General features: G+C 41.6%; 1 protein-coding gene across 2 annotated transcripts; it reads left to right on the top strand.

Annotated features, from left to right (window-relative positions):
- The first annotated feature begins 24,389 nt into the window (after window positions 1-24,389).
- Window positions 24,390-65,225, top strand: AHCYL1 (adenosylhomocysteinase like 1). Of its 2 annotated transcripts, XM_029229164.1 has the most exons (17): window positions 24,390-24,875; window positions 50,625-50,736; window positions 53,229-53,372; window positions 54,545-54,645; window positions 55,083-55,185; window positions 56,345-56,439; window positions 57,019-57,125; window positions 57,960-58,076; window positions 58,332-58,395; window positions 59,201-59,289; window positions 59,653-59,723; window positions 60,100-60,194; window positions 60,281-60,379; window positions 60,788-60,856; window positions 61,314-61,392; window positions 62,530-62,650; window positions 63,172-65,225. In XM_029229164.1, the coding sequence occupies exons 1-17, from the start codon at window positions 24,756-24,758 to the stop codon at window positions 63,176-63,178; spliced, it is 1,593 nt and encodes a 530-aa protein (XP_029084997.1). In that variant the 5' UTR covers window positions 24,390-24,755; the 3' UTR covers window positions 63,179-65,225. The 2 variants fall into 2 exon arrangements, with proteins under 2 accessions (XP_029084997.1, XP_029084998.1); XM_029229165.1 differs by lacking the exon at window positions 63,172-65,225 and having other exon boundaries at window positions 24,501-24,875; window positions 62,530-62,654.
- The last annotated feature ends 6,864 nt before the right edge of the window (window positions 65,226-72,089 follow it).

The following is a 72,089-nucleotide window of genomic DNA, read 5'->3' as shown; positions in this document are numbered from 1 at the left end:
GATTTAATTTTTCTCTTTGGGGACCTATAGTTTTGATAAATATTTTTTATAACGCATTTTAAATCTTGTGAGAGAGTCCTTATTTTTTTCCCATTATTCTCTAAGGTTCATATCAATTACTCAGCTACTATAAGTATTTTATAAGGCCTTTAACTACTATTGCATTAAATCTATTAACACTGTCACATTTACTAGATTTTGTTTTTTCATTAACTATCTGGTGTATCTCTCCATTTGTTCACATCCTCCTTTTCTTTTCCTGTTATGGTTCAAGTATTTTCTTGGAATAAATCTGGTGGCTCGAAGAAAATCCTCAAATTCATTTTTGGTTTGTGGTTATAAATGGAATCTTTCTCCCTTTTCTATTCTATGTTTTAATTAATATGCAGCTGTATTTCACTGACAGATGGAAATGCAATTGTTCTATGTGGGTTACTTTTGGCTATATCTTTGCTGCATTCATTTATTATTTCTAGTAATTTAGGGTTTGCTTTTCTTGGAACTTTCAGGTATATAATCATGTCAAATATAAAAAGCAGTATTCTTTTATCCCTAAATTTTTATATCCTTCCCAAATAGCTATTATCAGCATTTCCAATACCGTGCTGAAAAGAATGGCACTGGGTGAACCTTCTGTTCCTGCTTTCAAGGAGAGGAACTCTTATATCTCCAGTGAAGTGTGACACTGGCTTTTCAAATTAAGTACATGATTTTTCTCATCAAAGAATAAAAATCTCCACACCTTATTTCAAAGCTTTAAAAAGGAATAAATGTTAAACTTTATTGACAGTCTTTCCAACAACTATTAAAAATATGATTATATGCTTAAAAATTGCTTTTCTTTTTCATACATGATTTAATTTTCTCCATTTTCTCTCTTTTAAAGTGAAAATTAACTAGTTAATGAAGTGCCACGGAATCCAAATGCAATTGTTTTTTATTTTTCTCTTTAATTTTTACCAGCTTTTTACATGTCTTTATTATTACATTATTTAAGACCAAACACGTGAGAATTGTTAGGCACTCCTTGCTCAGTTTGGGTTATCACCCTTAATATTTGTGATTAAAATCTAATTTATTTGACATCATGTTTTTTACACATTCTTAAGAGAACTTAGAATACTCCCATCATTTTAGTCCTTTTAAAATAAGTCTTGGACTTCCTGATGGTGCAGTGGTTAAGAATCCACCTGCCAATGCAGGGGACATGGGTTCGATCCCTGGTCCAGGAAGATCCCACATGCCATGGAGCAACTAAGCCCATGCTCCACAACTACCGAAGCCTGTGCACCCTAGGGCCTGCGAGCTGCAACCACTGAGCCCACGTGCTGCAACTACTGAAGCCTGCACACCTAGAGCTTGTGCTCTGCAACAAGAGAAGCCACCACAATGAGAAGCCCGTGCACTGCAACGAAGAGCAGCCCCCACTCACCGCAACTAGAGAAAGCCCATGCACAGCAACAAAGACCTAACGCAGCCCAAAATAAAAATAAATAAATAAAGTCTTTTGGCTTTAATTATTTTTCTTATAGGTAATGAATAGTTATATTTATTTTATAACCCAGTCTTCAAACTTATTTTCTCCTCATAGGGAAGTCTATCTCATTGACATGTAATATAAATGATATACTTGTATGATCTTTTATTGTCACTTATATTTATTTTTATTGCACCATTTTTTACTTTCCTGTTTTCTTTTTTTATATAAATTTATTTATTTATTTATGGGCTGTGTTGGGTCTTCGTTGCTGTGGGCAAACTTTCTCCAGTTGCAGCAAGCAGGGGCTACTCTTCGTTGTGATGCACGGGCTTCTCATTGGGGTGTCTTCTCTTGCTGCGGAGCACGGGCTCTAGATACGCGGGCTTCAATAGTTGTGGCACACGGGCTCAGTAGTTGTGGCTCGCGGGCTTAAGAAGTTGTGGCTCGCGGGCTCTAGAGCACAGGCTCAGTAGTTGTGGTGCATGGGCTTAGTTGCTCCGCGGCATGTGGGCTCTTCCCAGACCAGGGATCAAACCCGTGTCCCCTGCATTGGCAGGCGGATTCTTAACCACTGTGCCACCAGAGAAGTCCCTTTCCTGTTTTCTTTCACTTGTCTCTGTGGAGAAACAGAAGCACCAACCTCTGTGGTAATATTTTGACAGTCCTGGATCCTTTTTGAAATTCTAGTGTTTTAGGTAGGACTTGGCAGATGTTTGAATGTGGGCATTTTTTTTGTTTTGTTTTGGCCGACAGTGTCTCATTGACATGTGGTAACAAATCTGGGAAGTAGATGTTATCCTCATTTTGCAGGCTTTGAGGCTCAGGGAGGTTAAGTGACAATGTTTTACATCTAGAAGTTGTAGAACCATAATTTAAATTGTATTAAACATTACATTACCAGTTGGTTTTACTTTGATTCATTAGCCTTGCCTTTCAGCAATGTCCTAGTGGATTACTTTGTCCTAAGAGTTTTTCTGCTTTGTAGAATTTTTTGTCCCTGGCTGTGGTCTTTGCCTCTGTGGGGCTCTGCTGATAAGTATCCAGACTCTCCTTTGGTCTTCAAGAAGAGAAGTTGGAATCAATCAGTCTCACTTGCTTATTGGCAAAGGGGAGGCTCAGATCCAAGTGTGTCCCTCTCCAAAGTCATAAAGTAACCTCCATGACAGTGTTTCTGTAGATATGGCCTGGGGACCCTGCCTTAGACACATCTGAAAAATTAACTGCCAACCAACAAAACAAATTCCTAGGCCCCGTCCCAGTCTTACTGAGTCAGAAACTCTGAGGATGGGTCCCAGGAATCCTAACTTAATCTCAATAGCCCCCCCTCCAGGTGATTCTTGTGCACACGCAAACCTGAGAGCTGTGCCAAGTTTGGCACAGTATGTTTCCTGTGATGAACACATGTACCGTGTCCCCCAGTGACTCATGTCCTTGTTTAACCTTCTCCCTTAAGTACAGGCAGAGTATGTGACCTGCACCTAACCAGTAGAAAATGGCATAGGTGATGGGATAGATACTCCTGTGATTCTATTACGTTATATAAAACCATCTCAGAGGAAAGAGATTCTCCTACTTGAAGAGGTAAGCTGCAATGCTGAGAGAGGAAATGTGGGTGACCTCTAGATGCTAAAGAACGGGCCTCAGATGACAGCCGGCAAGAAAACAGGGACCTCAGTGCTCCAATCACAGGAGCTGAATTCTGCCAACAGCTATGTGAGCTGAAAGAGAACTCCAAGCTCCACCAAAGAAGGAAGCCTGGGCTCAAACCTTGATTGCAGCCATGTGAGACCCTGAGCAAAAGACCCAACAAAGCCACACCCAGACTCCTGACCCACAGAAACTACGAGATAATAAATGCAGATTGTGTTTTGCTGCATAGCAATAGAAAACTAAAACCCCTCCTAAAAATTTCAACAACTAACTTTCTTATTATCATATTATTTACAGACTTGGGGGGGAAATGCTATAAGTAAATACCAACTTATTTATTTTTACTCTTAAGTGTATCTTTTAAATTAGGTAATACACCATTATATACTCATTATAAAATTTAAAAGACCAACACCAAGTATTAGCAGGATGTAGAGCAACTGGAATTCTCACACACTGCTGGTGGGAATGGAAAATGGTCCAATCATTTTGCAAAACTGGCATTTCTTCAGATGTTAACATACATATACCATACAATCCAGGCTTTCCACTTCTAGGTATTTACTCAAAAGAAATGAAAACATAGTTCCATTCAAAGACTTGTACACAAAGGCTCACAGCAGCATTATTCACATAGCCCAAATCTGTAAACAGCCCAAATGTTCACCAACAGTTGGCTGGATAAACAAAATGTGGTATAACCATATGATAGAATACTATTCAGTAATGAGCTATCAATACACATAACAATATCAATGAATCTTGAAATCATTATGCAGTGTGCAAAAGCCAGATACAAGACTGCATACTATACGATTCCATTTATATGGAATGCAAACTAACTACTAATGGCAGAGGGCAGTTCAGTGGTTGTGAGGGACCAGGGAAGAGAGAGAGATGAAGAGCAAAGGGGCATGGGGAGTCTTTGGGGATGATATAAATGTTCTGTATCTTGATGGTCGTGGTGGTTTCACAAGTGTATACAATTTTCAAAACTCATTGCATTGTGCTTTTTAAATGGATATAGTTTAACTGTACATAAATTATTCCTCAATAAACCTGATAAGGAAAAAATAGATACATGTGGTACAAAATTCAGAAGGTACAAAAGGTGCAAAGTAAGACTGCCCACCCCAGAGGCACTATTACCAGTTTCCTGTGTATCTTTCTAGAGATATTTTTACTTAGTATAAACTGAAGATCTTTACATATCAGTACTTTTTTTTTTAAACCTCTTCTTTTTTTTTAATAGCTGCATAGTTGTCCCTTTACGGTTGTACCATAATTTACTGAACCAGTTTCTAATTATTTCCAATCCTTTTACAAAGAAAACAACAATGAGCTTAAATTGCTGGGCTAAAGAGTATGCAAATTTTTTATTTTAAACATATTGCTAAATTACCCTCCTTAGAGGTTATATAGATACATACTTCCACCAGCAATGAGAGTGCCTATTTTCCCTATACCTTGCTCACACAGTATGTTATCAGACTGTTCAATTTGACAGCTGAAAAATACATATCATTATAACTTTACTTTGTCTTTCTCTTATGAGTGAGATTAATCATCTTTTCATATTTTTAAAGTTATTTATAGTTGCTTTTAGAGTAACTTTTTTGTGAACTATTTTTTCATACCTGCCTACCTTTCTGTAGGGCTGTTGGTCTTTTTCATACTGTCTTCTAGCAGTTCTTTATACATGGTCTTGACTCAGATTCCCTAGGAAACAGGCTGAGAGGAAGTTCACATGCTCATGCTTTACTGGGGGAGTGCAATCCCAGGATAGCAAGAGTGAAGGGGGAAATGGAAGTGAGGCCAAAAAGGAGGGGCAGCAAATACAAGGTGGTACAGTATGGAGCTGGCCACAGCTTCATGAGGAAACACAATTGCTCAGTTACATAAATGTCGAGGTGGAGGGATGGCGGAAATGGGGAGGAGAATTTTATTGTCAGTTCCCCACCCCCACCCCCATCTGTAGTCTCTCATAGGTCAACATTTGCCCCACAGGGCATCAACTGCCCTGCACTTCTGGGTTACATCACCCAGCGCAGCTGGTGGGGAAGCCAGGTCCCATGTCCTATGGCATGATGTTTAATCTGAGTTCAAATGAGGGGAGAATTATATCTTCCAGATCTGGGCATCAATGCAACTGTGGTTCTAGCCCAGGCTTCAGCCTGGTGGAGGACAAGCTAGGCAGTGTGTTGGGGACAAGGCAACAAGGGCAGTGGCCAAACACTTCACTGAGCAAACAACTGAGGTCCTGGGGGGGCAGGTAGATCTGAACAATTCTGGAGGGAACTTGAGGAAAAAAAAAAAAAAATATATATATATATATATATATATATGTATAATAATTTTGTGTATATATGTAATTCCCTCCAGAATTGCTTAGATCTATCTGCAGTATCCAAAAATAATAATTTGTATATAATCATACCTGCATTATATATTAATAACATAATTATATGTTACTATATTAAAAGGATAATATATATTGTCCTTTTTTGCGGTTATTAAGTTTCAGATATTCCCCCCAACCCCACTTTGTTATTTCACTTTGACTATTTATGGTGATTATTTTTCTTTTTTTTGCCATGCAGAAATGTTTGATTTTCATGTGACTGAATTTATCAACACTTTCTATTATAGATTTAGCCCTTTCGTACTCAAGGATTATGAAAAGGAAAACAAAAACTCACTCATGTTTTCTTCTGGTGCTTCTGAAATTTCATTTTTCAAAGATTAAATATCTTTGATTCATCTTGATTTTATTTTGGTGTAAAGGCATAGAGTATGGAAAAATTAGAGTATATCAAATTAAATTTTTCCAAATGGCCAACAGTTGTCCTTGATACAAAGGACACTTTTATCATATATTAAATTTCCTTATTTTTGAATACTTATTATTAAATCTTTTACCTACAGGGTCTGAGGTTCAGTAGGTCTAAAAAATGATTCATGAAAGGAGAATCATGCAATTGGACAGCTAGACTTTGTCCTGCACTGTAATGCACTCTAGAAATGACAACAGTAGACAAATAACAGGCAGTTAAAACATAATTAAAGCTGCATTTTGTAATACAGTGGTCAAAGTTTCGTCTCCTTCATTTTACCAAGATGTTGCTGGTTATGGAGACATTGTCCCATCTTGACATATTGTGGTTTGAATTGTAGCTTCTTCCCCTAGAGAGTATCGTAAAATATAAATGTAGTTTGGGATGGCTATTTTTACTTGGCATGGTCTGTGGAATATCCTCAAAGGTGTTTAAAGTGCCAGAAGACTGGGATAAATAGGAAAGAGAAAAAAACACGTTTAAAAGAAACTGGACCTCTGAAACAACCCTTGGCCTACAGCATCAACCATTCCTTGTGCATCCCAACACAATTTTAATGATGTTGAGTTATTTACAATCCATCTTTCCTGGCTAGACTGTAAGTTTCTTTGGGGCATATACTGGATGGAGACTGCCTGTATTTAATCCCAGGGCTTAGCCTAAAGCCTGAAACACAGTAGTTGCTTAAAATATGTTTCAGGAATGAATGAAATAAAGAGCAGGATAATGAATCAACTCAAATCACCTCCTTTGAAAGCTTTATCTGACACCATCACTGCTCCCTTCAACCTTACCTGGATTCTGGGGTCCCACTGTGCCCTTTTATTTAATCATTGATTTCCCATCCATTTGTCTGTCTTCTCCATGAGAGGGTGAAGTCTTTATTTTTTTTTAATTGAAGTATAGGTGATTTATTTACAATATTGTGTTAGTTTCAGGTGTACAGCAAAGTGATTCAGTTATATGTATATATATATATATGCTTCTTTAGATTCATTTATAGGTTATTACAAGGTATTGAATATAGTTCCCTATGCTATACAGTCAGTCCTTGTCATTTATCTAGTTTATATATAGTAGTGTGTATCTGTTAAACCCAAACTCCGAGTTTATCCCTCCTCCCTCTTCCCCTTTGGTAACCGTGTGTTTTCTGTCCTGAGTCTGCTGCTGTTTTGTAAGTAAGTTCATTTGTATCATTTTTTTACGTTCCACATATAAGTGATATCATATAATATTTGTCTTTGTCTGACTTACTTCACTTAGCATGATAATCTCTGGGTCCATCCATGTTTCTGGAGAGTGTGAACTCTTTAAAGACATGGACTGTCTTATTCAATTTTATATCCCTAGCACCTAGTGAACACTCCCTAAACATTTGTGAAATGAATGAATGAATGAACTGCAGTTACAGAGGCAAATTATTAGAAAAGATCTGAAAGTTATTAAGGCGTAGCTAGTGTCTCTGATCCTCATGTCCAGAAAAGGGATGTCGTCCCAGTAGAGAAAATATGGTTGATTAGAAAGAGCATATGCTTCAGAGAAAGAAGACTTGAGTTCTGATTCCAACTCTGCCACTTTGGACAAGGCACTTCTTTGCCCTGAGCTTCAGTTTCCTGCACTGTAAACTGGAAATAATTAGGATTGAAGATAAAATTTAGAAAGTCCCACCACAGGGCATGGCATGCAGTAGGCCCACTATTATAGCTGGGCTGTTGCTATTGTTATTAATATCTACTATTATTGTTACTAGGAGGTGTAAAGGAAATACAGAGGAAGCTGTTAAATTTAGAGTTCAGGTAGCTTTGGAGGAGAGAGTTTGGGCATAGAATGGAGTATGGTAGAGGGGCCTCCAGTAACCATCAAAGATTGAGCACCTACTCTTTCAGGCACTCCACACATGTCATTCCATTAAATCCTTACAACAAACCTTAACATCAGTTGTATCATCCCAATGGGCAAAATGAGGAAACTGAATCATAGAGCATTTCTCTGAGTTTCAAAGTCACAGAGCTAGTAAGTGATTGAACTTAACTCTTATCCTATTCTGAATAATCCAGGAGCTGAGAATGTTCTGGGAATAAAACCTAGATTAGAGACCTCGAGAACCTAGATATTGAGTTAAGCTGGGCTAAGGTCTTGAATAAAATTACAAGGCTACACATGCTCATTTTTTTCATTAACCTGAAGCTTATCACTCCTAGTGTGATTAAAGATACCTTAGCATTTTAAATAACTGAGCTTGTGCTGAACCAAATGGACTGCATTTGGTGTGGGAAGCTGGTCCTCGGAAAAAATCTCCACCTGTATCCATGCCTTTAGCAGCAGAAAGTTACCAGTGGTTTTAGGAAAGCTGCCTTTTAAGGAACTGCCCTGAGCCTGGCTTATCACATGAAGAGAGAAGTTCATCGGTTTGCATTTCCCCAGCACACTTCAGATGTTTGCTTTAGCATACCATACATTCTCAAAGCATGCAGGATGTGGAAACTCACCCCAGGCATGGCTGTCGCAAAGCATCATCTGGCTGCAGCCTCTTTGACCCCTTCTCTAGTGTAAAGGCTCATCCTGGTCAGGTACTTCTCTTTGGCATCACAGAATTTAGATCCTGATTCTCAGCTCCCATGCACTGTCTGCCATTGTTGCATAAGCCTTCTCTCCACCAACCAGATGGTCTTAAATGTGCTCTGACCCCCACAGTTCCCAATATGTTGCAGAGCACTTGGTAGGTATTCCAAAAATATGCTCTGAACTGAGAGGTTCACTGAACAAGAGGACATGAGCAATATCTCCTCTTGGCATCAGTTTTATGTGGCATTAATATTCAGGAGGGGTGGAGAGGGCTGTGGAGCAGGGGTGACTTCTTTAAAACCTCTCTATTTGTATATATGTCTTCCCTACAGAGAGTCCTGCTGAAAATAAACATAAGCTCCCTTGTGTGTCTCCAGCACAGGAGGGTCATAAGGCATGGATAAGAACTGGCTTCTCGGGAGGAGCTTTTCCAAAGGATAGCATCTATTTACTCAGTAAATATTTGCTGAGCAAAATGGGAGGAGGAAGGGCATTCCAGGGAGAGGGAACAGTTTGAACAAAACTAAAGAGGAGGGAAAACCAGGAGTATGTACGGGGTCCAGTGAGTAGAGAAATTCAGACCATAAAATCTGAAAGGCAGGAGGGAACCAATCAAGGAGGGCTTTGAATGCTTGGCAAAGGAGTTTGGGCTTATTTTAACAGGCAAGAAGGAGTCAAAGAAAGATTCTGAGCAAGAGATGGACAGAATCAAAGCTGCTCATTAGGAAAATCAATTTGACAGTAGTGGCTAAGATGGATATATAAAGCAGTCAGCAATGATAGAGTACTTACTATACACCCAGTACCATGCCAAGCCCTTTGTAAACATTGTCTCATTCAGTAAATGTAATAGACAGTGCATTTAAGATTCAGTGCCTGGCACATGGTGTTTTCCAATCCTCATAATCACCTTGGGAGTTGAATATTACTACCTCAATTTTACAAATGATGCTTGACCTCAAAGCAAGGATGTTAAGAATATTACATTCAAGATCAAAAACAGAGACAGTGGCAAAGCTAGAATTTAAACTCAGGTCAGTCTGAATTCAAAGCTGACTCTTTTTTGTTTTTTTGACTGAGCTGCACGGCATGAGGGGATCTCAGTTTCCTGACCGGGGATCAAACCCGTGCCCCCTGCAGTGGAAGCGTGGAGTCTTAACCACTGGACCGCCAGGGAAGTCCCCCAAAGCTGATTCTTAAGGGAGGGAGATGTTAGGAAACAATTCCAAAAGTCCTAACAAGCGGTGATGAACTGGAGGAGGGGCAGGAGGTAAGGAAAAGAGAAAATGGATGTACAACTGAATTCTGAATACATAATAGACATGACATGGCAACTGACAGACTATTGGAGAGAAAGAGTGGTCAAAGATGGCCCAAGGTTTGGAGCGTGGGTAACCAACAGAAAGGTGGCACTATAATGAAAATCAAAAACATAGGAGGCAAAGTAAGTTACAAGGATTTAAAATATGTTGAATTGATATATTGATGGCATTATCAAGTACAGATATCCTTCAAGGATTTGGAAAAATCACCTTATTCCTTACACTGTTCCTCATTTATAATTTCTTATTCTTTTCTTTTTAAAAAATTTTATCATTTAAAATATACATAACATAAAAGTTACATTTTAACCATTTTAAGAGTCCTTTCTTTTTAAAATTAACAAAGTTGACTTATGGTTTCTGGTCCAGCATGTAAGGAGCTTGGAAGTCATCACTCTATCCTGACACCAAGTAAAAAGATGGACAAACTGGAAAATCAACAACTCTTCTTAGATCCTTCAGAGAAGCAAGGTCACAGGGCGAATTGCTGCTTCCCAAATGGGAGAGACAGACAGGTAGATACAGAGCATCGCTACCTACCCGAGCAGGAACTTCCGTGAAAACCAGTATTGGGGTAGGACAACCTACACTATAACTAACGAATTGCTAGAGGCTCAGTATAGACAAGCCTGAGAGTTTAAGGCTCCAGGGGGACCAATCAGGGGTGATCCCCACCCTTTTGTGAGTTTTAGCTATAGAAGCTCTACCAGGTTCTCATAGAGAATGTCAGAGAAAAATCCCCTCATGATTCTGTCAGGGGAAGAGGAAAAGTGACCATTTTGAAATATGCCAGCAAATTCTTTCTGTTCTTCTTAACAAGGCCTGATCTCAAAAGAAACTATTTTACCAGAGCCTAACTTATTGGGGTTTTATCAGAGCTTAATCAACCTGGGGGAAGGGAAATACCCAACTCCAGCCCACTCTAGACATTCTATTCTACCTAAAGGGAGAGAAAACTGAGACTCACATATGAAATTCATAGCCCAGGAGCACAGACTCACGAAAAGACCAAGGCCTAATCATAGGACTACAGAATGCTTACCCTCCCCCCACACCTTACACCACAATACTAAAAGCCTATTTACCAGTTTCTTTTATCCAGTACGTCATGTCAGGCTTTCAACCAAAATTTTTTAAAGTTGCAAGGCATACTGAAAGGCAAAAAACACACAGCATGAAGAGACAGAGCAAGCATCAAAACCAGATTCAGATATGGCAGGAAAGCTGGAATTATCAGACTGGAAATTTAAAACAACTATGATTGATATGCTCAATGGGAAAAGTAGACAGCATGCAATAACAGATGGATAATGCAAGCAGAGAGATGGAAAGTCTAAGAAAGAATCAAAAAGAAATGTTAGAGATAAAACATACAGTAACAGAAATAAAGAATGGCTTTGATGGATTTGTTAGTAGACTGGATATGGCTGAGGAAAACAATCTCCGAGTTTGAGGATATGCCAATAGCAGCTCCCAAACTGAAAAACAAAGAGAAAAAATACTGAAAAAAAAAAATGGAACAGAATATCTAAGAACTGTGAGACAAGTACAAAAGGAGTAACATTTGTACAATGGGAATACTAGAAGAAGAAAAAGAGAAAAGAACAGATGAAATATTTGAAGTAATTATGGCTGAGAATGTCCCCCAAATTAATGACAGACACCAAACCACAGATCCAGGATGCTCAAAGAACACCGAACAGGATAAATACCAATAAAAACTACATCTAAATATATTCAAACTGCATAAAATCAAAAATTAAGGAAAAAATCTTGAAAGAAGCCAGAGGAAAAAACCACCGTACCTATAGGGGAACAAAGATAAAAATTAATTTGACTTTTCAGAAACCAGGCAAGCAAGAAGACAGCAGAGTGAAATATTTAAAGTGTTGAGTGGAAAAAACCATCAACCTAGAATTCTGTACCTTGTGCAATTATCCTTCAAAAATGAAGGAAAAATAAAGCCTTTCTCAGACAAACAAAAATGGAGGAAATTTGTTGCTGGTAGACCTGACTTGCAAGAAATGTTAAGTTCTTCAGAGAGAAGTAAAATTACATAGGTCAGAAACTCAGATATACATAAAGAAAGAAGAAATGAATGGAGGTAAAATTAAAACTTTTATTTTTACTATTCTTAATTGATCTAATAGATAACAGTTTGTTCAGAGGGAGAAATTAGGAATACTTTGTTATTAGAAGATACAGCACTATTCCTGTAGTGGTATAGTGTTATTTGAAAATGGACTTTGATTAGCTGTAAATGTATATTGCAAACCCTAGGGCACACTAAAAAAAAAGGCTAAAAAGAAGTATAATTGGTATGCTAAGAGAGAAAAATGGAATTATAAAAAATACTCAAAACTATGAAAGCCAGAAAAAGAGTAAAAGACAAAAATAGGAACAAAAAACAAAGATAATGAATAGAAAATAGTAACAAATATGATAGATATTAGTCCAACTATATCAATAATCACTTTAAATGTCAATGATCTACATGTTACATGTTGTCTACAAGAAACCCACTTTAAACATAATATAGATTCTATATAAATATGATTAAAACTAAAGGGATGGGGAAAGATATATCATGCTAACAATAATCAAAAGAGAGCAGGAGGGTCTTCTTTCACTCAGCATAATGCCTCAGAGATTCATCAAGATTGTTTCATATATCAATAGTTTCTTCCTTTTTAGTCCATTGTATGGACGAACCACAGTTTTTAAAATCCATTTACTTATTGAAGGACATTTGGATTGTTCCAATTTTTGGCAATTATGAATAGAGATGCTATAAATATTCCTGTACAGGTTTTCATAGGAAAATAAGTTTTCAGTTCTCTAGGGTAACCACATATTAGTGCAATTGCTGGGTCATATGGTCATTTGCCTTTCATTTTATAATTTGTCCAATTGTCTTCCAGTATGGCTACACCATTTTGCATTCCCACCAACAATGTATTGAAACAATGTTCCATTATATGAGAGCACCCTCATCAGCACTTGGTATTGTCAGTATTTTTATTTTAGCCATTCTAACATGTGACGTGTTAACTCACGGAGGTTTTAATATGTACTTTCCCAATGATTAATGATGCTGAACATCATCTCATGTGCTTATTTGCTTTGCCATCTTCTTTAATAAAATGTTTAAGTCTTTTACTCATTTTTATTGGATTATTTGCCTTCTTACTGTCAAGTAAGAAACTTTTGAGAGTTCTTTAGATATTCTATACATCTTTTGTTGGACATATGATTTGCAAATATTTTCTCCCAGTCTGTAACATGTCTCTTCATTTTTCTTAATTGTTTCTTTTACAGCAAAAGTTTTAAACTTTGATGAAGTCCAGTGTATCCATATTTTTCTTTTTGGATCATGCTTTTCTTGTTAAGTCTTAGAGCTCTTTGCCTAACCTCAGGTCATGAAGATTTTCTCCTACTTTTTTTTTCTAAAAGTTTTGTAGTTTTATGTTTACATTTAAATTCATGATCCATTCTGAGCTAATTTTTATATAAGGTATGAGGTTTGCTTTTCCTCATATGGATGTCCAACTGCTACAACACAATTTGTTGAAAAAAAACTATCCTTTCTGCAATGAATTGCCTCTGCACCTTTGTAAAATATCAATTGACCATATCTGTGTGTTTACTTCCTAGAGTCTCTATGCTGTTTCACTGATCTATGTGTCTCTCCTGTTGCCAATACCACACTCTTCTGATTACTGTAGCTGTAAAGTAAGTCTTAAAATCAGGCAGTGTGATTCCTCCAAATTTGTTGTTCTTTCAAAACTGTTTTAGCTATTCTGACTCCTTTACCTTTCTGTATAAATTTTAGAATCAGCTTGTGTGTCTATCTACCAAAAATCCACTGAAGTTTTGATTAGAATTGAGTTAAATCTACTTATCAGTTTGGAGAGAATTAAATCTATACTTTATATTGAGTCTTCTAATCCCTGAATATGGTATGTCTCTCCACTATTTAGGTCTTCTTTGATTTCTTTCATCAGCGTTTTATTGTTTTCAGCACATAGATCCTGTATATGTTTTAGGAGATTTATATTTAAATATCTCATTTTTAGCTATTGTAAATGGTGTTACTTTTAACATTTTTTATTTCCAATTTTTATTGCTAGTGTATAGAAATATGACTGATTTTTATGTATCAATCTTACAATCTTGCTAAACTCACTTATTAGTTCTAGGTGATTTTTTTGTATGTGTATGAGAATTCTTTGGTCTTCTCTGTGAATAGGGACAGTAATATTTCTTCCTTTGTAATCCACATTCCTTTTATATCTTTTCTAAAATCATAAACGGATGTTGAATTCTGTCAAATGCTTTGTATGCATCAATTGCTATAATCATATTGTTTTTTTCTTTAAATGGTAAATATGGAAATTACACTGATTGATTTTCAGATATTAAACAAGCCCTTCATTCTCTGGATAAACCTCACATGGGCTGGTATTATTCTTTTTTATTATATTGTTGGATTTTAGTTTCTAATATTCTGTGCAGGATTTTTGCATCTATGTTCATGAGAGATATTTGTAATTTTTTTCCTTGTGATGTCTTTTTCTGGCTTGAGTATAATGACATCCTATTAATGAGCCATTTCTTTATTTTAAAAAGGATAGAACCTAAGAAATGACAAAGATTTGGTAAACATCCCATAAAAGATACTTCCTGGGTTCTGAGACAGTCGTATTTGCTGGCCTGTGAATTGGATATAATTTCTCCTATGTTTTGCTCCTGAATCCAAAATACAGATGGTAGACATGCTGGCTGCAGTGATAACTGACTTTTGTAATCTCACTATCTTATTGCCAACTATTAAAACTGGTCTTCCCTGCTGATGTGTTTTCAGTGATTGATGAAAACAAATGTTTACAAATGTTTAATGTGCAACAAATGTTTACATTTTCCTACAGCTGCACTGTCAACCTGACCTCTGTTTTTCTTCCTCTGTTTTGCAGTCACACCTGGACAAAATCTACAACCAGGTGAGCCAAGGTCACTGTGCAGTTCACAACTATGTAGATTTCCAGGGGGCTTAGGGAATTTCAGCTTCCTTCTCCTCCAGAAGGGTGTAAATAGTTCCGATAAGCCTAGGCCTCTAGGTAAACATGGCATTTGGCTGAATAGATTGCCCATCTGAGGCCCATGGTCATTCAGGTAAATGCCAGCCCAGGTCATCAATGTGAAAGCAACAAAGGGGGAACTTTCCACCAGGCAGCCCATCTCCAAGTGATGGGAGGAACAGATGAGAAGTCAGCTATTTATTTGTTTCAGTTTTCAAAAACATAATTTTTAATTTTTCCTAAGTATTAAATTGATATAGTCCTAATATAAAGTGACGTCTATGAAGTGGAATGGGAAATTAAATAATAAATACACTAAAATTCTTAAAATTCATGTAGTGCTTTTTATATGCCAGGTTCTGCTCTAAGCGCTTTACATATATTAACTCAATTGTGATAAAACCCCCAGTAAGATAGGTAGCATTATTATCTCAGTTTTACTAGGAAACTGTTGTAGAGGAATATGGATAGTCTGATTTGTGCAATGTTCTTAATGCATGTATGAAAATACAAAAAATAGCACATGGAGTGAGGTTCCTCATTCTAAGCCTGGAGTGTGGAAGTGAACAGGGAAGAGGACTTGCACTTGTGTCGCACATACATCTGTTTCTTTAGGTTTTTTTATGAGTATGCATTACTTTTATCATTTAAAATTAATGTTTTCTTCAAATTACTCACCCAGAAAAGGCAATACACACTCATTGTAGAATTTTTAGAAAATAAAAACAAGCTAAAATGAGAAAATAAAAATGACCTGTAATCTCATAACACAGAGGAAATAAGCATTTTGGTGTTTACCTTTTCAGTTCTTTTTCCTTTGTATAAACACATAATTTTATGTTTATCAAAAAACTGGTTCAAACTGTAATGCTATCTTAAAAGCTGCTTTTTTCTGCTGTCAGTTCTATTGTGAATACCTTTCCATGTTATTAAACAGTCTCCATGTTGTACAGTATGACCTTTACCATATTTTTGGTCACCTGCTGCTGAACTCTTCTTTGCTATTAGTGGTGGGACAGGGTGATTAATTGAACATTTAATGTGGCAGCATAACCTGATTGAGAAATCAGTCGTATCTGATTTTCTTGGCTGCGGACTCTTCCAAAAAGAATGTGAAGTATTTTTCCCACATCCTCCGAGGAGGGCAGCTGGGACTTCCAGTCCTGGAGGTCACAGAAGATTGGGGCTGGTTTTCCAACTGAGGAATGGGAGTGGGCTTACCTGTGGGGCAGTGATTTCCAGTACCTGAGCAGAGGGTGGGGGATCATGAACGTCCACAAGTGGGAGAAGTTGAGAGCCACTTGGAACACACACAGTCTCCCACCTCTCAGGATGGCAAAAACTGGTATGAAGATGGCCGTAAAGAGAAGGCAGGAAGAAAGACCACTAAGTGGCCAGCTGTTGGGAGAGGCCGCTGTGAGTGGGTGGCTTAGCAGCCTGCCTGGAGAAGCAGTGCCCACAGACAGAAAGGACTGGCATTCAACACAGGGCACAAGGAGCAATGACACTGTGGCCATCTCCACTGAACAAGGACCAGCTGCCCCAACTCTACAAGACCAGGCTCTTTGTTTGCTTGTCTGGGGAATTTTGTTTTTTGTTTTTTGTAAAACCCGATGAGCCGAGGGATGAAGCCCTAATAGTGATCCTAAAATTCTCACCAACTGTGATGGGGCTTGGGACCAGATTAAATAAACTAGGAAAAATAAAGAATATTGGCCTTTCTTTCCCATCAAGTGTCGTGGGGCTATTCATTCCACGCTTATATGCAACACCATGAGGGACACACATGTGGCTAAATCTTTGTGTTCATCGTTGATGCGTGGCTGTTCATTTCAAACGTCTTCTTGACCTCCTAAGGGGTCAGTCAGCTCATGGATTAAGCTCCTTGGACTAGGGGACCTGAACTGAGCCAAGACAGAGAAGGGTAGGGGAACCTGGTCCTCACTCTATCACTAATGTGCTGTATAGCTCCAAGCAAGTTTCATCAACCTCTCTGTGCCTCCATTTTCTGGCCTGCACAGTTCTAGGAGCCAATAGGTCTTTGCCCCTTTGGAGCCTTCGGCCTGCAAGGCGGCTAGACAAACTCACTGGTAAATTAAATGACACATGCATGGAAACTGTAAACCGTTCAATATTTCCCCTTGTGCTCCAGTCAAACCAGACTTCAGGCCATGTTCCAGAACATACTGTAAGTTTCACACCTCCATAGGTTTGCTCTTGCTGTTCCTTCCATCCAGAATCAGTGCCCCTCATTTCTGCCAGTTGAAATCGTACTCATTCTTTGAGATTCCACATAAACAACTCTCCTCCACAAGTCTGCTCCCATTCCTTCCACAGAAAGCCATCTTTCTTTCTTCTCCCACAGACGTCTTATGCCTTTGACTACAGTCACAGGGTATGTTTTACAAGCTCCCTGAAGGCAGAGGCTGGGCCTCATTCATCTCTACATCCCCTACAGGACCCAGCCCAGGATTCTGCAAGCTATGGTGCGGCCAAATGTTTGTGGAACTAAAATTGGGACCTAGGCCTAGGCTTGGATGAAGTTTCAGGCTATTTCAGGCCCTGGAACGGGTGGGGTAGTGAGGGGAGTGCTGAGGCTGGGAGATGAAAGTCCTGAGCAGGAATGTAGTCTGGGCCTTACTGACTGGAAGGGCCTCTCTGCACTCCTCCTGTCCCCACTCTACCCACCATGCCTCCTCTCCCAGCCCCTACAGGAGCAGGGAAACACTGTGTACTTGGGACTCTCCTCCATCACACCCTTGGGCCCCTTAGGACCGTCGCTCCACCCACACATTCCCTGGTCCCCGTAAAGAGGGCAAAGGCCCGAGCAGGTCTGTAGGAAATGGCTAGAGTTGCTGTGGAGCAAGGCCAATGTCCAAGCTCCTAGATGCTGTCTTGGGCGCCACTCTTCCTCTTGGTCTAAAACATTGTGTTGACCCTTTGTCCGACGCTGTTTGGAGTGTGGAAGTGGCATGAGCTCATGACAGAGGCTGACGAATCATTCCTCACTGCTGCAGAATGGGACAAATGCTTAGGGTGGGGATGAGGGAGGTTAACTCCTTTCCTGGGGAAGAGGCCAGGCGTGCACTGGGTAAGGTGGAAACTTCAACCCTCAAAAGGCTGCCCTCAAAAGGCAGAACATCCGCGCATCGTGAAGCAGAACAGGGGTTTTTAAGGCCTGGACAGACAGGCATGAGGGGCAGCCTGGGGAATCCAGATCTGCTATAGGAAGGCCTAGGAGGATGAAATGGTTAACGGTTTTTTGAAAAACAGGGAGAGTCCCTCCTCCAGGGGCCCAGCTGGCTGCAAAGCCGGAGCAGAGGCTCCAAGGGTGATGCAATAGGGCCCGCCCTGCACACCAGAAAGGGTGAGGAAGGCGGGTTCCCACCCAGCAGCAGGCCTCCACACAGCCAACAGCTGACCACTCTCTCTCCTCCAGCTCCAACAAACCAGCCACAGGGCAGGGCCTTTGGGGTGAAGGGGGCAAGACCCTGGCCACCTGGGATTTGGGAAGTTGCTGCTTCCGCCTGTCCCACTCCATCCAGTCCCAGTGCCTTTCCAATCAAGGCAAACGCCTCTACTAGCCCCCAACAGGGTATCTAATCGCCTGACAAGGAGCAAGTGGCAGGCAGGGGTTGGAGAGGCGGTACCTGTGACAGGCACAGATAGGCACTGGAGCGCCTGATCTCGGCAAACCGGCAGCTCCACCTTGCCAGCCCACTCTCCATTGTCTTGGGAAAGGATATCTGCCAGGGAGACAGTATTTCAGAAGCTTCTTAAAGACTCAGGGTGACTCCAAGGGTTGGTAAGTCTATCTGAACTCTGGGGACGGACTGCTGTCCTTCTCCCCACCCTGGGGCCCGGCACCGTCTCAGAGGCAGGGAGAGGATGACTTTTACTTCTAGGAAGGACTCTGCAGGGTAGGGCACATGGAGAGAGTAAGGAGGAGGGCTCCTCTCTGAGAAGGTATTGGGGGACCCAGATTTTGTGACAAAGGCCTGCTATTGGCTCTAAGCCCAATGAAGACAGGAACTGTGCCTGTCTTGTTGACTTTGGGCTCCCTGGCACCTAGCAGAGCCGGTGTTCAGTAAATAACTGACTGGCAGAGACATGGGCAGAGGCTGAAAGCCAAGGCCAGTTTCACAATTTCTGGAGTCCTTTTTTGGTAAGCTCCTCACCACAAACACATACACATGCACACACACACACACACGGACACACACACACACACACACTGTCAAAAGTACACAAAGTAGCACAAAGAATCATCAGAACAGATTCCTTGAACATTGTTTACAATTACTGGATGCCTTCTCAGCCTTGACTTTTATGGGCTGCAGCTTTGGAAACTAAAGAAAGATACATCAGGCTCTCTGGTCCAACCCCCCAAAGAAAGCATCTGAGGAAGTTTTGAGGGGCTGCTAGACACACAGTAGCCATACCCAGGGGCCAGGTTGGGCCAGTGAAGTAACATCTGCTCATGGTTGGGGCAGGTCCAGCCTTCCTTTGCAAGGAAGTACAATCCCAGTGTAAACAAGTACTCAGGACCAGCAATGACAATCCTTTTCTGCGGCAGTCAGGTTTCTGCTTATTCTTGTCATTCTGGGAAGCAAGGCACAAATTCTCGACAATAACTCCTTTCCCCTCCAGATGTTTAGCTTGGATCCACATGTTAATAACTTACATTTGCACAATACTTGCAGGCTGTTCAGAGCTCTTTTATATGTATTATTTTGTTGGACTGGATCATCACAAGCCTCAGATGGAGAGCTATCACCCTGTTTTGCATGAGGAAGCAGAGGCCCAGAAAACTCAGGATCCCAGTGGCCAAGTTAGTAGCAGAGTCAAGACTTGAGGCCACACTTCCATCTGCCCAGCTTCCCTCCATACCATGCAGCCTCCCCATGAGTCAGCCATCATGAGGTCCAGGCAATGGACCTCACATGCCCTTATGGCAAAAATGTGCCTTCCCCCAGGCCCTGTTTACAGCTAGGACAATTGACCCCAGTGCTTAACATTTTTGCTCCTTCTCTCTGGAAGGACCTGATGCTGCAACCCTAGCTTGTCCGTTTTGCTTGAAAGCCATTCCCACTCTGACTCCTACCCCGACACACACTCTGTTTATTTTTCACTGAGTTGGAAACGACTCAAACAACAATTGGAAAACAATTAGGCAAGCTCCTATGGCAATATGATGGCACCCTTGGGAAGCACTGACAATGATAAGTATGTAAACAATCTCTGTATGTGGTAACATGTTTTTGAAATACTGTAATTTGACCAAAGCAGAACGCAAAATGACTTGTACCTACCGATCACAGGTACGCAAAAGTGAGCTTCTGCAAACTGAGAAGAACCAGAAGTGAACTTAAGGAGACCTAAAGAGATTTTTATCTTCACAGGTTTTTCTTTCCTCTAAAGATTATGTTCAAAGTAATAATAAATAGTAAAATAAATAATACATATGATCATAACAAGCAGAGGAGGAGACAGAGAAGGAGTCGTCTTTCTCAGCCCTTGGCCCTCTGGAGCCTCTTCCCAACAGGGCTGGGATTGCAGAGGGGAGGGAAGGAGGCTGGAAGTAGGGAACCAGGAGCTGTGGGAAGTAGGAGCCTGGCACCCCTGGGGAGCCAGAGCCCAGAGCCACAGAGGTGCAGCAGGGAATCTTGCCCCTGGGCATCCCCTCAGGGCCAGCAGGGCAGATTAGCAATCTGGAGTCACATTTCGGGGCACCCTTCACATCAATTACTGTGTCTACGGTGCCTCCCAGGGTTGTGCAACGAGGGGGCTCCCGGACAGAAAGAAAATGACTAGACTGGGGCTCAGACCCCAGGAGGTGAATGGGCTCTAGGGAGAGCACGGCCTTGCTCTAGAAGGGTGCCAGGCCAGCAGGGAGCAGCCACCATAGGCTCCCCTGGGCCTCTGGGACAGTGCACTGCACACACATATCAAACTCATCATGTCTCAAGCTCACTCCTGATCTTAGCAGCCCCTCCATCTGACCTGCTTCTCTTCCTCCTTGTGTTCACCAACCCCGGGGGACGTCACCACCAGCCACCCACAGCTCACCAGGCTCCGTGGGATCTGGCTCCGGCTGCAGCTCTCGCTCCACCCTGCTTTGCACCCTATGCCCCACCCACACTGAAATCTTTATAGTTCCTGTAATATGCCAGGCTGTGTCACTGCCCTGCCTTTTCTCAGGCTATTCCCTCAGCCTGGAATCCCTTTCCTGCCTTGTCCAGCTGCTTATGTGTCAAGAATCAGCTGGGGCAGCATCTTCTCTGCAAAGCTTTTCCTGCTCACCCTCCCATCCCCCACCCCACCAGCACTCCCAGGTAGGGCTCGGCACTTCACTTGTCTCTGTCGTCCCAACATCTAGCGCTGCTCGCAGCACATCTTCAGCGTTCAGGGTAATCTTATGAATTAAATAGAAATGAATGCACGTGGAGGGTAATGTTGGGGGTAGACAGAAGAGTGAATTTGATTAACCAGCCCCAGCCCACATACTGTACCTCCTGCTACCATATTTCTGGTAACAGCATCTCCCAGTTCACCTCTCTCCTCAGGCTACTCCCTTCTAGAGCAGGGTCCCTCTGGGCTCTAGACCCTTTGGAGACTTCCCCCCACCACACACAACAGGTGTACCTGTCCTTGGGTCCCTGCTCTTCTCAAACCTTGGCTCCTTGTAGCCACATCTGTCATCGGGATGGTGCCGTTCAGGGCAGTGAGCCCTGACTCACCCACCTGACCTAGCGCGGAGGCTCAGCTCAGACAGGTGGGTGAGTAGGCTGGTAGCTAGACTTGGGGCCAGGTTGGGTGGGAAGGTCACTTCTTCCATCCATGAGCAGTCATGCCCGTAGCTGGGCCATGTGGGGTCATCTGGTGGGGGGCGGGGAGCATGCGGTTGTTCTCACCGATGTTATGTCGTCACACCCTCCGACTGGGTGAGCTCTTTGATCTCCAGCCCACACATAGCAGTGGGGATGGCAACCATCCGTGTCCTCCACAGCGTGCTTGTTTCCAGGAATGCCCTTGGCTCTAGCCTGACATGAACCACCTAGGCCTGCTGCCTTTCCACCAGGACAGGGAGTGCTGGCCCTCCCGCTTTCAATGTAAGCACCGACTCCTCTAGGTCAGCCTCCCCAGCCTCTACTTGGGCCAGGCACTCATGTAAGTGGAGTCACACCTGCTGATCTCCTTTTGCCTCAGACTGCAAAGGTACTGCTTCCTGTAGACCTGGCCCTGTCGTCACCATCAGCAGCAGCAGCAGGCAATTCTGTGAGCCTAGTGTAAGGGAAAACCTGTTACTTTGGTTCAGGGGGCATAAAAGAGAGGCTGAACTCCAGTCCCTAGCCGTCTTGCAGTCTGAATGCTAACATGCACGGCAGAGCTGGGGGACTGACACACAAAGCTCTCAGACAACGGGAGTTTTAAAAATCAAACCCAAAAGACAAAAACACCTATGTTTTTTTTCAAATAAGCTAACCTAAGTCACATGTTTTCCTATTCAAGGGATGTGGAGTTTTCACCTCTGTTCCAGCTGGCCCTGACTCTGTTCTCTAAGCAGGCAGCTCTGATCCCTGGACTCTGACAACAGTTTGGGCAAACCCACAGGATGAAAGTTATTTCTGGCCATATATCCAAAGAGTCCTGGGTGAGCAGGCATAGCTCCTGGCCCCAGCTGGGGAATAAGAAGAAAAGTGCCAGTCTGGCACCCTTATGGAGCAATCTCGCATTCTGCTCCCCCATCTCTTTGTCCCTTCTGCTACAGGAATACTTCTGAGAGGGAAGTCAAGGGGCTTGAAAGAATGGGCAGAAGGGAGAATCCTAACGGTGAAAGATGAAGATCTGCAGAAGTGCATCCTTCCAGGCACTTCCACAGACTACTTCAAACAGACAGCCTCATGGGGCTGGGTGGTTGGAACATGGGATTCTCTAAGAGTTCTGGGACCCCAGAAGCAAGTATTTCACACTCTTCCTAACCTTGAATGTAAACCAGTGGGGAAAACGTTTCTTCAGATCACAACTTCTTTCTTGAAAGAGCTGACCCTGCCAGAGACCTGCTGGGTTTCTGGATATAAGAAGGTGGGATGGGAGGAATTTAAGAAAAGGGCCCTGGGAAGACTGGAACACTCAGCAGAGTAGAGAGGAATCTGGCTTCCCAAAGTCAATCAAGGAGGGGAAGGTGAGGTGGAGGGATGGGAAGGGAGGAACAGGAGGAAGGGAGATGAAACGACCATGGGCCAGGGAGCTTTGTGGGGCGGTGTGGCTAATGAGAAGTCCCGGGTGACGAGATAGCCAAAATAACTTTTCAGAACATTTCAGAAATGTGACTTCAAGTTGTTTGTGTGTGATGTAACCTCTCCCCTGTGGCCCAAAAACCTTCATTAGAAGTTCTGCTACATGTTATGGCATTATTTTTGTGGTTGTTTCGGAATAGGGGTGCGGGTTGAAAGGAGAAGGGACTGTTTTCCATATTTGAATTGACAGCAGGAACTAAAGAAACAGCCACAAGACCAGGAGAGTGACTAAAACTTCAGATGAGGCAGAAAACTAGAGCGAGAGGTAACCTTGAAAGATCTAAGTCCCCCCAGTAATTCACAGAAATCAGGGGAGAGGAGGAGCATTGGACTTTCCACAGGACGTGGGAATTTCAGCCAATGTCATTTGAATGTCAAAGGACAAGCAACCTTAGCTGACATTGCCTTGCCAGCTGGACTAAGGTTTAACGAAACATAAAATGTATTACACACATCTGTACTATCCAGGGCCTTAGCACAGGGGTAGCACATAGTAGAGCCCAGTAATAGCACGTGAATAGTCCATGAATGCCCTGGTGCGGCCCTGGAAGCTGTCAGAGTATAATGCTTGATCCGGAGCGGGTGGGGGGGACACAACGACTTCTCTCCCCCTCCCCCACCCCTCCTTCTCCATCCTCTGACCCATCATTAGCCCTATCCCATCAGCTCTGCGGCACGAAGGTCCTGTAAACAAGCAAGGCCCAGCGGAGACGGTGGTGGAGGAGGTCACAAAGAGTTGTGCAGAAACCACACTGCTCTGGGTCTGTTCTACCCACCCTTATGGTGTCAAAGAGGCAAACGCTGCCTCTTAGGAAGGGGCTTCTGTTTCAAAGGGTCTGGGGAGGGGGCAGTGAGTGAGTGGGCTATCTTGGGCCCCGGAAGCTTCCTAGGACTGGGTGTAGGCTGTGTCGTGTGGGGCTCTGGTCTGCTCACAAGCATCCCTACGCCCTACGCCTTCTGAGACCATTCCTGGAACCCCGCAGTCCAAAGGCCCTCCAGTTCCGCGGCAACCTTGCAGGAACCACGCGCCGCTCACAAGGCTAATGGCGCCACCTGGCGGTACAAAGGGCCCGGCTCACCCCTGGAGCTTCTTCCCGAGCGAGCTAGGAAAAGGGGTGGCTTCGGCGGCCCAGTCCCGAGTGGTGACGTCATGACAGAGCGCCGTTTCTCCCCGCCTCTCCCCTGCCCTCCGGGAGCTGCCAGTACTCGACGTGGCGTCACCGCCCTCTACCCTTACTTTGCGTGCGTGTTTGCGTGCGGCGGAGGTGGTGGCGCGGGCCGGTCGGAGCTCCGTGTTGCTTGCTTCTGGTGCTCCTGTCGCTGCCGTCGCTGTCCGGCTGTCTTGGACGGCCGAGCGGACGAGGCGCCGGCCCCAGCACCTCAGCACCGGACGCGGCTCGGCGCGGGGCCCCGCCTGGAGGGTGGGCGAGCGCGTGTCGGAGGGTGCCGCGCGGGTAGGCGGGCGGGCGCCCGTAAGGGAAAGAGGCGGGGGCGGCGGGTCAGCCGCGGCCCGGGCCGGCCGGGGGATGTCGATGCCTGACGCGATGCCGCTGCCCGGTGTCGGGGAGGAGCTGAAGCAGGCCAAGGAGATTGAGGACGCCGAGAAGTACTCCTTCATGGCCACCGTCACCAAGGCGCCCAAGAAGGTGCGGGGGGCTCTGGGTGGCGGCAGGGGTCCGGGCTGGGGCCTCGCGGAAGGGGCGCGAGCGAGCTCCGGGCCCGGGTCCAGCTAGTTCGGGACTTAAGGGGCAAGGTTTGAGGGACCCGGGACGACGGAGGTCGTGTGAGGGGTGGAGGGTGAGCGGCCCCAGGCCTATCCCGAGCTGGAAAGGCAGACCCTGACCTCACTTTCCTTTGTCCCTCGGCCCAAGTCCTCCGGGATCTTTTCGAAACCCGACAGGGCCGGGCCTTAAATTTGCGACTGACTTTTCCTGGATGAAGGGCCTGGAAGACGGGAGTGGGAGGGGGTGAACGAAGTGACCCCAGTGTCCAGTCTCGGGATGAGGGTGTACGGGAAGTCTTCTCTCAGGTGAGTGTGAAAATCTGATAGTGCTTCTTTGGGAGCAGTGGCCGGCTTATCCAACAACTGCGTGCGATCTTGGAGGCAAGATGAAAAAAATGCGTGGAGCTAGCTCTTTTATGCAGGTGAAAACGATGAGGGCAGCATGAAATGGAAAAGAAAACTGATTTTCACCTTCTGTGGTCGTCTAGTTTAGACATATTTAAGAAATTAACCTTTGGAGGTTGGTGACAGCAGATACTGTCATGGATACAGGTTGATCGTAGAGTCATGTGAATAGATCAGTTAGGCATCCCTTGAGAAAGGAGCTTGGGTGGGTTGGAGGGGTGGGTGGGAAGGAACGATTGCTCATTCTTTACTGCACTTAGTGAGGCAGAACAAGTTTAGTCTGTTGTGCTGTGGGTTGAACTCAAAGGACATCCTTCTAATTCTCCTATTGTGGAAGATTAAATGACAGCCTTTGGAGGTTTTAATCTAACCAGCTCTCTGAGTGGTGGAATTGGGATCCCTAGTGCTTTCTGAGCATTTTCTGCCAAACACATCTTGATTTTCCACATAACTGGTACCCAGTTAACAGTAGACCAGAGAACCTTTGCAGAGAGGTGACCTTTCTGAAACCAGTTAAGAACCTGGATAAATATTTCCCTCCTATATAAAGACAGAGAGTTTCAAGGCTATCTCTTCCTGCAGTGTTTGATGGGATGCACTGCTTGTATAAGCTGCACAAAGCAAGGTTTGCAGGAATAGTTACAGTCGTTCAGGCTGAACTAGGTAACCTGTCATAAGTGGGAGAGATGATTTTTTTTTTTTCTTTTAAGGAAATTAACCTACCAGTCCAGAAATCAAATGCAGGGTTGAAAAGACAGGTCACCATTGTGTGCTTTAGCTCTGTCTTCCCACAAAATTTAGATCTTACCAATAGAATGCCTAAAAACACTTTGTAGAAGATCCCTTGATTCTAAGAAGTCTGACTGACCTTATTTTTAGTGCTCTCAGTTCAGCTGACTGCTTTGTTGGAGCAGTAAACCTTTGTAATCTGCACTATGTGGAGACAAAGTCACAGTCTTTATAAGCTAATGGAATATGGATAGTACCTGTGATGAGTTAGGGGAAAGAATGGGAAATCCCTGGTAACCTAATTCCCTGAACTCTTCCTCTCCCCATTAGCCTATTGTTTGTCTAGTTCTTCAGGGATTAGGTATCTTTTTTTTACTTGCCTTCATTTTAGTAAGGCTTTGTTTCTGCAGGTGCCACTATTAATAAGACAAAGTTTGTATTGTAGATCGTAGACTCCATAAAGGCAGAGACTTGTGTTCACCATTGTATCTGTCGTGCCTAGCTCTGTACCTAGCATATAGTAGGTACTCAAATAGTAATTGTCCATCTGGCTAACTAGTAATTGAGATGTCTTTATGGCTGCCTACCAGGAATAAATTTTCTTCTTTTCTTACAAGGAGAAATGTTGCTAATGTGAACTATTGTCAGTCCAAGTGCTAATGATCTTAGAGACTCATATTCCATTAGCTGAAAGGAGTGGTCCCTGCCAGGAATGTGGGAAGACCCTGTTGTAAGTTCCATTTGCTGGTAAATGTACCCCTGTGTTTCTTATTAATTTTGCTCTTTCTGAGCTTTGTTGTTTAGTATTTACACAGCACTTTGTATTAAAGTGCTTTATGATGACTAATACCCTTCCCCTAGTGATGATGAAAGGCATTTATCTAGTTAATGAGTTGATCGAGGACTAGTCAAGGTCACATTGCAAGTCCTAAGTAATCTGTTTTTTCATAACTTCAGCTGAATCAGACATAACGACTTAAGTCACTTTTGTACCTCTGCCATGTGTTGATGATGTGAGAAAGCATGAGCAAAGTAAGAGGAAAAAATTTTATCTTGGCATGTATTGAATGGTGTGAGAAAAGGCCTCTTCAAATAGTGCTGTCCTTTGCCTGTGAGGATTCCAGCGTGGCTCTAGACCAAGTAATCCTTGGATCATTCTAAGCCCTGAGGCCCCTCAGGAAATGAGGACATTTCTGGTGCCAGTCGGAGGCTATAGGTTACTTCAGGGTGACCTTGATGGTCTTCAGTCAGAACAGATTCCATTGTAACTAGTGAAGTTTTATTCACTTTAGGATAGACTAGATGTCGTTTAACTAAAAGCATAGATAGCAAGATTCTTCAGCTATAATCACAACTTACTCATTTTTGTATGCCCCGGGATCTACCACAGTAGTGTGTAGATAATGGGACTTGTTTTGGTTTGATTCAGAGCTTGATCTGAGTGTCAAAAAGCCAACTAAATGGGTACCACCTTGAGCAAGTGAGCTTCTGTGCCTCAGTTTCCTCATCTGCCAAATAAGTGCTTTTTGTTTGGAACAAGTGCAGATAGGTGTGTGTTGGGAGCTAAGATAGCAAAAGTGGTTTTTAAAAAGAAGTCCATTAGCATACTTACACTCCCTGTCTTTAATGAGCATTTGAGGTGGCTTATAACACAGGACACACACAATACAGATGGGAAGTCCAAACTATAGAAAAAACGAAAAAAACATTGTTAACCCTGAGGGCTAAGACAGTGGACGAGGCTGATCATCACATGCAACTCTAAGCTTCCTAGGAGCCAGAGGATAAAAGGAATCAGAATTATAGTCTCATTAGCAGACATGGGAAATGATACACACCACTTCCTCAGGGAGACAACTTCTGCTGGTAGTAAGTTCTAAAGGAAATTTTCACAGGACAGTATTAATAGTTATAGTATTGATTCCCGTGTTAAGGCTTGTTCATGACTGTCACTGGTGCTTTCAGATGGAATTACCAGGAAAATTTGGGAGAGAAAAGGAGTCCTTGAGTTGTAAGGGCGGTGTACATTGTACCACAGCTGAAGAGAATCCTTATTTAATGTTGGCAGTTATCAGTCAAACCAAACAAGTCAGCTAGTTCCCCATCATAACTGGGTATTTATCCCTCTTTTTCTGCTACTTCGTGTTACAGCTGTGATATTTGTCCTTGGGCCTTTGGAAATTGACATTGTGTCAAGGTTTTTTTTTTTTCCCATAGAATAAACCCAAGCTTGTTGATGAAAACCTTGTAAGATAGACACGTTTCTCTGGAAGGTCTATCAGAGCATCTGTACGAACATTTGGGGTGACTTTCTAGAGTGGTACCTTAGGCATTTGACCTAGGATCTATACAGTCAGACCTTTACCACCAGCACAATAGGGGAAAGGAGAAAAAGAACACCACAGAACAATTTTGCTTGTAGGATATATTTGAATAAAGCATATATAGCACTAATTCGTCAGAAGGGTCAGCTGGGACTTAGGAAGCATACCAGGTAGAGACCCAGTGGTAATGCTTAGATGTTTAGGATGATCCACTTCTTATCAGGATTATGTTATGGCTAATTCTTGGTGCGGTTTTGGGTTTTTTTTGTTGTTTTTTTTTTTTTTGCAGTACGTGGGCCTCTCACTGTTGTGGCCTCTCCCTCTCACTGTTGTGGCCTCTCCCGTTGCGGAGCACAGGCTCCGGACGTGCAAGTTCAGTGGCCATGGCTCACGGGCCCAGCTGCTCCGCGGCATGTGGGATCTTCCCGGACCGGGACACGAACCCGTGTCCCCCGCAAAAGCAGGCGGACTCTCAACCACTGCGCCACCAGGGAAGCCCTTGATGCAGTTTTATAGAATTTACACCTGTACTTCTTAGATTCACTGAGAAGTGATTTGATAGGTTGACATTTCCTATCTTCTCCACATCATTAGTATCTCTTACTTCTCTTTAGAATGACTACTGTTTTAGTGCCAGTCTTTGAACAGGAGTCAGAGGTGTAAGAAGATCCTATCAGAGGTGTAAGAAGATCCTATCTCTTTTAGATTTCTCCCCCAGATATTGATTACCTCTCTTTTTCTTGTTTGATTCTGTTTAGTTCGTTAGGCACAGTTTCCATATTACTTTGTTGTAAATTCCTTTAGATTTTTAACTTGTAACAGAAATCTGTTCATTGTCTAGATACTTTGCTGGCAGGATTATAAATGTGTACCTTTTTTTTCATCAGGAAGGTATCATTTGGATCCAGTGTGTGTTACCCAATGTAATATTCTTGTAAAGTTGTTTATAAAAGATATTTTGATACATAGAATCATGTAGATCTTTAGTTGCCTGTGACTCCTAAAAGTTTACTCTGTCACCTCAAGTAGTTACAATCTGTAAATAAGCACCTTAATGCTCTCTTGGGGCTGTTATTTAAAGGAACTGGCCAATAAAGGAGAATCATTTATACCTATCTGTTTCTCAAGTTTGGAAATTTGAATATTAAATTTTATAAAGAAGGGCCAGCCTTATACTGGGTATAATAATTCAGAATACATCACATTGAGGTGGCTCAGAGGCACCCCCCTCACGTTTGAAGAACAGTACATTTGCATAGACCAGAGTTTTTTTCCTGAAATCCGAGAATCCAAGGTTAAAGACAGATTCTTACCACAGATTTTCCTTCCAGCTCTTGTCAGCACTATCAGTGCCTTGCATATGGTAAGTAGTTAAAAATTCACATTGAGTTGTGAATTCTATCCTGATTCCGCATTTCCCTTTGACTCATTCAGGTAGTTCTCTTGCTATCCCACTGTTGTTTGGCTGTTACCTGAGACCTCTAACTTCCCCCTTTTTATTCTTAAAACTGTGAGGAGGAGGAGGAGGAGTATGATGTAAGTTAAGCACTTGATTTTTGGAGTGAGGTTTACCTTCAGCCTCTACCATCTCAAAGTTGTGTGACCTTTGGACAAGCTGGGTGACTTAACCTGTTTGAGCCTCCATTTTTTTTACCTGTGGAATGAGGAATAATGATAGTCCTACAAGATTGTTGAAGAGACTAGCATTTAGTAAATACTAATTAGTGTACCTATTCCTTTATAACTAGAGTGACCATATGTCCTGGTTTACCTGGTACAATTCAGGTTTATGCCTGTTATCCCAGCATGCTAGTCAGTGAGTGCCTTCTTACACTCTGAAAAGTACCCTGCTTTATATGGAATTTCAAAATATTCTCAAAGAGCCAAAACAAAGATGTTTCTATTGGAATATCTTTTCAACAGGAAATTTCCCTGACAAAAATGTTATTTTATGTAGAGTTTACTCTGGTTGAACACTAGACTATTTGTTGAGTTCCAGGACGTACATAGACAGTGGGAGAGTTTAGAGCTTGTGATGGAAATGAGATAGGTTCTACCTGACCACTCCCCCACCTCATTCCCCATAATGACAGTGTACCCATAGAATGAGGGCGTTTGTCAGACATTGGCCTGAGTCCAGGAGTTTATTTCCTCAACCTGTAATAGTTTGGGAGTCTTTCCAAACTAGAATCTTTGAATCACATGAAACAATTCCACAGGCTCATCTGAGCTGTGACCTTATGTTTGTATATGGTCACCTTCAGATCCCAGGCCTGTGTACTCCAACTCCCTCACACCCACTCAGGTACTATTTCTATCTGCTCTAAACAGCCTGCTCTTAATTACATGTAACTGATTTTCTCTTGCAGAAATGTGTGGCCTTTGCTCCATAGCAGTTACAGATCTAGGGTGGAGCACCCTTTGCCTTTGTTAACACTCATGCTGGTTTCATTTTTGTTCCTATCTCTGTTCAGTTTTTCTAAAGGATTCAGTCAGGTGCCTTAATCTCAGAATGTATATAATGATTGGTACTGCTTAGCAATATACAGTGGGGCTTAATCATTTACTACCCAAACAGGACACAGAATAAAACAGTGTAATGAACTACTGATGAAAGGTATTATTTGGAATGCAGGGGAGAGATTGGGAAAGTACTTTGACAGAACCGCCAGTCTAGGACGGCAAAGCATGTTCCTGCTTTCTTGTCTTGAAAGCCCCAATGCCTCAGCTAATGTGCCTCTGTACTTAACTTCTAGGGCTTAATGGGCTTAAAGTGTTTTCCTTTACCAGCCCAAACCAGTTCAGTTCTTTTAAAATGGACACCGTGTACTTAGTTGTGTGCTAGCAGTGAGGCTTTAACGGGAGGGGTTTGGGACTGCTCACTGTTCCGTGCTGTTCATCTTGGACCTGCCTCAGGTTTAGTTCTTTACAATCTGAAGAACTGCTCAGCTAGAGCAAGCCCTGTTGTTTATGTATTTTTCTCTCCTTTCCTGAGCCTGTGTGTGTACAATGGCATCAGTGGAATCCCGCTGCGCCTATGTGCTCAAGGTGCCAAGGAAAATGCTAATGTGCTGATCTGCGGTGTGCGCAGCTCTCTGAGCTGGATGGTGAACTGGTGAGTAGCAGAATGAAGGGGCTGAAGGCCTGGAGCAGATGAGTATAACCATGTTCCATTCATTTTGGCCTCCTGAATGAAGCTGTTCATACCACTGTGTTTTGAGCAGTGTCAGGAGTTTGGAAGTTCTGTTTTTAATAAATGGCTCCTACTCTTCTAGTACTTATTAATTGTATTAAGGTGAACCTTTGAAGGACAGATTTCCATGGGTATTATAATGGGAATTACTTTTTCCCTTTACCCCAGGACTGGCCTGACTGCAAGTCAAAGTTTCTGGGCTATGACCTATTCCAGTTATGGTTTTAGGATCCTGAAATCAAAAAGGAGACCTGTCAGGAAAGTCAATAGGATAGATTCTGCTCTGCCCTCTTTGACCACCCCCACATTGTATCCTTACTCAAAGGCTTTAAGGAAAACCTTTTTGGGCTCTCATGACAGTTAGCTTTATTTTGGAGATGTAGAAAAGAGCTACTCGCTTTGAATTCTCAAACTGCACACCCCCCCCCCCCCCCCCCCGTTGTTAACTTCAGAAGGGAGGTCAATAAGTAGACAAATACGTGTGAAAGGTAGATAAATAGGTTTCTCTTTTGCCCGTTTGAGGGAATGCTCCTGAGATATTCACTGGATTAGAGACTCCAGAACAGTGGTTCCTAATCTTTTGAGTCACAGATCCCTTTTTAAAAGTCTTATAAAAATCACTGTTCTTTCCTCGGCAAAATTCAGGAGCACAGAAACTTATACTTTCAGAGGATTTAAGGGACTCCCTGAAGCTCATCTCTGGATCCTGGCTTTAAAAGCCCTGATTTAGAAGGCCAGGCCTCTAAGCCATAGTATCTCTCTCCCTTACAGATCAAGAAACAGCTGAGATTAACTTTCCAGCTTGCAGCTTGTCCTTGGAACAAAGCTGAGGTTGTTGGTGTTCTTTTCACCCCCCTCTTTGGGATGCTCCTCAGCTTCCCAAGAGACTCATTATCAATGCCTTGAGGGTTCAACTGAGGAACTTATGCACACTGAAACCAGCGTTTCAGCAACTTTTGGGAGTTTTTGTACTATCTCAGCCCCATTGCTCTCATAGGAACTGTTGGTACCCCTAAGTCTCCAGAGTTGATTCCATAGCAGTGTTTAGAATAGGGGACTCACTAGACTGCGTATCAAAACTAAACAAAATAATTTGCTCCTCTGTGTCTCTCAAAAATAGGTTTGATTTCAATGTAGTACTTCTCAGACTGTTTTCAAGACTGACGGTGATATCTGAATCTTACTTTTCATTTGATTTCTCTAGACCAACAGTATTAAGGACAAGGACCATATCCCATACATATGTATAGTATGTAGGGCCTGGTACATAATACTGACCATAATTGTTTACTGAGTAAAGTATTTTGAGATGCTTGTCCCTAGGAGGAAGTGAGTTGGACTCACATGGTGGCTTTGCCTCACTTTCCCCTTCAGCTGGCCAGTGTTGTTTTTCTAACTTAGACCCCCTCCCACGTGAGTGATAACGGAGTACCAAGAACTGCAGGTGAGAAATTGATGAGAATTTCTAACAGCTTAGTAGATCCCTTTATAATGCCAGAAATGGGTAAGAGACTCTTCGGGCTAAGATTTGAGAATCTTAGTCCAGTAGCATGAGAACCACGAGGCAGTAGGCCAGAAGCTTAGAGGTGTCCTTATGACATAATGGGAAAGGTAATTTGAATTTCCCACCAAGTTTGAAACCCTTAGCATAGGGACACTGCCCACAGTTGAAAGTGGTATTCTGGTTTACTCTTGATTTAAGCTTACTCTTAGGGTGTTTGAGATCTGGGGGCCAGTGATGAGTTGAACAGTTTCATTTTGGAATCTGTGTTGGAATCATAAAAGTAATAAACAGCAGCTCTGCCTGTCAGTGCTGAGCAAACTTCTGATTCTTCTCGTTCTGCAACCCTGGCTGCCTCTTCTGCACCAAAGGCTGAGCTCAGCGCTCAGAAGCTATATGTGCCCTTGTCTTTGAAACACACCTTCAGAGTCACAGTTTTCAGGGAACTGGGCCAATGCTTGCCCTAATCAGGAGCTTGGGCTCTGGTTGGCACTGAGAATTCTGTGTAGGTTGTTTCCCCACAGCATGTAACCTAGGCAGGATTCAGGGGAATGGGGGACCTCCAGAATTTTGCTGTTTTGGAAGTAGAAGTCTGTGCTTTGTAGAAATGGCAAGTGTGTTCAGTTGTTCCGGTAACTAATTCAGTTTCCTGTGGGTGGCCAGGTGGCATCCAGCCTCTAATTCAGTACTTGAGTTTTTAGTGTCCAGAGCACCAGACTTCTTTGCAAGCAAGACATGAAGATTCCCAGTGTTCAGCTCTTACAGAGAATAGCCCAGCTGGCTTGTCATGCTGGACTAGATGAATTGTGAATGTTAATTATACTGATCAATACAGTGGCCTTGGTAACAGGCTTGTAGCTGCTGTAGAATCTGTTTACTTCAGGTTTGTGACGGAGAAGAGACCAAGCTGGTTGGGAACATGGTGTTCTAAGTGTAAGTCCAAGGAAGATGCACACTGGACAGACCGACCCTGTGGCACCCCTTCCCCGGGACTGCCCAGAGGGAAGCATTACTCTGGCGGTGGTGTCTGTTCTTATTTGCCAGCTGAGAATTAATTGAGGTTGGAAAAGGCCTGGTTTTTAATTTGGTGGAGTAAAGAACGTTTACAAATCAGAAAGGTTAAGAAGGAGAGCACGGGGCGGGGCGGGGGGGTAGGGGGGATGAATTGGGAGATTAGGATTGACATATATACACTAATATGTATAAAATAGATAATAAGAACCCTGCTGTATAAAAAATAAAATTCAAAAATAAATTTAAAAAGAGCAGCTATGTTGAGAAGGCACCTCATTTCTCTAGTTTGTAATTAGGAGTGGAGAGTTGATGGGATTAGTTTCAACCCTTGCATTCAGGAGAAGGAACCTCTCCTATTTGGGGAGTAGAGGGTTCAGAATTCTGCACATTCTTTTCTGACTTCACAGGGAGGGGATTAGCTGAGCACCGGGCATGTGTGGAATGAGAGCACCTTGCCAATTTTTACTGAATTTGGACCAACGCATTGTAAAAATACAGTCTTTCTTCCTCAGACAGGCTCTTTGTCATGCTCTCCTAAACCCTTGTGGATCCATCTGAATGATTGTCTGTAGCTGACAGATGGAGTTGGTATTAAAAGCAGATTTTCTACTTCCTTGGCCTTATTTGTTTTATTTCTGTACAAGACTAACTCATTTGTTCCCTGTGTTCCTTGAGTCACTTTATGAAGAGCCTGGTAAACTCCATGTGCTTGTGTTTGCTTTTTCAGATCCTGCTTAGATTGTCTCAGATCAGTCCTCCTCATGGAGTGGGAAGGAGTAAAAGCTAGGGAGCTAGCTAGGGAGTCACCTAGGGAGCTTTTTCAAAATATTGGTAACCGGGCCCCTAACCTAGACCTACTTACTCAGAATGGGGAGGGGTTGACAGTAAGGGGCAGGTGGAAAATGGGATGGTATGTGCATTTTGGAACAGCTTTCTCAGCTAAACTTGAGAGGTCCCAGATTTAGAACCACTCTTTTAGATTATCTAGCAAGGCTAGCCAAAATTGTTGTGAAATCTGCTGTTTGGCTGGTAATGCAGCCACCACCTATCTCGGATGACTTTGGCCCTGAGGGAAATCTTGTGCCCCATAAGAGGTCCTGAAAAATAGCCTATACTTACTCTTCTTTCCCAAGGTATACAGAGTAAGCCATAACCAGAAATCATGCATCCCTGTCAACTCAAGGTTGAGCATCTGCTGTGTCCCTGGACCCGTGCTGGCTGCTTAGGATACATCAGTGAACAAGACAAAGGTCCATATCTATCCTGTGGCATTTACATTCTTATGAGGTTATTATTTGGGTCATGTGAGTCTGGTGTAGTGGTCCCAACTGTGTGGAGTTTAGAGCCCTATCAGAGCTGTGCTTATCTTCCAGAAAAATTACATACATGTAACAATTTGCATATAAGGGGGAGTTGGCAGCCTGAAACCCATCCGTGGATCCCAGGCTAAAAACCTAGACAGCTTGCTTGCCTAGAATTGATTAATGTCGTGATTGGGATAAAGCAAGGTCATGAGTTTGGGTGTATGGGCATTTTATCTCCTAGCAGGACTGGATTGTGGTTTCTTCATCTGTATGGCCAAGGTAGTTTGCCAAGAACTCAAGGGTGTCTCTAGAAAAAGTATAAGGAATGGCTAGACCTCCACTAAACCAATAGCATTTCTTTAGTCTGTGTTCTCTTTGAAATGTCAAGAATGACTTTGACTCTGTCCTCATCTCCAGTTTCTGGTTGGCTGAGCTTCTTGGACTCAATAGATTAAAAATCAGGTCAGAATATGAGAATTTCCTTAACATAATAATTTATATTGTGAATTCCTGGATTAAGATAGTAAAATTATAAAGATCGTGAGAGGACTTTTTAGTGAAATTCTGGCTTCAAAACATAGAAAATCACAGAAGGAGTTGATTGAGGGACTGAGGAAATAGCCAAAGAGTAAAAGATCAGAGAAAGATGATAGGAGAAAACGGGCAGAGCTCAGAAAGACAATTAACTAAGCTGGTAAGCCAGGTAGCCAGGAGAGCAGTTTCCTCCTTAAGCCGAAGTGAATAGATTTGAGACCCAGACAAAAGATTCCTTTTTAGTCCTGAAGGGGTCTGTCACTATTGCTTTATTATCAAATAGACGTTAGGGTAAAAAGGGGAGGGTAGATAAGGCTTTGCTTTATTTATACCGATATTAGTATGTCTCTATCCCTAGAAAAGTTGGTGTTTGACTTGAATGAATGGCAGAACCATTCCTCAGAGTTGGTACAGTGTGTAACATGTGCTACAGAAATATGAATGAAATTTCATTTGGGGCAACAGGAGAAAGAATTATGTAGAAAAGACACAGCCAGATTTAGAGATTGGAGCACAACGAGCTTGCAGAGTTCTATGCCAGTTCTACCTTTACCTCCCTGAAATCTGGCCTTTAGTATAACCACAGGCCAAGACCTCTTAAGGTGGTCTTTACAGGGATATTCTTGTTTCTCTGCCTAAGTCTAAGGAGAACTTTCCAGACCCACATTGAGGGGTTGCTGAATAAGTGCTGTATTCAAGGCCTTCCAGGCCAAACTTCTATAAATTCAGAACCCGTTAGAGAACAGTACTCACAGTCCTCCCCAGAGGAGCCGGGAGGCTCTAGATGGTTCCAGTTGTAACTGCTCTCCAGCATATGGAAAAACTATTTTGCTGTGAAACCTTACAACCTGCTATTTAATATAAAAGACATCTCATTGTTTGCTCAATGATGCATTAAAGTCAAAGCTACCTAATCTAGTAGAATATAATCGTACCACCAACTATTTTCTATTTTTAAAGAAGCCCTTTAAAATGATCAGAGGAATTTCAGACCTCACCTCCTGGGTCTGTTTAGATTTATTTTGAGGTTCTGTTCAGCTTATGAAGCTATATAGTTAAAACCTACTATTGAGTTTTTGGGAAAATTCTACTGTTCTTAAAAACCACATAGCCAGGATTTTTTTCTTTGTTCATTAAATGAGTACTTTATGTAATGTCTACCGTGGATATGAAACCAAGATTCAGTAATCATATATTATGTCAGTTAAGTCCAGAATACTTCAATAAAATTAATAACCTTACAAGAACTTTTTTTTTTAGTTGTAGCAGAGTCAGTTAGAGAAGTGGTACCAGAACGTGGGAAAGCATCAGTGACAAAATGTGTCTTTATCTAAAAATTTTACTGGGAGGTTCCCAAATTTACTTATAGCTCATTTTGAATTGGGAAAATCCAACCTCACTAGATCTTTCAGACATGTTATAAAGTGCAAGTGACTTGAAGTGGGTAGTGTTTGAGTGGTACACCACAGTTGAGAAAGGAACCTAGTAGAATGTTCTCAATTTAAGGGCATGTTCTCTAATTATACTAAGTGTTAGTGTGTGAAAGAAAAGTTCCCCCATCACTATAACGCACAGGATAAATAAATGCTGATAAAAAGCACATTTAAAATATACTCTTTGCTGCATGTTTTAAAGCATCGTCATATCTTATGAAGATAGCCAGCGGGTTTCCAAGATAACCAGAAAAAAAAATCATTGGTCAGTTTTAACCATACCAAATTGAAAACCTCTGTGTATAAGTAAATACAGGTGGAGTTTTTTTTTTAAGAAAACATTTTTACTCTTACAGTCCAGTACCTTGAAAAGTACAGTAGTCCAGTACAGCAGCTGGCATACGGGGACTGGCATCGAGTGGACAGGCAAGAAGAGTTACTGACTGGAGGAGGGAGAGGAGGTGGGAGATGGGAGAGCTGAAGGAACATCAGCTATAGGAGACGGAGGGCAAGCTGCAATTTCACTCAAATGCCTGACGTCGATGGCACAGGTTCTGGTTCCTTGCTGGATACAATTCTATCTACCCTCTTGAAAAAACAATCCAGTGATGTCTGGGTAGTAGCTCTTTTTTTTCTCATCATAGTTAACACGGTAGCACTGGCTTGCATTCTGAACATTCTGAAGGCTGCTGCAACCTTTGTGTACCATTCTATGTTCGGGTCCTGTGCCTCAGAAACTAACAGTGTCTCGTCAAATAAAGAAAGTTCCCTTGCCATTTCCTGGGTTGTGAATCTCTTCGGTTCTTCAGTTACTTCTTCCTCTTGTCGCTCCACTCTCAATTATTTTCACTTTTGTTTCCATCGTTATTGCTTGGCTCTTCTTAGCAGTACCAGCTACATCACTGCTGCTTTTACACTTGCTTCTGGACATCCAGGGCTTGAAATAAAGATACTGTACTACTGTACTTTATACAGTACTATACAGTAAAGTACACAAAAACACAACCACTGGTAGGGGATGCACAACGTATGCCAGACACGTGAACTAACTTGCATGATTGGACAGGCAAACACGTTCACATCTTTGAAAGTTGGCAACTTGAAGGTTTGTATATAGGGGACTTACTATATTTTTTTAAGAGGCTCTGAAAGACTAGAGACACTAAGGATTGGAAGGTTTAAGAGTATCTAAAATTTAAATATTAAATCTTTCACACGAACTTCTCCTTACATGAAAGGTACTAAATAAATTACATTTAAATGTTCTACTTATATATTTTTTAAAAGATCAGATATTTCTCATTTAAAAGAAAGCAGAAATTATTTAAAATACGAGCAGTAGGGATTTCTCTGGTGGTCCAGCGTTTAAGACTCCGAGGTTCCACTGCAGGGGGTGCGTGTTCGATCCCTGGTTGGGGAACTAAGATCCCGTAAGCCGTGAAGTGCGGCCAAAAAAAAAAAAGGGTAGAGGGGTAAAGGATAAACCCTATATCCAATCCAAATTACATTAAAACCCAAATATAAAATATCAACAGAAGGGGCATTTTCCTAAAAGGAAGTAAATACTCACTATTGGGAGAAATCTACGTTGTAAGATATTTTCTTGCTTTGATACGGCTAAAAAAAGAAAAATTTCATGTCTAAAATTTTAGGCTTATATAGTTATAAATATGTAATTCTACTTTATAGGTAGTTCAACTAGGAGAAATAAATTAGCACAATCATTTGAATTGGTTTATATATCAGGTGGAGTTTTTAAATTGCTTTTGATTCCAATGGGAAGCTCACGGGTCATTTCTTTCATCAGAAAGTGTCAGGATTAGATTGTTTGTACATTCTCCTCCTCCCCAATCCATCCCCAAAAGACAGTTGAAGCATATGCCAGAGTGGAGCTTTTTGCTTCCACAATGTTTGGTCTCTCCTATTCTCTCTTCACCCTTTCCAAGTCTAAGGAGCAGTATCTCTCAATGGGAATTCACTGGCAACTTAATATGACTTTTCTTTGCATCATTTCACTTCTCCCAAAACCAGTGTGGATTTTGGAACTGAGAGTTCTTTTCCCTCCCCAAAGCTCACCACGTTCAACTGATATTGTAAGTTCAGAAAGCTTTAGTGCAATAGTAGACTGTTCTGTAAACTGACCCCTTGAAAATAAAGGGGAACGCTGCTGTTTCCCCCAGCCTGTTACAAAAGAAGGATAATAGTACTGATTTTGTAGGGGGGTTTTTTGTTTTTGTTTTGTTTTTTACTTAACGGGTTTGTTGTTGTTGTTAATGTTGCCTTGAGCAAGTCACTTAACTCCCACCCCTGTTCTGTTTTGTCATCTGTGAAGGGTAGATCCAGCAGTCAGAGGATTCCAGAATGTTTTGAAAATACAAATCCTCTATAAGAAAATCTTAGCCACAGCCACTAATGTTGAAGCAGGTGCTTAAACTAGAAAGTCATAGAAATCTAGGCATTCAGGACCTTGGTTTTCACCATGCTAACAAGTGTGGATTTCAAACTGCTAATCAGCTTTAAGTAAAAAGCCCTAATCGAGTGCCCTCAGGTGGTTTTACTTGTTCTTCGTATGCCAAGATTTAAACAAAAATGGTTTGAAAAACATTTAGATCAGTGATATTCTAGCAGTGTTACTGGTAAAATTTGCTGAATAACTTTTCCTATACAAGAGTTGATTTTGGCTTTTGGTTTACTGTACAGCCAAAAGCGAGAGACCTTTATCCTTGCTTATCTGTCCACTTTACTCATTAGAATATGGCTAATCAGAAAGTCATAGGTCAGGAAAACCCAAACTTTTGTCTTCAGGTCTGGGAGGCAGCGAGAATAGGGGGATTGTACTGTATTCATTCTGGAACAACAGGTAGCTCTTATTTTTCAATAGCTCCAAAGATGTTTCGGCCTACAATTTCTTTCAACCAGCTTGTTTCTTGTAGGCTATCTAAGGTCATTATTTTATACTGAGACTTACCTAAAATTGAACATAAACACCTCAAGTTAGAACGTCAAGAAGGATGGCAAATACTGCCTCTCTACAATGAAAAATACAATTATGTTTTATTTATTTATTTATTTATTTTTGGCTGTGTTGGGTCTTCGTTGCTGTGTGCAGGCTTTCTCTAGTTGTGGCAAATGGGAGCTACTCTTTGTTGTGGTGCGCGTGCTTCTCATTGTGGTGGCTTCTCTTGTTGCTGAGCACGGGCTCTAGGTACACGGGCTTTAGTAGTTGTGGCGCACAGGCTTAGTTGCTCCATGGCATGTGGGATCTTCCCGGAGCAGGGCTCAAACCCATGTCCCCTGCACTGGCAAGCGGATTCTTAACCACTGCACCACCAGGGAAGTCCCTACAATCATGTTTTTGTTGTTGTTGTTGTTTTTTACGGTACGCGGGCCTCTCACTATTGTGGCCTCTCCCGTTGCGGAGCGCAGGCTCAGCAGCCATGGCTCATGGGTCCATCTGCTCCGTGGCATGTGGGATCTTCCCGTACCGGGGCACGAACCTGTGTCCCCTGCATCGGCAGGCGGACTCTCAACCACTGCGCCACCAGGGAAGCCCTACAATCATGTTTTTGATGTGACTGATTATCTTTGATAGATTCTTGTCCATGTATTAGAAGCTTAATATTTTGTGTTTTGTTTTTAAGAGCTGTGGAAACTAAAGCTTGCTGCAGCTGATCTTTAAAGTGGTTTCACCTTGTCCTTTGAACTTGAAAATATCCAGTCTAACTACAGAATGGATTCTGAAGAGTCCCATTGACCCACTCATCTCTGGAAGCAATACCTGTTACTACATAGTATTTAACATTAGGTCTTTAAAGTCAGATAATGTTATTTAATATTGAGTTTTGGTGGTTTTTTCCTCCCTTGAGCCTGTACTTGATGGGAAGCAGTGGATGGTGACTAAAAAAAATATCTCATTAACCTTTGTTGAGTATTAGTCTAGGGTTCTGAATGCTGACCCTCGTGGACTCAGCTGCGACTTATTGGGAGCTACTTGTATTTCTCCCGCCATATCACAGGTGGGATTCACTCACTCAAGTGAATATGTAAAGAGGGTTTAAATTTCTAAGATGTAATTGGCTTTCAAGTTTATTTCAGCTAGACTTCCAGATCAAGGAAGGAAGAATTGTTCTTATAACATCTCCAATCTTGTTCCAATTTGATAGGCTAAGAAATTACACAGATGGCATTTACTCAGTCTATGTGGCCACCTTCCAAAATGCCAGACTCCATCTTCCTTCTAGAGATATCCACTGATTACTTGCTTTCAGGGTTAACTTTTCTTCTCATAGCAATTTGTTTGAAGAATACAGATTTGCCTAATTTGTAAGCAGTTGTGTTTTCATCTTAAAGAATATCCCAGCATACTTTGCAGTAAGGTTTGCAAGTTTAACATCTTGTGAGCTTCACTTAAAATCAGTATTGGCTTTAAAGAGGACTGCGAATTAAGGCTAATGACTTTTTATTACAAACATGTAAGGTTTGTATATATGTGTAACCAGGCTTGGTCTTTCCTGACATTCAAGAATTGTTGATTCTTGTACTCTCTGAACCACCACAAAGTGATTTCCAAGTGAAAAAAAAAAAACAAAGTGCAGAATATTTTAGCATGCTACCTTTTGAGTAAGAAAGAGAGGGAAAATAAGAATATAAATACATATTTGCTTTTCCTACCTCAAAAAATGAACATAAGAAGGCTAAACCAGAAATTAATGAAAATTGGGGAGAGTGGAACAGAGTTGGGGGGATAGGAATGGAAATGAGACTTCTCTGAGTATACCTTTAAAATTTTTGAGATGTGTTTTATATGTCAAAAAATAAAATTAAGGGAAGAAAAAGGAAATCTTAAAATTGCATATAAACAGAAACAAATGAACCTAACTACATATCAGGAAGATTACACAATCACCCAGAAAAAAGTACTTTGACTATGCATACTCTTTGTGAAATATATTCTAAGGAAAAAAAGAACTTCAATGAAATATTGACACTTCACTGCATAGATTATTGTTAATAATAATATTAGCCTTGTAATTTTGAAATTATTTTATGTGTAGTATAGACTAAAGCAAATAAGTAAATATTGTGTTGCTGTTAGAGACCAAGATTGTCACCATAAAAAAAAAAGATACAGATAGGAAAATTTTAAATTTAAAAAATGGTAATGTTAAATTTGAAAAAAAGTATCAATATGAACTCATGAGTAAAACAATAAAGATTAATTTCTCTCTCTACTGAAAGAACTTAGAAGCACTGACACCTCTCATAGCAATAGGCAGACATTATATCCAGATTTTAGTTTCTAAATACCTTTCCCCGCTGAAAGAAATCGGGGCTCCCTGGAGAAATGACTGATTCTAGGTCTGAAGCAGAGAAAGAACAAGATGAGCCTGGTATATCTTCTTATGTCGGAAAGAAAGGAATCATTTAAATGGGATCATGTCAAAAGAACAGAAGAGTCAGCTTAAAGGAGGCTCCCATTGGCCCAGTTTGGGACAATTGGAGCATTCAGTGCACTCATATAATTGAGTGTAACATATTGGATAAATAAAGTATGAATGACATGTAAAAAAAAAAAGAGTGAAAGAGAAAGAAGAAAAGCTTTTCTTTACATGCCAGCCTAATATATGTGGAAAGAATGATAGGAATCATGATTCTATAAACCCCCCTCCTCCCCAATATAATTGGCTCAGGCAAGGATTATGAACAGATGGTAAAGTCACTAGGGAACAGGACATTCACAGGCTGACAAGGATCACCCCACAAATTAACCTTCACTTGCAAAGGAGAAAATATTCCTTTCAAAGACTGATGTTCGTCACTTTAACCAAGGGTTTCAGGTTAGTGTCCCCAGTAGTGGAACAACCTGACTTTATGTGCCTCCTGATATGCTGCGAAGTAAAGTATACAACACCAACTATGAAATATTCTTGCCAAATTTTAACCTCTTTCTAATCAAACCCCAAAACTGAACATCCAGTTCACAGGAAGGAAACAGTCTGAAAAATTCAAAATATGGGAGAGGGCTTCCCTGGTGGCGCAGTGGTTGAGAGTCCACCTGCCGATGCAGGGGACACGGGTTCGTGCCCTGCTCCGGGAGGATCCCGCATGCCGTGGAGCGGCTGGGCCCGTGAGCCATGGCCGCTGAGCCTGCGCGTCCGGAGCCTGTGCTCCGCAGCGGGAGAGGCCGCGGCAGTGAGAGGCCCGCGTACCGCAAAAAAAAAAAAAAAAAAAAAAGGGAGATTCTATAAGGCAACTGGCTTGGACTCTGGGAGGAAAAGTCAGTATCGCAGAGCATGGTGGGGCAGGGAGTGGGGGCAGGTGGGAAGCAGGAGAACTCTTCTAAATTAGCAGAAACTAAAAGAACCTAACAACCAAATGCATTTAGTGAACCTTGATTCCATCCTGGGTTGGAAGAGTCGGGTTTACAACTATGAAGGATATACTTGAGAAAAATTAAGTAAATTTGAATACAGACTGGATATTTGATGATATAGAATTGTTGTTAATGTTCTTAAGTATTATAATGTTATAGGGGCTCTGTAGAAGATTATCTTTGTTAGAAGATGCATTCTGAAGAATTTATTATGAATTTTTATATTTGAAAGTTTTTTTTTTGCAGGACTGTTTGAAAGTATGCATGTGTGTATATGTATAGAGATAGAGAAAGAAACCTAATATGGAAAATGGAAAGCTTCAATCTAGATGGAGGGTATACAAATGTTCATTATATTATGTTAATTTTTTTATGTTGAAAATGATCATAATAAAGTTGGAAAAATAAATAGAAAGTGCCAACTGGTGCTGGGGGGTGCGGTGGGGGGAACTTTGGTGTATCAGTAAAGTCATGGGTATGTTCCAAGAACCTAGATTTCTTCAGTCACCTGTACAAAAAACAGCAACGAAAAAAAAAAACCAGCCCTAGAATTAATGATAATTCAGTGTCAGGAGAAAAAGAAGAATGACTGGAATGTTTTCATATAATATTGGTAGACGGATTGAGGATGAGGAAAGTTGGGACTGGCCAGGCAATTGGACAGGTAGATAGCTAAATAGGCATTGAAACATAGTCCGGTTGCGTGTTATGTTCTGTTGTAATTTGTGGTTTTCAAAAGATAAGGAAGCCTTTCCTCTTACTTGTTGCTTTTTTTTTTTTTTTTTTTTGTGGTACATGGGCCTCTTACTGCTGCGGCCTCTCCCGTTGCGGAGCGCAGGCTCCGGATGCGCAGGCTCAGCAGCCATGGCTCACAGGCCCAGCCGCTCTGCGGCATGTGGGATCTTCCCGGACCCGGGCACGAACCCGTGTCTCCTGTGTCAGCAGGCGGACTCTCAACCACTGCGCCACGAGGGAAGCCCACTTGTTGCCATTTTTTAAACCTCTTAATTTTACCTCTAGTTGGCAGTTGGAGGCCTAGATCACTCATTTTCACTAGAGCACTTTAGGAGATAATAGAAAGCCAATGAAGTGTGCTCTCTAATACCAAGAGAGGGGGAGTAGCTGATAAGGGTAAAACCACTCTTTGGCAGAGTTTTTCAAGCTTTATGTTCCTTCCTCACCATTTAAGTGACTCAGCAGTGTGGGCCCTGGTTTTGCCACACCCCTTGCTCCCACCAACATTGAAGAAAGATCAAGTTGAGTCCCATTTTGAAAGGAGTGTTTCTTCTGACAGTGGAATTGGATTCTAGCAGTGTGTGTGTGTGTGTTATATCCTGTTACTATTGAGACACAGCCCAGTGGAGTGGGGGAGGGAGATGTGTGCTGTGATTAGCTTGCCTACCCCCTCCCTCTAGAAACTCAGGCCCCATCTGGGGAAACTGAGAACTTAAGAAACTTGAGACAGGGAAGGAGGACAGTGAGCAGCCAAAACCTGCCGAGTCTCAGAAGACTGGTTTCTGCACCAGGGAATGGAAGAAGTGACTGGAGGTGGCTCTGGGTTCGACTCTGTGGCCTGAGATTGATTCCCTTGAGATAAGCTGTTTTCTGTTGGTGTACCTGCGGGCCACGAGTTGAGAAAGGGATGCCTTTCATTTGGGAAATTTCTTTTCCCTGATTGAAAGTCTGAAATAGTTCTTGTACCAAGAAGTTGGTGTTTATTGATAACTGTTTCTTTGGATTCATCTGAAATGGGAATCAGACTGATCAGTGGTAAGTATCAAGAAAAGGTCTTGGACTTTTTTTATGCTGACAGCCATACTCTCTTCATTTCCTCTGAAAAAAAAGCAGGTGAGAGTAGAATCTGTGGAAGAAAGACTAAATTAGCCAGAAGATGTGTGAAAAGGGGATTAGAAAAGATGTGGTAGGAGTCCTGGAAGGAGTCCATAGATCTTCCATAGATCTTTCCTGAAATAGCACTGAGTACTTAGTTGGTGCCTACTAGATGTATTGACTAAAGGAATGTAATACCCTGAATATTATCCTGATCACCCTCCACTGGCCATAGTGTCATAGCGGAATTCTGGTGGCTATTAATTCTCTGATTTAGGACCTAGAAGGCAAAATTGGGTGGGACCTGGGAAGGAAGTGTAATTAAGCTACTTAATCTGAGTAGATAGACCATGTGTTTGTGGAAGTAAACTTCTCAGCTTCTGATGGTAAAAAAAATCAATTAAGATCAACTAAACAAGTAGTATATGACAGTTTTTCTTCTCTGGAGTCTTATAGCTGTTATCGATTGCCTATGATTCCTTCTTCTTGCTAAGTTCTGTAGAGCAATTCTTTTAGCTCAGTCTGTCACTAGACTTACCACTAGGTGGTAGATGTACCATACACCAAATTGTTTCTTCAGTAGAGCTTTTCTTACCATTCTCAGTATCACATAGAAGAGTCAACCATTGTACCCACCAAGCTATTTTAAAAGGTGCTCTAAAATAGCACATAAAATTGGCCTGACATTTAATTGAGTCGCTAAGGCACAGCAAGTACACTTCTGTATTTGGATGTGCTATTTGCAGAATGGGTCAATCTGATATTCTAACCTTTCTCATATATGATTGATATTAGTTCAAGAATAGAACACTGGTGGGAATTCCCTGGCGGTCCAGTGGTTAGGACTCCGTGCTTTCACTGCCGTGGGCCTGGGTTCAATCCCTGGTCGAGGAAGTAAGATCCTGCAAACCATGTGGCCCGGCCAAAAAAATAGAACACTGGTGTGTTTGTTGTGGGTAAGGCTGTTTATATGGGGTAGTGAGTACTGAAACAAAATAGTTCTTTAACATAGGACTTTTTGAATTTCAGACGTTTTTGGACTTCAACTATCTTCTTTTCCCTCCTCCTCATCCCCATCCTACATCATATTAGACCTGGCATTCCTTACAGGTCTAGATTTGAAGAAACATGAAAGCATACCAATTAAGACTTAATAATGATTGGAAGAAATCATGATAAATAGGAAGTAAACAGACGACTTTGTCGTCATTTTTTGTATTTTGTTTTCAACTAAATAACCATGTTTTGCTTAAATGCAGTGAGTCCAACCCAATTAGAAGGCTATTATTGAGATCTGGCTTCACTAGAGAGAAAACTTGTGATATCTGTAAATTGCTTTTGGCAACACTGTCTATTTACAATGTGAAGGTGAACAACACTCCAGGAGGTATTTCACCAAGGAGAAGACAGAGCTACTAGCTCTGAAGACAGCCAGTGGAGCTAGCAGGCCTGATGGAAACTAGCAGAGAAGCTGCATTTCACAGCAGCAGTTATTGATATAGGTTCTCTTCTGCAAGTAGTTTGGGGTGGGAGAGAAGACAAGGTTATCATATATCTTTGTGTAGCTGAATCATTTTATTTATAAGCATTGAGATTATCAATATGCTGCAAGAATAGACAGTGACCCATTTATGTCATGGCCTGAGTTAACTCTCTGCCCACTTCAAATATGGACCATGTTCATTATCTGAGAGATGAGGCGCTGCCGTGATCAGTAAGCTGCTTGCAACAGTCTCATATTTTTAGATGGGAAAGATTTTGCTAAGCTTTAGGCTACTAAAGCCTAATCCCATTCTACAAGGTGGGATTATGACTGTTAGTTCTTAGGTTGCTAAAGAAATACATATCTGTCTTGACACAGCAGGCTGCCTATATTTTTTATTTAAAAAAACTGCAAATGTTATTGCATTTCCCTCCCCCACCCTTCCTACCCCCAGGTAGGTGGTGTCTGGGAATATACCCAGAACCTTTGGGGGGGAAAAAAAGATGAACAGGGAGGGAATCGTAACAGTCATTAGAGGAGAGCAACTTCCAAATAGGCTGCCTAGGCCAGGAGCAAGGAAGCTGATGGAGGAAGAGCTGCCTCTGGAGAGTGTTAAACGGTGTTGATGGTCTCTTGACTGTTTTTTCTGCCACCAAAATAACTGCATATTGGGTTGAAAGTCATTACCTTGGTCCTGGATTAATCCCTTCAGTAAATCTAGCTTTGCTGACTGCAGAAGTCATGTGAACATACAGTGGGAAATCCTATCTAGAAGGGTAGATGCTGACTTGTGGCCACTTCAATAAAATGGTTTCGGTTTGGTTTGGTTTGGGTTTGAAAGGCAGTTGTGTTTTTGACATTTAAGCTGATTAAAGTTTTAGCACCTAAACTAAAAAAGCTGCTTCTTCAGGTGTACGAAGATACTTGTTAATCAAGTTCAGGTGTAGTGTTTGTGGTTTAGCTTGAATCTTTATTATTTACTTATTTTTGAAATTTGATTGATTTGATCTTATAGAAGAAAGAAATTTGAAAGGCTCACTCATTCTACAAATAATTATTGAACGCTTCCTATGTGCAAGATCCTGGTCTAGATGCCAGAATATGTAGCTCGCTTTCCCTTCCATGCCTTTAGGATCTATCCTTAAACTTAAAAATACAGTCTGTGGACTCTGCCTCCTCTCTATTTCACAAAGTAACCTAAAGAAAAACTGCCCAGCTGGATGTTAAGCCAAGGTGGATTTAAAATGAAAGTACACTGAAGTTTTTCTTTCAGGCCTGCTGCCCAGTAGTATTATCTATGACATCAGTATTCTCTGCTTTGATTCTTGGTGTAAAAACACAAGTCTGTGTTCCCTTGATTACTGCTTCATTACCTGTAGGATCCTACTAATTCAGTAATCGCCTTGCTCATATTAGCTGCCTGTGCCTAGGCTGCACAAGTTATGCCTGATTCTTACACTGCCACCAGATGCTACCCTAGCTGGAGGGTACATATGACAGAGGGGAATGTTTAGCAGCTGTAACTAATGGGCGTTTTACTATTCCTGGCTTCAAAATGCCTATAACCAGGTTGCTAGCATTATGGAGAGAAGATTTTAATCTGTAATAGGTTACATTTCCAGATATTATTTGCTGAAAACTTAGCTTAATGAATTCTCCATGGGAACCTTTTCAGATTTAATCAGCTTGTGAGGAGAAGCTTGATTCAGATTCTCAAACCATTCTGTTTTTCAGAGGAGGTCGAGGTTTATTTTATATTTCAAAGAAAGGGTTTATCAGAGTTTAAACAGGAGTTTAGGAGGAAGGTTTAAACCAGTTAATAGAAGTGTTTTCCTACACTTCAGAAACACTAATTAATTTAACTATAAATAATGTTAATTGTAAGCTATTGGCTATTTATTAAAGCCAGTCTTCCAAGTATCCTTCAAAAGTTATCTGTTTCTGCCTTATTTCATTTAAGAAAGTTTTTTTAACATTTTTATTGGAGTATAATTACTTTACAGTGTTGTGTTAGTTTCTGCTGTATAACAAAGTGAATCAGCTATATGCATACGTATACCTCCATATCCCCTCCCTCTTGTGTCTCCCTCCCACCCTCCTTATCCCACCCCTCTAGGTGGTCGCAAAGCACCAAGCTGATCTCCCTGTGCCATGCAGCTGCTTCCCACTAGCTATTTTACATTTGGTAGTGTATATATGTCAGTGCTACTCTTACTTCATCCCAGCTTACCCTTCCCCTTCCTCGTGTCCTCAAGTCCATTCTCTACGTCTGTGTCTTTATTCCTGTACTGCCCCTAGGTTCATCAGAACCATTTTTTTTTAGATTCCATATATATGTGTTAGCATATGGTATTTGTTTTTCTCTTTCTGACTTTCTTCACTCTGTATGACAGACTCTAGGTCCATCCACCTCACTACAAATAACTCAATTTCGTTTCTTTTTAGGGCTGAGTAATATTCCACTGTATATATGTGCCATATTTCTTTATCCATTCATCTGTCGATGGACACTTAGGTTGCCTCCATGTCCTGGCTATTGTAAATAGTGCTGCAATGAACATCATGGTACATGACTCTTTTTGAATTATGGTTAAGTAAGTTTTTAATACAGAGTTTACCAAGTCATTATTCTCTCCTCCTTTCAAATTAGTCCTAATTTGGGCTTCCCTGGTGGCGCAGTGGTTGAGGGTCCACCTGCCGATGCAGGGGACACGGGTTCGTGCCCCAGTCCGGGAAGATCCCACATGCCGCGGAGCGGCTGGGCCCGTGAGCCATGGCCGCTGGGCCTGTGCGTCCGGAGCCTGTGCTCCGCAACGGGAGAGCCCACAGCAGTGAGAGGCCCGCGTACCGCAAAAAATATATATATATATTAGTCCTAATTAGTTGGAATTTACTATGGTATGTGTGTTTTTAAATTTTTATTAGAATATTCTGGTATTTTACTGTGTATAGAAGGTTCTGGCAATATTCCAGAACCAATTGGCTTTGTGAAGGATAGGTACATGATTGGACTCTGACTATTAGCACCCCAATGCCCATCACCATTTAAGGCATCTCTTCATAATTCTTTCAAAAAAACAAGACCATTGCTAACTTCAGGATAAGAATATGCTACAAGAGAATATTCTGAAATAAAAATCAAGCAGAAGCCCTAAGAGATTATGCCTGCTTTTTGATAGAGTTGAGAGCAAGGGTAAAGAGTTTAATGTCTCAGGGTTATAAGAGAAGAGAAAAGAAAACTTTATGGAACGTGGGAAGGAAGACCTGTGAAATTAGACAAATGCTAAACGAAGTTGGGTCTTAAGCTCTCTCTCCTCCCCCTGTCCCCACAAAATTCTGCTGAAGCCATCAGGAAGAGATAGTAATTGGCATTTTGGGAGGAGTCAGAGAATAGCCTCCTCCACCCTCATTTCTGGTGGAAGAATTACTGGCTTAGTAGGAGCCACCTGATAATACTAGCTTTGAGGGGAGGCAATGTATGGCCTTTAAAAATGAAACATTTCATAGAATCCTTGTTGTAAGTTTCAACTTTTTGTCTTCCTCTTATAGCAAATCCAGTTTGCTGATGACATGCAGGAGTTCACCAAATTCCCCACCAAGACTGGTCGACGATCTTTGTCTCGCTCTATTTCTCAGTCCTCCACTGACAGCTACAGTTCAGGTAGGTGTGAACTTCCTGTTCTCTCTGATCTCTCCTCCCTATTCCAGAGTCTTGAGCTAGTACTCTACCCAGTTCTCTTCACTTATCTAGGATCTGAAAATACCTCATGTCAGGACTGCCTGTCTTTGTGCTGAAAGCTGAAAACTAGTGGTTGAGCAATGGGAATGTTCCCAGCCAGGGTTGTAGCTGGAGAAGCTTTCTGTGTGTGGTCTGTGGCCAGTTCCTGGTTGGTAGTACTGGGCCGGTTCCCATTCCCACGTTTATTCACTCACATTGAGAAGGGAGAAAATCAATGGCATTTTGGCTGCCAGAACGGGCCTTGAAGAAGAGGTGTACTTTGGAAGCATAATTTCTGATTTCTTTGTTAAAGATATACCCTGCCACCTATTTTTCTTTCTTGCCTTTAAGACTGCTTGAATTGTCAACAATAAAAATTAGTGGGCTTCCCTGGTGGCGCAGTGGTTGAGAGTCCGCCTGCTGATGCAGGGGACACGGGTTCGTGCCCCGGTCCGGGAGGATCCCACGTGCCACGGAGCCGCTGGGCCCGTGAGCCATGGCCGCTGAGCCTGCGCGTCCGGAGCCTGTGCTCCGCAGTGGGAGAGGCCACGGCGGTGAAAGGCCCGCGTACCGCAAAGAAAAAATTAGTATTTAGCTCTTTTTATTTAGTAGTTACCCTTTATATTGAAATATCTTCCCCTGTTAACCTCTGGAGTGGGAAAGAGTCCAACTAATGTGGCTCCAGCTGTTTCTTTTTAGTTCTCCTCTCCTATCTTAACCCTATACAAGCAGTCTTTTTTTCTGCTTTGAACTGTGCCCTTCTCAACTTTAGAGGCGGGTATTAGAAAATTAACATGGAAAAGGATATAGAATCTTAGTTTGAGTACTGGAGGAACCGGGGCATCTAATCCAACCCCCTCATTGTTCAACTGAGGAAACATTGTTAAAAGATTAAAAGGCTTGCTCAAGGTCATAGATTGCTATGAATGTCAGCAAAGGAATTTGTACCAAAAGCCATTTATTTTCTTTTGCCATAATCTTGTTTGCATTGTATTACTAACATTAGGACTGGGCTTGAGGTATAAGGACTGTTTAAAAAAAAAAAGAAACGGATAGACAATTTTTAAAAACTTATTCTCTGCCCTGTGACACTGTTAACCCATTATGGACAAGATAGGCAGACAAGTACAAATGGTGGTATACAGGGTTAAGTACGGAAATAAATGAACATGCAGTCTCACTGTGAGCATGTGTGCAAGAAAAGGTTCCAAAATATAATGGCTATCATAAGTGAAAAGGTGTCTTGGAGTGAGACAGATACAAAAAGTGATAGGTGGCAAGCAGGCTAATTATAGCTAAGAGAAAAAAATTTGAAAGATTGAGTTACGAGAGAAAAAGTTGGGATGAGTGATGGAAGCTTTAAGAAGTCTTTAAAGATCTTGATGGTCATGTTTTATGGGGACCTAGTAGAGCATTTTTAAAAGCTTAGTGATAGAGTTAAATTGTCCTAGTGGATAGATAACCTTTAGTAGTATTTGTGTTAGCTGGACAGAGGAGGATGTGTATGTAGAAGTCAGCGAGAGACCTGGTACACTGGCAGAGACGGTGATCAGGAAAATATTCAATGAGAGAAAAAAAATGATTTGAGAGGTAAGGAGTGATTGTTTTATATTCTCCTTGTTTTATATTCTCCCGCGTATCTATCTGCAAGGACATTTTTGGCTTTTTGTGAAGCTGCTTTTTAAAGTTGAACATCGTGAGTGATCTCAGGGCTGGCAACAGAATCAGTGCTGCTCATCTTTTGTGCCATTTCTGTGTTCCTTAGTGCAACCTACTGTAAAATCTCTTTATAAGATTTTATAAGATAAGGTTATCTTACTGTTTTTATTCTTTTACATTAATGGTTCTCAAAGTATGATCCTCTAAACAGCAATATCAGCAGCACTTGGGGATTTGTTAGAAATGCTAATTCTTGGGTCCCATCTGAGACCTACTGAATGGGAGTTTCTGGCAGTGGGGCCCTAGCCATCTGTGTTTCAACAAGCCTTCCATGTGATTCTGACAGATGCTTTAGATACTTAAGTTTGAGAACTAGTGATCTATAGAAATAACATTCCTTATATGGCCTAAATTATTCTTCCATTTTTGCCATGTCTGGTTCCAGTCCCGGTTGGGACCAAGTGCCCCTGTTTTGAGGGATTCTCTTGAGCTGGTGCAGGTTTGGGATCAATAGCTCCTTATCACAGGCACTAATGGCAAAGTCATCGGTGTGGGGGGGGGGGGCGGGTAAAAGGGCCACAATACCGAAAGATCTACAACAGTTTCATTCATACCATTTCTTAGACCCTGGAGGAGTAGAACGGAGAGAGACGTAAAAGGTGGCTCCAATTAAGAGTGTTCGCTTAACTTAAATGAGAGTCCCTTGGTGACTGCACTCTGGGGAGTTGGGGCCATTGAGGTTTTTCTTTCCTCATTTCTTTCTTTCCTGGTTCTAGCTGCGTCCTATACAGATAGCTCTGATGATGAGGTTTCCCCCCGAGAAAAGCAGCAAACCAACTCCAAGGGCAGCAGCAATTTCTGTGTGAAGAACATCAAGCAGGCAGAATTTGGACGCCGGGAGATTGAGATTGCAGAGCAAGGTAAAGAAGGGGAGTGGGTAGGGGACCAGAAGCAGCCCACTTGCTAGTCATCAGGATGCACAAACAACTTAAGGCGTGCAAGCTAACTTGAAAGTCTTCTGGGAAACTCCAGTATCCTGGACTTTTATATAAACAAATCTATCTGTATGGAGCTTGAGCCTCAGGATTCTTGTTCTTGTTCTCCCTGCTGCTTCCTGTTCTCAGCGTGTGGTAATTACACAGAGTACTTTCCCTTTTCCTCCCGCATGATACCATATTCAAAGATCTGCTTGCAGAGTCAGCAAGTCCTGGATCAGTACATGGTGGTTAGTTCTGCGGGATCCTACCATAGCTGCCAATCTCAGAGACCCAGATTTCCCAGAAGCAGCAAATGTGGGAGGGTTTTCAGCTAAGGATGTGGTGACCTAGGGTCTCTTTTGGTCTTTGATCCTGAGCACCCTCTGCTGGAGCAAGAGTATAAAAATGACTGACAATCAGTTAAATCTTGGTTTCTCTACCCAGCCCCACTCGCAATAATGTCTCTTTACTCTTGTTGTTTTCACATTGGAGGCATGTTCTATACTGGGCAGGAGTACAGAACTGAAACAAACTGATAGAATAGGATTAGACAGCGTAGAAGAACAGAAGCAAGTGGCTTCTGCTGATGTAAAGTCTTTCTTCCTGGTCTGATGATTGTAGTATATAGGAATCCATTAGCCAGTGCCATAACTACTTCCCTCTTCTCCCAGATGAATGGTGACACTCACCTTCCATTTCTGTCACTTTTGAGAATTTGACTACATATAAGCCCTCTGTATATAAGGCTGAAACTGTAGAGGAAGAGAGAAATTCCAAGTGATTAGATGACAACTCACTGCTGTTGTTCTGCAGTTGAAGCTGCCAGACATCAAATAAATATGCTTAGAGGGAATTCCCTGGCAGTCCAGTGGTTAGGACTCCATGCTCTCCCTGCCAAGGGCCCGGGTTCAATCCCTGGTCGGGGAACTAAAATCCCACAAGCCACGTGGCACGGCCAAAAATAAAATAAAATAAAAATTAAAAATGTGCTTAGAGTTTTTTCTTCCTTACCTCACCGTATCTCAACAGATCCAGACCAGCCCTAGATGTCGCTGGGGCAGGAATTAATGATATTGCTAGTGCAGACCTAGCTCAAATACTCTGTTCTTTCACAGACATGTCTGCTCTGATTTCACTCAGGAAACGTGCTCAGGGGGAGAAGCCCTTGGCTGGTGCTAAAATAGTGGGCTGTACACATATCACAGCCCAGACAGCGGTGAGTTTGTTGGGAGAAAAGTGATGGTCTTCTGATGGGAGTGGGGGTGGGGAGGGACACTTTTTCTTTTTTTTTTTTACTTGCTTTTCCTTCCCTATCTAACTTCCAAGTGCTAACTATTAAGTGGAACCTCCCAGTTACACAGTAATGGGGTTTTCTACTTTGATTGTGTAGATATAACCTACTTTTAACCAACCTGACTTAGGGAGATCTCGATTTGCAAAAATGTGATTGTTATAAATATGTTATTAAGACGTTTGGGACCATTTTTGGGGGGTAAAGTTAGATTCCAGTGTACTGACTAGTGGATTACACACCCTTTTGTAACTTCCCAGTGTAGCACCTGTTGCTGCTGAGTTGCTGGGCATTGTTCTCTTAGTTACCACTCAAGTCTGGCCCTCCTCCTTCTCACTCTGTCTTCCTATACATCTATATAGGTGTTGATTGAAACACTCTGTGCCCTGGGGGCTCAGTGCCGCTGGTCTGCCTGCAACATCTATTCCACTCAGAATGAAGTGGCTGCAGCACTGGCTGAGGCTGGTAAGTTCAGCTTTTTTCACCGACTTTGCTGCAAAATAATTATCTAAACATAATTTTTACATATCAGAATTATCTTTACAATGTCATGTATGTCTAGGTGCTGTAAAATGTGGAGGGTAATAGTGTCAACAGGAAGGAAATGGATAATAAAGGTCCATATGCATAATGGAATATTGTATAGTCATTTAAAATGATCTTTGTAAAGAATATAATATATGGGGAAATGCCAATTCTAATGTTAAATGAATGAGAAAGAACTTTAAACTGAGCTGTGTGAGTATGAGCTCAGCTGGTCTCCTTTCACAAAAGTCTCCTCACTTTTGAGAGAACACAAGTAAGAGGTACCATCTATTTGATAGTTCATTAGATAATTTGGTATTCAATATTGCATTGAAAATATATGAACTACTTATGAGTTCAGTTAAACATAAAGTAATTTTTATTGTTAAAATGTTCAAAGGAAAATCACTCTGAAGTTTCTTTAAGGTTCTCCCATCTTCCTATGATCCTCAGAAAGCAACTGTATAGTACTTTTGTTTTTCTTGTTTACTCTTTTCTGATGTTTATTGCAGAAAATTTAAGAGGGTCCCCAAAAAAACTGAAATCCTGCTACACAGGGATAATATTTGACATATTTTTCCATTTTTCTGTTCACTTTTTACAGAGATGAAATAAGTCTCGGTATATATACAATTTTATAACGTAAATATAACATTTTCAGAAGTAGTTCCATGTCACTGAAAACTTCGACAGCATCATTTATAATAGTCATATGGCCATGTGATTTTACTTCACTGTTTTCCTAATGTTGAACATTTAGTTTGTTTCAAGATATTTGCTAATATAAATAATGCTGTAGTGAACAGCTTTGTTTTGATTCCCACTTCATTTTATCTCTTAGAATAAAGTTCCACGTATAAAATTGACCGAAGTGAATAACATTTTAAGGTTCTAAAATACTTTCAAAAACAAAAATCCCTTAAATTCTTAACTAATTTCTGAACTAAAGATGCTCTTTTGACTTCTTGCCCTGCGTAAGTTGTTTCCTTTCCAGCGTAATTTCTTTAGCCTTTTTCTCTTCACCTGGATCTCAGAGAGTGATGTTGGTATAGGACACTCCCCCAAAGAGGAATGAGCTGATTTGTTTCCGTCTCTACAGGAGTTGCAGTGTTTGCGTGGAAGGGCGAGTCAGAAGATGACTTCTGGTGGTGTATTGACCGCTGTGTGAACATGGATGGGTGGCAAGCCAACATGGTAATAATGCATATTCATCCTACACTTTTGACAATGGATTTCTTTCCTTTTTTCCCTCAAAGCATGGTTCCCTAAATATGTTTCGGATGTTTGGTCTTATGCACTTACTTTGTTGCCAAAATGGTTAGCTTGATACCTATTCAGGATGGGTCTGAGGACTGAATGGAAAGGCGGGGGAAGGGTAAGACCAACTGAACACATGTGGCTCATACACAGCAGAATGAAATAGAAGAAAATGATATGGTACCTCTTTGGAGTAAAATTCTGGTTTCTTTCCTTCCTGCCCCAGCTCTCCTTTTACGTTCCAAGGGGCTTTATATCAGGGCTCTAGACTAAAAAATGAGTCTGTGATTAGCCTACTACTCTTCACCATAGCCTAGAACAAACTTAGGAATCCTTTTAACCATTTTACACCAACAAATTTGACTGTGTTTCCACTGTCTAAACCTGCTCTAAGGAGCTCTGAGGAGTGCTCTCCAAAACATTCAGGGCTCTCTTACTAGTGCAGAAAGTGGGTTCAAAGTTCCCCCCAGCTCTAGCAGCCTGAATGCCCATAGAAGTCTTCTGGCTGTTCTATAGATCCTGGATGATGGGGGAGACTTAACCCACTGGGTTTATAAGAAGTATCCAAACGTGTTTAAGAAGATCCGAGGCATTGTGGAAGAGAGCGTGACTGGTGTTCACAGGTAACAGATTCTGGAGTAGCTGCCCCTTGTGTCCTTGCCTCAGCAGATTCTTCTCGTCTCTTTTAGGCTTTAGGGCTATGTTTCAGCCTTGTAACTAAATGGGAGTATCTTCATTAGATAAAACTTTTGAGTATATATACCTTTGGAAAAAATCAAGGAGACCCTAAAAGGAAGTTATTTCAGACTCTAGTTCAGAGATTTTCTCTCCCATTTATTCCACTGTGATTCTCAGTCATTGCTGGGAGGTAGGGAATGAATATATCTTGAAAAACTGTATTCAATTTTGGATTATAATTTTATATCTGAAATACGAAAAAAATCTATTGTAAAACTATATGTTATAAACATTACAAAAAATAAAACTGGGCAAAATATTATTTGCTTGTTGGAGTACCTGTAAAATATCTGAGAGAGTGTTTCTCCTTTGGGGGCACCTTGCACATGCTTAAACACACACACACACACACACACACACGGGACCATATCAGAATCATTGATAATCTTTATCAGAAGTAGGCATGGATTTTTTTTAAAGATTAAGAAAATGCTGGTCTAAGGAAATGTATCCCCTTTTATGAAAGAGAAGTAAATTTCTTCAATTGAAAGGTTTTTTTCCTTCCAAAAAAAGGCGGGGGGCGGGGGAGTTGGGAAAGAGAAAATGAAAAGAAGTTAGGAGGGATAACAAGGAATTACCTTGTTTACTAATATTCTTGGGCAATAAATAAGACTGGGGAGGGCAGCACAGAGCTTGAAGAGAATTAGGCAGACTTTGCCAGCTACTGTGTTTTACCAGCTAACTTTGTTTTTGTTTTTGTGGCTTTCTTCTCCCTTTAGGCTGTATCAGCTCTCCAAAGCTGGGAAACTCTGTGTTCCAGCCATGAACGTCAACGATTCTGTTACCAAACAGAAATTTGATAACTTATACTGCTGCCGAGAATCCATTTTAGATGGGTAGGTTGAAACGTATAATTATTCAAATTTATAGGGGGTAAATTTGGGTTGGGTTATAATGTTAGTCTGATATCCCTCCAGTTTTGCCCCCTGGTCTTCCTGTGGCTTTAAAAGTTTGTTAGAGGCATTCTGTCTCATACTGAGCCCAGCCAACTTCCAGTCGAAGTTCTTATGGGGCATTGCCCACACTTAAATTTTCAGAGGGACTGTATTTGATCTAATAATGTTTGAGTTGAGGCTTGTCTGTTTCCACAGCCTGAAGAGGACCACAGATGTAATGTTTGGTGGGAAACAAGTGGTGGTGTGTGGCTATGGTGAGGTAAGTAGCTGGGCCTCAGTGTCTGCCTTTTCACAGACTTGTTAGAAATTTTGAGTGAAGGAGACTTGTGCTGTCAATGTAGAGTTACTGATGCAGGGTTTAAAATATGCTTTTAGATAAAGTGTCTCAAAATAGTAGCAAAAGTCCTTTATTCAGATTTATGAATAGAGACATATAGAACGAATTGAGTTTTCAGATTTCACCACTTTGTCTTATGGTATGGAATGTTGCCATCATTTCCACCCAGTTATAACAGTAACCTTTTCATTATGAGACTTAATTCAAGTAAATATGTAGCATTTTGGTCCCACAGGTGACTTAGTGGAGTGAAGGGTAAAATCTGAAGTGGCATATAGTTGATTATCTCTAAACTAGAATAGATGACAGGAGACTTTATTTATTGTCATAAACAATGACCCACAGAAGTTTCTGAGCTGCTAGGCTGTCCTTGAGTGAGATGCTTCTCAAGTGATAGTTATCAGGCTTTCCTGGAACAAGAATCTAGAGGTTACAGTTGATCTTCCTTGGTCTTGCTTCCTTGATGGTGATACTTTTATTTCCTTTATCTCTTTTACTATCCCAAGTTCCAGCCCTTGCTAAAGCCCTTGAAATGTCTGCTAAATCACTCCTCTAAGGGTCACAACATAATCAGGATCTGTTTCTCCTCTGCTTGGATTGGAGCATCTTTGCAAGGACTTGCTAGATGATTGGTGGTTTCACGGAGGCTAATTCCCATCTCCCAGAGAGCCTACCTGCCTAAGTATCTGTGCCTGAATGGACCTGACTTCTTCCTTATGCTCTGCAGGTGGGAAAGGGCTGCTGTGCTGCTCTCAAGGCCCTCGGAGCAATTGTCTATATCACAGAAATTGACCCCATCTGTGCTCTGCAGGCCTGGTAAGAACAGCGGTAATACCATTAGGTTCACTCCAGGGACTTTATGTTTCTAAGAGTTTGATTATTGTATTAACCATTCCTTGGAGAAATTTCTCAAAGAAGGAGAAGGCTAAGATTGCTTTATTCCCTGCATTGTAATCATAGGGCACTCATAGAGCTTCTTGGTGTTTTCCCTTCCTGGATGGAACCTTGGGGAGTCTGAAGAGCCCAGTGTGTATAGTTTAGCACAGCTTATTACTACCATTCCAGTGAGGTAGCCCTGGATTTAACTTCAGAGAGACATTTAATTGTCTCATTTTGTGACCAGCTTCTGTCCCACTGCCTCCTTGCTTTTGCTCATAGTGTTCCTTCCTTTTCTTCCAGCATGGATGGGTTCAGGGTGGTAAAGCTGAATGAAGTCATCCGGCAAGTTGATGTCGTAATAACTTGCACAGGTAAGTGTCAGTGCTTTGCTGTACATGGAGGAGTATTAACTCTGAGGTTAAATCTTGAAAATGATCTAATTAACTTTTATATAAAGTAAGTAAGACCTGTGTTGTGTTTAAAAGTCTGAGAACTAGAGTAAGCTATCAGAACCTTAACATATTTTCCTGAACAAAGAGCCTTTTTCCTTGATGGCTTTTTATCCTGTTTGATCTTAAAACCAAAAAACTGAGCCTAAAGAGCTGTTGGGCAACGCACACTTCTTTCCTCACAATGTATACATGCTCTTTAGGGCCAGCAAACCTCTGTCCCATGTTCTAACTGAAAGCTAGTCAGTACCTTTCCCCGCCAGGATCTGTTTCCTCAGCCACTGTCCTTTACTTTTAGGAAATAAGAACGTAGTGACACGGGAGCATTTGGATCGCATGAAAAACAGTTGTATCGTATGCAATATGGGCCACTCAAACACGGAAATTGATGTGGTAAGCCTTCTCTCATTGATTTGTTGCTAGGCCTTTTTTTTGCTTCCTTGCATTATAGCCAGTCAACTGCGCTCTCTTCCTTTCAGACCAGCCTCCGCACTCCGGAGCTGACATGGGAGCGAGTACGTTCTCAGGTGGATCATGTCATCTGGCCAGATGGCAAACGCGTCGTCCTTCTGGCAGAGGTGCACACACAGAAGGGTTCGGGCAGTACAGCACAAACAATATGGTTAGAGCCATCCGGGGAGGGGTGGCAGGGTAAACATATTCGGCCTATGTTTCCCTGAATTCTGTCTTTGGGTAGAGGTATATTTCTCAAATAGTCTGGTCTCCAAATAGAATCACTCAAAAAATATCTACTTTTTACTAAGTAACATACTACTTCCTGACCACAGCTGATTCTTCAGTTTGTCAGACTCAGATGGACTTGCAGAAAATAAGATAAAACCTAGAGTCCTGATTTGGAACTGTAATTCTTCCTCTACTAACTGAGTCTAGAAGGAGTATAAAGTCCTTTCCAGCATTTGTGTGACTTGCATGACATGACAGAGGGATAACACAACTCATACCAGGGCTCTGTTTCAACTTTTTAGGGTCGTCTGCTCAATCTGAGCTGCTCCACAGTTCCCACCTTTGTTCTGTCCATCACAGCTACAACACAGGTATGTGACAAAAGGCCGGCTTAGCCTGCACTAAGATGAGTGGAACTGGGCGTAGATCAGAGTTCCAATGAGAGTGTGCCCTCCTGTGTTCTTATCAACCTGTTTTCTTCAGGTTACAAGTTGTCAAGATTTCGGCTTTCTGAAGTGTAGAAAATAATCATTAGTCAGGCAGAGTCAGTGTTTGTGTCCCTTTGGTTGGCTGTTTTAATTTAGAATATAGTGTTTCAGCTCAATTGTATTTAGTGTCTTCTTTTGTTAGGAACTAAACAAAAGCACCAGTAAATCCTCCCATGTTGTGTGCTGGTGTTTATTACAGTCCAAGTCCTGTGTGCTGTCACTGTGGTAGATCACTTAAATATTTACCCCAAGACCCTGTTAAATCTAGTTCTTTTGTTTTTGTTTTTTAACGTCCCTAAGAAGTGTTTTTGTGTTTTTTGACCCTCTTTTCCCTTCTTAGGCTTTGGCACTGATAGAACTCTATAATGCACCTGAGGGACGATACAAACAAGATGTATACTTGCTTCCTAAGAAAATGGGTGAGTGATAACAGTAGAAACCTATATTGATCCCCAGACTGTTGCATGGTTTGGTAAAATGAATATCGTGAAAAGCATTAGATTTAGAGTCAGGATTCTAATCCCTATTCTAGCACTTAGTGGTTTTTGGACCTCGGGACAAGTTCTAATCTCCATGAGCCTCAGTTTCTTTATCAGTAAAGTGAGAATAATAGTAAATATATTGCAAAATTTTTGTAAGAATTACAGCTAATGAGTAAAGGTGCTTTAGCCAATGGTTTGGGGTAGATGCTCTTATCCTGAGTAGCTTTATGAAGTTTAGTAAACTTACTACCACTGATTACAGCCTGGGACCAAAATGAGAGAAACAAACAAATATAGTTTTTATTGTCCATCTTCTATGAGATATACAAAAAATCTGTCATTCCAGGGGTCAGCTGTGTTGTGTTCACGTGACTTAATACATCATCTTTAGTTCTTTACCTTTCTGAGTATGGCGCCAACCTCCCCTCTCATTGGTCAGCCCAAACCCCTGTCCTCTTAAAGCTAAAAAACTTCTTGCTGTTGTCCCCTTCAGCAGCTTACCTCAGCTTACCTTTGGGTGTTGGCTTTTGGTTTTTAATTCATATTCATAAAGGCAAAAGCCCACGAAGCTTATCTGTGGAAAACTAATACATTTGTGCCGGCTGCCTTAGAAATCCATGATCCTAAGATTTGAGGCCTTTATGGATCTTATCGTAAGTAAATGTTGATGACTTAACTCTTTTGACCTTACTGGTGTCCACTTTGATTCATAATTTGACTATGATCCAGCTAAGGAAGTTGCTGCAGGAAAGTGAGAATAGTACATGGTATGTTGGCCATTGAGGTGAACCCAAAAGCTTTGCCAGAGAAGAATGGGGAGGAACAAGTCGGCCCATTTTGTCCCGCTGGCAGATGGCTTTCTAAGTGCACTCTGGATGTACTGAGAGAAATACCTTAAAGGCAACTTTGAGGGGTTTTTTAAATTAAGCAAATATTCCGAGTCAGATTCTTTCGAAGTTATTCCAAGCCTTGTCCTCTCTCTCAAAGAAGCTTCAGATGAAAATAGGGGGAAGCTATGCCCTGAGAGGCATATTTGAAATGGAGTCTGCCCCCCTGCCGCTTTGTTCTTCCTAGATGAGTACGTTGCCAGCTTGCACCTGCCATCATTTGATGCCCACCTTACAGAGCTGACAGATGACCAAGCAAAATATCTGGGACTCAACAAAAACGGGCCATTCAAACCCAATTATTACAGGTAACTTGGGAGAAAGTAAATGAAAAGCTCTTCTCCCCAATATTAAGCCATGCAGGCTAGCCAGCTTTTTTAAATAGTGTTATAGCTAATTTTGAAGAGTACAAGAACTCTGCCCCACACTAACAAGGTAAACAGAGAAATTGTATATCTAGTAGTAGATGTAAAGAAGTCAGCATTTTCTAAGATTTTGGAGCTTGAGCCTCACCCCCAGAGATTCTAATAGAGTTAGTCTAGAATGGGGCCCCGGCTTATTTTGTAAAACTTCTTCAGATTATTCTAATGTATTGTCAGGGTTGAAAACCACTGATGTATAGTATTAGGGAGCAGGAGATACAGCTAGAGGTGGCATTGCTGGAAATCCTTTGGAAGCACAGGGAGGAACAATCCCTGGGGAATTACTGCAGGCATCCCTGGCCTGGGCAGGGGAAGGACCCTGGAGAGTGTTCTCTGTTTTGGATTCTTTTCTTGGAACGCTCATGTGGAAGACACAAATACTAAACAGTCAATCTCTTTCTTTACAGATACTAATGGACCGTATTACCAAGGACCAGTCCACATGAACCACACAACTCTAAAAGAAATATTTTTTAAGAAAACTTTTATTTTCTTCTTAATCCTTTCCTCTTGATTTTTTTCCCTATAATTTCTTTCTTGTTTTTTCATCTCATTATCCAAGTTCTGCAGACCACACAGGAACTTGCTTCATGGCTCTTTAGATGAAACTGAGATTCAAGGTTTCTCACCCTAGTCACTAAAGAAGGATTTTACTCTCCCAGCCCAGAAAGGTGATTCTTTCTTTACCATTTCTGGGGACTTTATAGTCTTAATTGGGTACCTTATTAACAGGAAATGCTAAGGTACCTTCTATGTGGAACAATCTGCAATGTCTAAATTGCCTTAAAAGAGCCCATTTCTTAGCTGCTGAAATCAGTGCTCTTTCACTTCTTCAGAGGAGCAGGGATGGTACCTACCAGGCAGGTAGGTTATGTATAGGTGGTGCATGTTAATTTCCCCTAGATGTTCCAAGCCCTGTTTCCTGTGTAAAGGTGGTATGTTTGATTCAGAGATGTGTACTAGTGAGTGTCGCTTGTTAAGATCTGGTAGGCCCACTTGGATTTAGTACAGCCCTTCCTCCACTCCCACCAGACCCTCTCATTTTCCAGGTTTTTATCCAGACTGTACTCTATTAAGTTGAATTTTGTCCCCTAGCATTTATTTCTGGGTTTTTCTGTTTGTTTTTGTTTTGTTTGTTTTTTTATTGTTTTTTTAAGTAAGAAAAATGTTTAGTCTTAATACTGAGGAGCCGCTTGAGTGGTTGTTGTCAGTTTATCTTTTGAACCTTTGGAGCTAAAAGTGCAGAGTTGAGTCTAGAGAAATGCAGATCTCAAACTCTGATAATCCCTCTGTTTCTAGCCCATAGTTTATAGCATCAGTGAACTGGGGCCATAACAGTAAATTTTATCAGCTCTGCCCCATCAGCTTGTGCTGAAAGCAAATTTCTTGAGCCATTACTCAGTATACAGCACTGAGCTCTGTCTTTAGGATTTATCCTTTAAGAGCAAGTTTCTAATCAGCTGTGCTTCTGCAATTTAAAATACTTAAAGGGAGGTAGATGTGGATGGGAGGAGGAATGATAAATTGGGTCAGGCTGAGGGAAATTAGCTCTGTATAACTTGTCTGGGACTTTAGTTTTACAGAAGCAGTACCACTTTTGATTGACGCATGTCACAGAAGGTTTATGAACTGAGACCTTAAAGGGCAGTTTGCGCATAGAGAAAATAATCAGTGTGTCCTGGCTCACACTCTGAAAGAATCCTCAGAGATAAGAGAGATGTATTCCCATGCCATGCACCCTGCTTACCAGCATTTCTGCATGGTCAGGTGAGCTTTGTGCTCATGAGCTTTAAGTGTATAATTATCCAGGATTCTAAATTCTCAACTTGTTCTAGCTGGTGATCCTTCAAAGTTGGGTCAGGCAGTAGTGCTAGGTACTAGAAATTTTCATTTCCCTATTGCCATTGATCAGAGAAGACAGACATTAAAAATAGAAATTTAAGAAGGAAAGCTTTCACTCTGTGACTTCCTAGCGGGGTCAGTGATCTTGCCAAAACATTTTTCCCTCTCCTGTTTCTCCGTAACCAGCCCATTCGCACTCCTTGCCAGTGTGACCATGCTTTCTTCTCTGTAGATGCTAATGGTTCAAGCCCTTTTTCCCAAGGCGTTTAACCAGCCAATCAGAACAGCACATCCTTTAGGGGAGGTAACCTGGCCAACAGTGGTATCCATCGTGTGAGTTCTGCTGGAGGGAAGGGGCCCAGGTCCTGCTGCCCTCTGGCCTGCCCCCTGCTCCCATGTCTATTACTGTGTCCATAGGAATACTAGATAAGGGCTCCGTCTCTGTCAAGCCATGTAACAAAGGACACTGTGGGAAAATGTCTGGCATCAGAGGGAGCGTGTAGAGAGCAGCTTGGGAGGAACAAGTTTATTTTGTATGATTTTTAATGAATGCAATATTAATCCTTGCAGATGAGCAATAATCATTAAAGTCAATTAAAATGATAAGACCTTATTGGAATCCTGTGTCATTCCTGGTTGAACAGCAAAACTTTCGTTAAAACCTGTTTTCTAAGGAGGGACAAGTCAGGGGTCAGTTAGCAGTATCTAGGAGAGATTTGTTTAGGACCTAATATGTAGAAGAACAGGCTGGATGCAGAGTTCTTCAGTAATATCTTAAAATTTTGTATGCCTGCTCTGTGCTGAGCATTGGGCCTGGACACTTTCACTCTGACTCCCTTCCAGGAGCAGACTTGCTACCTAAAATTCAGGGCTCCTCACTTATACAGTCCCCTTATAAGACCCTGTACCTAATTCTTTTCCTTAAAAAATGCCTCCAAAGTTATGTAAGCTTCAGCCCCCCCATACCTGTATCCATCTCTGAAGTTGTCTCCATGTGTTCTGATTTAACAATGTATCTGTTAATATTGTTCAGAAGTAATACCTTTTCTATTTTGTTAAATTGGTCCCAAACAATGTTGATGTTTTCAGTGCAATTCTGTGAGGTTTTATCCATGCACATAAATCCAAATTTAAGACAAACTTCACATTGCCTAATCAGAGATTTAACCTTTTTTTTTTTAACTGTTTCCTGAATCTGATAACTTTATAGTTATAAAAAGTTAATCTATTATGATGGGGAAATATCTTGAAGTTAAATATTTGAATATAAAGAATTTAAATGAACTGTTTACCCTATAGTTTTATAAATTTTTCAAGGTGTTTTTTATTGCCTACCACGTGCTAGGATCTGTTTTAGGTATTTGGGATACATCAACGAAAACCAAGATCTCTTCCTTTGTGGAATTTACATAAAACCTCAACAAGACTCAGCCTTCCCCTTCCCCTTTTTCCTTTACCCACAATTCCACCATTAGATGGGGCAGGCATCCACATGGGTTCCCAGCCTGGTGTGTGTGGGTAGGAGCTGGGGGTGTGGCCTAGTGCTGGAAGTCATCCTACACTTGGGATGGGAAGGGCATCCACGCAGGGGAGGGATGGCAATGGTGGATTGGGTAGGAACAGGGAACTTGATTAAATAAGCAGAAATATTAAGGATAACGGAAGCCAGCTTTCTCATTTTTAGAGGAGATGTTACACATCAGAAAGGGAAAAGACTAGAATAAACTCTGGTATTGGGTTTGAATATAGGGGGTATTGGGTTTTGGTGTGAACTCATGAATTTCAACATAAAGAAATATAGGGGAGCACTGTCCACTAAGTGAGCCGTGGAGCAGCAGTTCCCCTCTTGCTCCAGTGCAGTGCATACACCTAGCATCCAGATTCAGGCACTACATTCTCCACTTAAAGGAGCCAGGAGTCTTTGGAGAAATGGCGGATTCCATGGCCGGGCAGGAAAAGTACGAGACGAGCAAGAAAGCAAGGAAGTACTCAAAACAATAATCGCATGTCAAAAGGACACAGAACCCAGCCTTAAGGGACTTACCGGGCAAATCTGGAACAATCTGAGCATCCAAATAATGGCTTATAAATGACTGAATAAAAGAGAAAACTATGAGTCTATACTGATATGAATGAATGAATAGTTTAATGAAGAATGGGATATGTAAGTAATTTCAAAGTACCTCTCCATAAAATATTTTTTAAGTACAATGGGAAAAAGAGGAGTTTTAAAATGGAGAAGCCTGGCAGAGTTCACCTTAAGTGAACAAAATGGGAGAAATCTGGGTCTTCCACCACTTGATAGGACGCATTGAGAAGAACACAGCATCCCTTCCGTGATATTTCTGCCAAAGATGCAAAACCTGAATGTAATCATGAGGAAGTATAAGGTAAATCCAAATTGAAAATTGTTATTTTACAAAATAACAGGCCTATAATCTTCAAAAGTGCCAAGGCTACCAAGGTCAAAGAATAACCAAAGAACTGAAGACACATAAATTAACTGAACGAACTGAAGTGGATCATTTTGCTATCAAGAACGTTATTAGAACAGTTGCTGAAACAAGTCTGAGGACTGTGTGGTAGTAACATCAGTGTTAATTTCCTGATGAAGTATTAGGGGGTGATGGGTCATCAGGTCAACGACTCTCAGATGGGTCAGGAGAAGATTATCTGTAATGTACTAACGTTTTTGTAAGTTTGATTATTGCAAAGATTTAAAAAAAAATTTTTAATGATAGTTCCAAAACAAAAAAATCAGACTTTGGCTTTATCGATTTAGAAAATTTTAAAAATCTCCATTTAGGAACGTCTTAGACCAGATAGTAATAATAAAGGTCTTAAGCCTTCTGGGTTAGCAAAGGAAAAGAAAGCAACAGAAAAACAATATTTTACACGCCTGCACAAAACAAAGTATTTCATTTGACAAGCTCAGTGAAAGTAATACGTAGACCTGGATGGTTCAACAGGAAGGTGGGGATAAGGGGTGCGGCCTCACTCCAAAGTGCTCCCTGAACAGAATCTTACCTGCCAAATAACTTCTGAATGTGGGAAATTCCAGAGAAGTCTGAATTTTAAAAGAATGTACAATAAGAATTGACATCACTGCTTAACTGGTTGTGAAACCCTGAGTTAGGGCAGGCATCAGCAAACTATAGCCCTCCCATTGTTACCAAGCCCAAGCTCTACTCGCCACATGACAGGCCAGTAAATTGAGAGACAAGGTGTTAAGGCAAGGAATAGAGACTTTATTTGGAAATCCAGCAGACCGAGAAGATGGCGGACTAGGGTACCCAAAAAACCATCTTCTCGGGGTCTCAGTGCCAGTTTCTTTTGTAGAACAGAGCGGGAGGAGGTGAGGAAGTAAAGTAAAAAGACCATTTATCTTGCAAAGTAGGAGGGGATGGGGACTTCCTGGTGGTCCAGTGGTAAAGAATCCACCTTACAATGCAAGGGACTCAGGTTCAATCCCTGCTCGGGGAACTAAGATCCCACATGCTGCAGGGCAACTAAGCCTGTGCGCCACAACTACTGAGCTCACGTGCCTCAACTAGAGAGCCTGTGTGCCACAAACTATAGAGCCCACACACTCTGGAGCCTGTGTGCCACAACTAGAGAGAAGCCCACGTGCCGCAACAAAGACCTGACACAGCCAAAAATAAATAAATAAATAAATCTTTTTTAAAAAAACAAAAAATAGGAGGGGATGTGTTAATTTCTTTTCTGCAGCCATTCACAGGTGGGCAGGGTCAATGTCTCTCTGTGAGCTGAACAAAAGCCTTTTAGTTTAACAGGCAGAGGGGCAGGGTTCCCTGTGGCAGGCCATTATGTACGCTTACAGCTATAGACTGTAATTTGATTACAATATCAAAAGCAAAAAAAAGCAAAGCTTAAAGTAAAAGAAACAGATCCAACATGGAGTCAGAATTGGCTCTTCCCTGTTACACCATGAGCCAAATCTGGCCCACTGCCTGTGTTTGCACATCTCACAAGCTAAGAATAGTTTTTACATTTTAAAATGGTTTTTAAAAATCATGACTAATATTTGTGACTTGTGAAAATTACATGAAATTTAAATTTCAGTGTCCATAAATGAAGTTTTGTACACAAGCCACCCTGATTCATTTATGTAATGTCTATGACTGCTTGCATTCCACAATGGCAGAGTTGAGTAGGTGCAACCAAATGGCCCACAAAGTCCAAACTGGCCCTTAACAGAAAAAGTTTGCTGACCCCAGGCATAAAGGTTGTGTTAGGTATAAAGGGAAAGGTGTCCAAAGGCATTTGATTTGCATTCTATTAGGTAAGAAAAGAAAGTCTCAGAGAAGAAAGTGAGAATGAAAGCATTGGAAAGCAAAAAATATCAAAGAGTATTCTAGTCTAAGTAGCACATGCTAAATCCACCTGCATCCTGGCTAGGAGTAGGAGTCACTCTGGGATTAGGAAACCTCAGCAAACTGATAAAGCAATTTTTAAATATTTTAAAATTTATGATTCCAATTTAGAGTCTATAATCAATTTAGACTTAGTAATCAATTTTAAGTTACAATCAGTTTTTTGTATATATACTGTATTGGAAGCTCTACGCTATTGGAACTTTTTATGGCATTTTGTTTATTTGTTTTATTCTGGTTTTGTTTGTTCTCCACTGCAACCACCAGATGGCGAGTTTTCTCACAATGGTTGTCACACAGGGTCTCTGGCCAACAAAGGATAATAAAATATAGGTTCACACTCCCTTCTCTGAAACCCCTGTGTTTTGAAATTGAGAATATTTCAGATTTTTAGGAAATACACAAATATACAATTTATTATGTTACACCTGTTCTGGGGCTATGGAGCAGCATTCCATAATCAAACATGTTGATATTTCGTAAGTTTATTAATACAGAATAAGGGATAAATACAGACTAACAATAGCCTCCTGTCAGATCAGGTTTTGCTGCCAAGTTAATTTGTGCCAAACTTCAGGGGAAGACTTTTTGATTTTTAGTATTCTTTTAATTTTGGAGTTGTAGATAAAGGTTTGTAGCTCTAGAATAACAGTGTTTGCTGTGTAAGTGGTTTCATTTTAAATGCTTTACACAATTAGCATACTTGAGATCACCTCACAATAACCCCATGGGATAGGTACGACCTTTATCACCATTTTATGGATAGGGAAATTGAGACAGTGAAGTGAAGTAACTTGCCCAAGAGTATACAACTCCTAAATTGGTGGAGCTGAAATTAACCCAGGCAGTCTGGCTCCAGGGTTCATGCTTGACTCTAGGTACTACCAATTCTAGGAAACAGCCCCAAACCAGGATTCTAGTATCAGAGTCATATGCTGGGCTGGTTAAAAATAGAGATTCCTAGATTCTGTCTCAGACCTACTGAAACAAACTCTCAGGGCTATAAGGAAGTCAAATCTCTCTCCAGAGTCACAGCGCAATTGATAGGTAGAGCTAGGATTTGACCCTGGTCTTTCTGGCTTCCTGTGGCCCTTCTCTGGAGTCACCGTGGGACTCCCCAAGGGTACTTTCAGGCAGTAATCCCCTGGTACTCATATCTCAGCAGAAGAAACTTAACATGGGCATGAAGACCCAAACTGCAGGTGCCATGACTTCCCTAATACTTCCTGAATGCAAGCCCCGAACACCTAAGGAACCTGCTGCGTCCTAGTGCACCAGCCTCTGCTGCTCGAGGCTAGAGCCAAATTGGGGCAGAGTTACCTACTCTTGGGGCCCCAAAGATTCTCTGATGAGCAATTGGGCCCTTGTGCTCTGGTTGTTTTTAAATCACGAAAGTTACCACACATTTCATTACTGATTCCTCTATTTCAGCGCTTAAACGCCAAACAAAATGCCCTTCTCTTCAATGATTCTCTTGCCTTTGTATTTCTATCTGGGCAAATTACTTCCCAAGGGCCATTTAGAAGTGTTTTTTAGTCAGTGGAAGTGTAATTCGGAGCTGAAGGTCAACTGAGCGAAGCCTTCTCTGAGATGCACTAGCTCTCACTGCTTGCTTTTATGCAAATTTGTCAACAGAGGTGATTGGTTTGTGTAAACTTGTTTTCAAGGAAAGACGAATTTATCTCAAGTCTAATGGTAAGATATGAGAAGGAGAAACTCTCACACATACAATGGGGAGCAAACCAGCACTTGCGGCTTTTTCCTGTCTGTGCAATGGGTTTCCTAATGTCCAGCAAACAAGCTCTCTGCTCTTTTCTAATTTTCCTCTCAAAATCAGATGAAACAGGGACTTCCCTGCTGGTCCAGTAGCTAAGACTCCGCGCTCCCAATGCAGGACGTCTGGGTTTGATCCCTGGTCAGGGAACTAGATCCCACATGCCGCAAGTAAGAGTTCACATGCTGCAACTAAAGATCCCACATGCCACAACTAAAAGATCCCACATGCTGCAACTAAGACCTGGCACAGCCAAATAAATAAATTTTAAAAATTAAAAATAATAAAAGCACCTTTAAAAATCAGATGAAAATATCACTAAATAATATGAAAATGAAGATGCTGCCACCCCTACCATTTCTTCCCAGAAATATTTATAATATTTATATTCAACTGATTTTTTAATTGAAGTCTTCCTTTTTCATTGTGGAAAAATACACATAACAAAGTTTACCATCTTAACCATTTTTAAGTGCACAGTTCAGTGGTACATATATTCACATTGTTGTGGAACCATCACCAGCATTCATACCCATAACTCTTCATCCTGTGAAACTGAAACTCTGTACCTATTAGACAATAACTCCCCATCCCCGCCTCTCCCCAGCCCCTGGAAACCACCATTATACTTCTGTCTCTAAGAATTCGACTTCTCTAAGTACCTCATATAAGTGTAATAATACGTATTTGCCTTTTTGTGATTGGCTTATTTCACTTATAATGTCTTCAAGGTTCATCCATGTAGTAACATGTATCAGAATTTTCTTCCTTTTTTAAAAAAATTTATTTATCTTATTTATTTATTTTTGGCTGCATTGGGTCTTCGTTGTTGCGCGCGGGCTTTCTCTAGTTGCGGCGAGCGGGGGCTACTCTTCGTTGCAGTGCACAGGCTTCTCATTGAGGTGGCTTCTCTTGTTGCAGAACACAGGCTCTGGCGTGCGGGCTTCCGTAGTTGTGGCACACGGGCTCAGTAGTTGTGGCTCACGGACTCTAGAGCACAAGCTCAGTAGTTGTGGCGCACGGGCTTAGTTGCTCCACGGCAACTAAGATGTGGGATCTTAGTTGTGATCCCACAACTAAGATGTGGGATCTTCCCGGACCAGGGCTCGAACCCGTGTCCCCTGCATTGGCAGGTGGATTCTTAACCACTGCACCACCAGGGAAGCCCAGAGTTTCCTTCCTTTTTAAGACTGAATACTATCCCATTGTATGTATGTACCATATTTTGCTCATGCATACACCACAATTTACCTTCCAAGTTTTCCCCTGGAAGTTGTAAGCGTTCAACAGACTCCAGAGTTCCAAAATAATTACA

This window comes from Monodon monoceros, unplaced genomic scaffold (genome assembly GCF_005190385.1).
Source record: "Monodon monoceros isolate NGI ecotype Baffin Bay Population unplaced genomic scaffold, NGI_Narwhal_1 Super_Scaffold_18, whole genome shotgun sequence".
NCBI lineage: Eukaryota > Metazoa > Chordata > Mammalia > Artiodactyla > Monodontidae > Monodon > Monodon monoceros.
This window is presented reverse-complemented; position numbering and strand designations above follow the sequence as displayed.

What these genes read in the sequence shown, in the direction of transcription:
- AHCYL1 (XM_029229164.1), top strand. Translation starts at nt 24,756, where the DNA reads ATGTCGATGCCTGACGCGATGCCGCTGCCCGGTGTCGGGGAGGAGCTG. An exon ending in TGTCGTAATAACTTGCACAG is followed by an intron (nt 59,724 to 60,099) that starts GTAAGTGTCAGT and finishes CTTTACTTTTAG; the next exon opens with GAAATAAGAACGTAGTGACA. An exon ending in GCGTCGTCCTTCTGGCAGAG is followed by an intron (nt 60,380 to 60,787) that starts GTGCACACACAG and finishes TCAACTTTTTAG; the next exon opens with GGTCGTCTGCTCAATCTGAG.